General features: G+C 45.5%; 2 protein-coding genes across 2 annotated transcripts; one reads left to right on the top strand and one right to left on the bottom strand.

Moving 5' to 3' along the window:
* The first annotated feature begins 19,106 nt into the window (after positions 1 to 19,106).
* LOC131698948 (type 1 phosphatidylinositol 4,5-bisphosphate 4-phosphatase-like) lies at positions 19,107 to 40,109 on the top strand. The gene is made up of 10 exons (XM_058994075.1): positions 19,107 to 19,124; positions 19,338 to 19,496; positions 22,202 to 22,253; positions 25,185 to 25,241; positions 38,027 to 38,190; positions 38,597 to 38,703; positions 38,879 to 38,990; positions 39,111 to 39,163; positions 39,363 to 39,453; positions 39,835 to 40,109. The coding sequence occupies exons 1-10, from the start codon at positions 19,107 to 19,109 to the stop codon at positions 39,976 to 39,978; spliced, it is 957 nt and encodes a 318-aa protein (XP_058850058.1). The 3' UTR covers positions 39,979 to 40,109.
* Positions 27,739 to 30,367, bottom strand: LOC131698872 (skin secretory protein xP2-like). Its single transcript, XM_058993494.1, has 2 exons — positions 30,145 to 30,367; positions 27,739 to 29,190 (listed from the first exon to the last, which is right to left on the bottom strand). The coding sequence occupies exons 1-2, from the start codon at positions 30,156 to 30,158 to the stop codon at positions 28,119 to 28,121; spliced, it is 1,086 nt and encodes a 361-aa protein (XP_058849477.1). The 5' UTR covers positions 30,159 to 30,367; the 3' UTR covers positions 27,739 to 28,118.
* Positions 40,110 to 72,089: the final 31,980 nt, after the last annotated feature.

The following is a 72,089-nucleotide window of genomic DNA, read 5'->3' as shown; positions in this document are numbered from 1 at the left end:
ATGGGGCAAGAGCGTACTCCATGAATCCACGTGCTGATTGAAGGAGGCCGGAGAGAGAGTTATTCAGTTGAATATTGTCTTCCTGAAGGGTGGTACGAGCCGAGGGTTGGGGTCTGCTCCTGGGACCAGGTTGCGGAACTTCTGGATCTTGATGTAACTGTCTGTTTTTGAAGTCCTGATGAATAGGAGGACTTGAGTGAGGTCAAAGTGCCGCAGGCTGGTGGCTGGGAAACTGGAGATTCCGATGAGGTTGGTTGTCTTGATGGAGAGGAGGATGTGAGACTCTGACGGACCTCCAGGATTGAAAGGAGGGGGGTGGGGGGGTGGAGGAGGAACTGATGCTGGATACCTGAGAGATAATTCCTGATGGAGGAAGGGGCCAGGTTAAGGGATAGCCTGAGGTCTGTCATAAAGGCAAGGAGGTGCTGAAGGTTATAGATGGTGAGAGAGCTACGAATCTGGGCACAGAATGTGGTGAAGGAAGACCAGGCAGTAGAATAAGAGCGAGTGGAAGGGGCGAAGGCAATTCTCCCTGAAGCTGCAGGCTGACTGGAGGAGGCTGGAGAGTGTGGAGTTTAGTGGAACACCAGCGATTGAAAGGAGGAACTTGCCACGGGTTGGGGTCTGCTTCTGGGACCAGGCTGTGAAACTTGCGGACCATCACACAACCTCCACCATGTTTAACACTGGGCATGGTTAACTTTTTTTTACTGCAAGGTGAAGTATTCTGTAGTAAAATTACTACAGCTGGCCCAAAGTCCAGTATCTGGGTGCACGGAATGGTTCACAAAACCTCATCGTTGAAATGGCTTAATGCTCCGAGTCTATCCATTGTATTCCCCTTGACGTCCTGGTAACACTTGCTTTTTTTTTTTTTTTTTTAACCGGTAAATCACTGGTGTTGTCACGGTAAATTCACAGGGTGCACTCTATTCCTTCAGGAGTCCTGCAGAGGAAGTGCTTCACAAGAGCAGTTAGACATAATACTTCCATGGTCAGGTCATTGCATAGACAGAGCAGCTTTTTCTGAGGGTAGATATTAAAGAGTGAAGGATGTCTATTGATATAGGGAGCCAGGAGGGGGGGGGGTCCCTCTGAGTGTCAGCAAACTGATGGGATGGATAGGAGTGTTGGAGAAGGGACGGAGATGAAATACTGAATTCCAGAGATGTAGGCTTTAACGGTAGTGGCTAAGTGAAGAGAATCCCTTGCATTTGCGATGGAGGCTAGAATCCGTTGCTCATTAAATCGGAATGGGATGTATTTTGTTTTGAGTGCAGAAAGTTGTAAATGTTTTCCATCCAGTGGTAAATGAAAATTTGGTCGCTGGGGCTAAGGGTATGGCCATGTAGTGGAAAGCTGGAGCGTTGGAAGCTCTAGAGGAGAGCAGTTGCAGATTTAAACAGTAAACTAAAGCCACTTCTGCATGCTGCAATAGTGAGCAGATCTGAAGAGGCAGCTGAGATTTGCTGCAATGAGGAGATATTAACAGTAGAGGCAAGATCTGCTGAACGGGCAGAGATCTGAGGGAGTAGACGATGGAATGCTGTCAGTAGTGTGCAGTGGCTTGCTGTAGAGAGCAGAGAGCTGCTGAGAATTGGTATTTGAGAGTTAAGGCGTTTTTAGATGATGTCGGAGATGGGGCTGCCTTTGGGCAGAGATGAAGAATGCATAGATCTAAGGCCGCTGCAGAACCTGAGAGGATGGGAATGCGTTGCTCGGAGGCTGCTGCAAAACCTATTGATTTGATCAGGAGCCGTCTAAGAGTGTATTGTCTATTGTGGGGTAGGAGGACGCTTGACTGAAATGTTGATAATCGTAGCACATAGTTTCCGTATGTGACTGGTAGCTCAAATTGAATGAAATGGACTTTGAAAGTTATATTAAGTGCCTTGATGAAGTTGGGGGCAAATGAGGAAGTGCAAATCCGGGAACAAGAAGGTTGCAGGAATGGCCTGATGCAGGGAAGCTGGAAATTAATGTGACGGTGGATTCTTAACATCTCAGAAAGCTGATAAGCTTATCTTCATGACGAGGTCCTCGAGGGGAGAGGTTTGGATTTGAAAAATTCAGGAGGGTACTGAGAATCCCTTGGAATGACAACAAACTGCAGGAATTGATAGAAAGTTTGGAGTGTGCAAGATTCGCAGCAATAGCAAATCAGCTTAAATTATATAGAGCTTGTGGTGTTATGCTGCCATCTAGAGGTTGTGATTGGAATTGAAACTATTGGCTTCAGTGAAGCAGGGTAGCATATATTTGGTTATTGCGATTAAAATCCTTGACTATGTATAAAACATTAGCTTTAGAACAGTTAGTGATGATATAAGGTCTAGAAGAGGAGCCTGGTCTAGAAGAGGAGCCTAGGTCTAGAAGAGGAGCCTGTAGTATTTAGATGTCACAATTCGGCGAGTTGAAGCTCTCATGTTGCAAAAGTGCAGCAGCAGGAGCCAGAAGATTGCAAGGACCAGGAGTCACAAATGGAGATTAGATAAAGGGGCATTCAGAACAGAAAATAGGAGGCACTTTTTTACACAGAGAATTGTGAGGGTATGTAACCAACTCCCCAGTAATGTTGTTGAAGCTGACACCCTGGGATCCTTCAAGAAGCTGCTTGATGAGATTCTGGGATCAATAAGCTGCTAACAACCAAACGAGCAAGATGGGCTGAATGACCTCCTCTTGTTTGTAAACTTTCTTAAGTTCTTAAATAAAGCTTGGAGATTGCAGCAGGATTGTGCAGAGCAGTAACCGCGGAGTGAGTTTTTAAAAACAGCGAGTGGAGTACGAGCAAACCCAGCGATCAGTGAGTACAACGTATTATCACAACTGAGCTGTGTGCAAGATTGTGGTGGAAGTTTAAGAGTAATGTAGTGTGTGGACCCCTTGCCGGAGATTCGATTTGTTGTATATTTAGCACAGTGTTAAACTTACCTGTGTGGAAGCAACGCTCACTCCTCTAGCCTGTATGATCTTGCTTCAAAATGCAGACGGACTGGTTTAAATAACTGCAAGGCATTTTTAAGACCAACGTGAAAGAGCACTCTGTGGATTTGCCTGTGCGTGGATTACAAACAGCAGTATTAGTTACCTAGAGACCTATCTGCTTACTTTTGAACTGTGTGCTCAAGCACTGATAAAGGAAACACATGACACAGACTGTGTAATTTTATTTTTAGTCGTGGTGTATAACGCCAGCATGGATACTGCTGGTCCAGCTAGTGTCCATTCCTTCTTCCACCAGCAGAGGTCTCCTGCTAACCTTGAAAGAAAAAGAAACAGACGCTTCATTTATTTGAAATACAGGACTGTGTAACTATCATTACAACCTCTATGTACCTGATGTCCTTGTGCGGGCCAGACTGGACACCTTTCCTCTTGTGTGGAGGGAAGTAAAACCTGGAGAACGTACTTGAAACACCTGGAAGGGAACAAAGTAACAGTTACAGCCAGTCCTGGGTTTGGATTATAAATGCACCTTTAAAACCAGTACTTACCTTTGTGGAGGGATAGATAGATAGATAGATAGATAGATAGATAGATAGATAGATAGATAGATAGATAGATAGATAGATAGATAGATATACAGATAGATAGATAGATAGATAGATAGATAGATAGATAGATAGATAGATAGATAGATAGATAGAATATTGTTATATATTTGCCAACACATATTAAAAAATATTTCTCTCAGATACTCCATTCCTCTAGTAAATGCATTTGATTTTTGTTGCCTAAAGCTGTCACACAAAAGGTTCTGCAGAGAGGTGGCTAGGGTGCTGATGGTAACTGACAGTGACCCTGAGTCACACTCCAAATTTCCATCTGACTCTGGTAGTGATTTTTACCCCACTGATAGTCCCAGTGATGACACTATTGTTACTCAGGAAGAGGATTCTCCATCTGTTATGGAAGAGCCTGTTGAAGGTCTAGAAATAGAGACAGAGGAACAACCTGCATGTTCTAGTAGGCCAAAAGGGTATGTGCCACTATACAGTTGGATGCCCCCCGATAATTTATGCTAAATTCAGACTAAACAGAGGTTTTAATCCTGGGGCCTAAAAAACTCAGGATAAATTGACATTTTATGACGTCAACGTTGCTGGACACACCGTTAGCCCAAAAGCATTATCACACAACTTGGGTGTGATTTTTGACCCTGATCTTTAATTTGACACGCACATAAAAACACGTTAAAACATGGAAGAGCCCAGGTATACAGGCGATGTCACACTCCAGACGATTGTTCTAGTTTTCTCGACTCACTGCAAGCCCCCTGCACAATCCAGAAGCAGGCATATTTAGAAGATCATCGATTCTCTCATTGTCTCTCATTCTCTCATTGTCTGCACCAACCAAAAACAATAAGTAAAAACGAAGTCAATATATATATTGTATTTTAATTTATTTATTATTTATTTCTATATTTATCTCATTTTAAATTTAATTCATTTTGACACAAATTATCCTCCATACTCCCTGGACATGAACCATCTTGTGCAGGTAAGTGCTTTGAGCGTTTTTCCCTTTACAAGTTCAGTCTCATTAAAGTTTAGCAGTTGTCTCTCCCAGTGAGAGATCACGCTGATACTTGTTGTTATAATAAAATGAAACTTTAACAGCAATATTGATTTTGTATAATATGCCTTTGGCAAGTTGCTAAATACAGTTTTTGTAATGCAATTGGTTTGCTTCTGCTTTCTTACTACGTTCCGAGGTCTACCCAGATAGCACCTATACAGGGGCGCCCCCAGAAATATTTCACATGGTACGCAAAACTGAATCACACCGACATCGCATAAAATACTGAACGGTAAAACAAATAGCATACTACAACAATAAAAAGTATACATAAATCTATTTGAAATATATACTTCAACCAGAGGGGAAACCACAAATCATACATTTCTAATTACTTTTACAATCACTAATGTAATTTTTACTCATCCCATTTAACTAAACATGCATGTTGTAGCAAAAAATTGTGCAATTATAATAATAACACTATGTAACACAATTTTTGTTCCTGGGTAGTAAGTGTTATTTTCTAATTGCTTATGCCTCAAAAGTATAGAAAATGGCTGTTATTCCCCACAAACTTTGCTTTTGTGACCAGGACAGTGATATTTTGAAATTTACCTATTTCCAATGAGAAAACGGGCGAATTTGTGTCTTTTCATTCACAAAAAGTCAGAAAAAAACAACATATGAATCCAAATTAACATGTATTTATACTAAAGTAATACAAAAATGACTACAAAAGATTTAGAAGTGGCTCCCACTTGACGTTGTTCCTCCCCACAGAGAACTCGGTCCGCTTGGAAGGGTCCACCATGCAGAAGTAGCAGTTGCTTGAGTGGTCAGTGGGTTCCCGCCAAATTCTTGGGATAGCAAACTTCATGGCTCTCTTTTCCCCTCTGTACCATCCTACAAAAATACATTTATTTCACCCATGACTAATGTGTAAGAGATTCTCGCAACATTTTTCATATATGATATATTTTTTCAATAACATTGAAAATTGTAAAATATTTTAAAATTAAAAACTTTTACAATTTTAAAAATTTTAACACATTTTATAACATAAAATTCCGAGCAACAATTGTCCATCTTACCTTCCAGAGTTTTTTTGCAGTGCTCGCAGGTGAAATGAGGTGCCCAGGGTTTGTATTACTGGAAAGTTCTAGAAAGTTCTAGAAGTTACTCCAAGTTTACTCAGCACTGAATCTATCTGGAATGTTCTGGAAAATAGGTAAATTTCAAAATATCACTGTCCTGGTCACAAAAGCAAAGTTTGTGGGGGATAATAGCCATTTTCTATACTTTTGAGGCATAAGCAATTAGGAAATAACACTTACTACCCAGGAACCAAAAAAAAAAAAATTGTTACACGGTGTAATAATAATAATAATAATAATAATAATAATAATAATAATAATAATAATAATAATAATAATAATAATATGTTTTTCATTGTAATATTAATAGAACTATAAATGTATTTTTACCTTGGTCAATCCTGAAAGAGCAGAGGAATTCTTCGAGTTCCCGTTGCATCAAAGTCCCGCAACACTTTCTCACTGTCGATCGCCACATCGTGGTGCATGTTCATCAGTGCTAGTCTGGTGAGTCGCGTCTCTGACATGGTGCTGCGCAGGTACGTTTTCAAGCGCCTCAAACAGCTGAAAAAAGCTCTGAAGTTGCTGCGCTCGTCGGTGTGACCCCTGATTGAAATCTACAATTGCTCTCAGAGCTGACTTACTGCGTTCTGGTGGGCTTTATTCAAAGATGAAATTATGGACTGTTGCTTGTTATCACAAACACGTAAACATTCAGCAGCACGTATTTGAGCACTCAGACGCGCTTGTGTTGTAAGATGCTTTGTAATGATTTTCTTTGTGTTGCTCCAGTCCCAAGAGGCTGTGATCGTAGTACCAGATGAAAATATGATAAGGCAACACAAAACACACCATCCTTTGCTTCACTGTACCACAATGTTGGATATAAGGCCTCGTCAAAGAATTCATCTGGGACTCGTCGTTTATTTTCAAAAATACAGCGGAATGGTGCTGTCCATCCCTTTTTTGGCTGAAACCGGTTTCGTAAAGCACTTAATTTTATTGCGTCGGGTGCCGTTTTAAGTGCATCTGCACTGACAAGGCCAATATCTTGTACATCTTCAACCTCAGATATACTACTAGTACTTGCACTGAATGCTGGTCCTGCCATCTTTTCAGTACTGAAAATCTCACTTCTGAAAGTCCCTGAAACAGACGGTTCGGTACTTGTTCTAATATTGTTATTTTGATCCGATTCACCCTTCCTGCTCTGATCATCAGAAGAAAGCACTTTTTTGAAGCAGGCATCAAATAAACTCACTTGCTTCCGTTTGCTCATATTGTACTATTTGAAAAGCTTAAAATAAAAAAGACCACTTCCCGCCGCGGACCATGCCAAATTAATAAACAATAATAAATAACTGTCTCTATATATTCTAAATAATCGTTCGTCACACTTCTCATCGATCAGCTTTCTTTTTTTAATCTCCTCTCCACACACCAACACTCCCCTTCCTCTCAACTCCGCCCCTGTCAGTATTCAACAAACCAGGTAAGGCATTAGCTGAACGCTTCATAAATACAATATCCGTCTGCGGATCGCACAAGATTACTTAAATATTAAGATCCAATGGTATGCACAGTGCGTAACGTGCATACGGCTGCGGGTGCCACTGCACCTATATGGCAGCCCTATGTAGGCCCTACATTGTACGGTTAAGTTGGCCCGACATCGGGTGCCAATGTAGGGCCTACGTAATTCTGCCCAAGCCTACAGTGGCTCTCAAAAGTATTCATCCCCCTTGGACTTTTCCACATTTTATTGTATTACAATATGGAATCAAAATGGATTTAATTAGGAGTTTTTGCCACTGATCAACACAAAAAAGTCTATAATGTCAAAGTGAAAAATAAAATCTACAAATTGTTCTAGATTATTACAAATACAAAACAGAAAATAATTGATTGCATAAGTATTCACCCCACTTGAGTCAATATTTGGTAGAGGCACCTTTGGCAGCAATTACAGCCATGAGTCTATTTGGATAAGTCTTTTCCAGCTTTGCACATCTGGACACTCCAATTTTTGCCCATTCTTCTTTACAAAATTGCTCAAGCTCCGTCAAGTTGGATGGGGACCTTTGGTGAACAGCAATTTTCAACTCTTTTCACATATTCTCAATTGGATTGAGGTCCGGGCTTTGACTGGGCCACTCCAGGACATTGACCTTTTTGTTTTTAAGCCACTCCAGTGTGGCTTTGGCTGTATGTTTGGGGTCATTGTCCTGCTGGAAGATGAATCTTCTCCCAAGTCCCAGGTCTCTTGCAGACTTCAGCAGGTTTTCCTCCAGGATTTCTCTGTACTTTGCTGCATCCATTTTGCCTTCTATCTTCACGAGCTTTCCAGGTCCTGACGCAGAGAAGCATCCCCATAGCATGATGCTGTCACCACCATGCTTCACAGTAGGGATGGTGTTCTCAGGATGATGTGCAGTGTTAGGCTTGCGCCAAACATAGCGCTTAGTGTTGAAGCCCAAAAGCTCTATTTTGGTCTCATCAGACCATAGAATCTTCTTCCATTTGGTCTCAGAGTCTCCCACATGCCTTCTGGCAAACTCCACCCGAGATTTGATGTGAGTTTTTTTTCAACAATGGCTTTCTTTTTGCCACTCTCCCATAAATGCCAGTTTTGTGAAGCACCCGGGCTATTGTTGCTGTATGCACAGTGTCTCCTAGCTCAGCCATGGAAGACTGTAACTCCTTTAGAGTTGCCATAGGCCTCTTGGTGGCCTCCCTGACTAGTGCCCTTCTCGCCCGGATACTCAGTTTTTGAGGACGGCCTGTTCTAGACAGATTCACAGTTGTGCCATATTCTCTCCATTTCTTAATAATGGACTTTGCTGTGCTCCGGGGGATATTCAATGCCTTAGAAATGTTCTTATATCCTACACCTGATTGGTGCTTTTGAAGAACCTTATTCCGGATTTGCTTTGAATGTTCCTCCGCCTTCATGATGTAGTTTTTGTTAGGAAATGTACTAACCAACTGTGGGACCTCCCAGAGAGGTGTATTTAACCTGAAATCATGTGAAACACTTTAATTGCACACAGGTGGACTCCATTCAACTAATTATGTGACTTCTAAAGACAATTGGTTGCACAATAAAACACAATAAAATGTGGAAAAGTCCAAAGGGGTTGAATACTTTTGAGAGCCATTGTATGTAATTCTGCCCAAAGGGTCTATGTTTTTCCCATGCTACATAATGTGGGTGTAAGGCCGGGAGGGAGACTCCCTTTCTCTGAGGAATCCATCATATCCTACAGCATTACAAACTTAAATATCAGTGAATCCTTTTTACTACTAAATGTACTTCCGAATGTCCTTTTTCTTGTTAAAAGCACCTTGGGATGGCATGCCATGAAAGGTGCTTTATAAATAAAATTGGATTTGATAATTCCAGTGCAGTCATTCTTTTTTTTATTGTATCCTGCACTTGGTCTAAACTATTTTTGTTTTCACTGTTACTTGTGTAGTCTCCTCCCAATTTGGGGGACTTGTAAATTGTTGTGTTATTATTTTGAAAACATTTTAATTATAACTGCATTTCATTTTATTTTGCTGTTGCTGAACTACAAAATGTTCATAGACTTTAATACAGCCTCGTTTTGAAAGAACTACAGTTCCCCTTGTGCTACTATGCTGAAATGCATGCTGAAAATAAAAGCAACGTAAAAAGGGAAGGAAAGTTAGAGAAGGGGAGTTGGTGACCTGTGAAGCTGTGTAGAGTACATTCTGTTAGCATTCCAGATTCAAGACCAACTCAATGACACAGCATAATTAAAGAAATAAATAAAAAGACGAAGAGCTAAAGACTGCGATTTGGCTCGGTGGGAAACTGTCTTTAAATCTAAAACAGCGATTAATTCTTGTACCCTCTGCTACTTGTATACCAAGACCAGACTCGCGCTGTGCTGCTGAAGCTACGCTGGAATCGGATCCACACAGATCAGACTCGCGCTGTGCTGCTGAAGCTACGCTGGAATCGGATCCACACAGATCAGACTCGCGCTGTGCTGCTGAAGCTACACGGGAATCGGATCCACACAGACCAGACTCGCGCTGTGCTGCTGAAGCTACGCTGGAATCGGATCAACACAGACCAGACTCGCGCTGTGCTGCTGAAGCTATGCGGGAAACGGATCCACACAGACCAGACTCGCGCTGTGCTGCTGAAGCTATGCGGGAAACGAATCCACACAGACCAGACTCGCGCTGTGCTGCTGAAGCTATGCAGGAATCGGATCCACACAGACCAGACTCGCGCTGTGCTGCTGAAGCTACGCGGGAAACGGATCCACACAGACCAGACTCGCGCTGTGCTGCTGAAGCGACACAGGAATCGGATCCATACAGACCCCGGTTCCCTGAAAGAGAAAATAACCATCAACATGAGATATTGCCGTCAGGCAGCACCGGTAGGCTGAGCTTTTATAGCAAAGCTGCCGATAGGCCCCCACGCCAGCTGCAGTGTAAGCCCGCCCCCCTGGGAGCTTACTTAACTGCGCGCGTGGGGATGCACTTCCTCTTTTGCTCTTCAGGCCGTGAAGGCTACCGGAGCGACCTCGCAGCTTGATGGTTATTTTCTCTTTCAGGGAACCGGGGTTGCATCCGCAACCTATCGTTCCCTTTCAAGTCGAAAATAACCATCAACATGGGATACAGTGTACCCTAGCTGTCGCGAGGGAGGATTCTCGGCAGTAGGACAGACTTACGTCATAACGCAACTGCGTAGGCAGTACATCTAGGCATATGCGGAGCTGTGCCTCAGTGTCTATGCTCGTAATGACACCTGTCTTAAAGGTGGAACAGTCAACACCATGCTATCAACCACTCTATACGTCCGCATCCTGAGGCGTCGTAGAGTGTAAAACAGATGCTCCAAACAGTGGAGCAGAGGAATCCAGTACATTTAACCTGTAAAACCTCATGAAAGTATGCGGCGTAGCCCAACTGGCTGCCGCGCAAATATCAGACACCGGCACCCCTCGAAAGAGGGCCCAGGATGTCGCCATACCCCTGGTAGAATGCGCCTTCAACTGCCCTGGTGGTGGAAGGCCTGCAGATTCATACGCTAATTTAATAGCATCCACTATCCAGTGGGAAAGGCGCTGTTTAGACAGCGGCTGACCCAAAGATCTAGAACCATGGCATATGAACAACTGTTCTGCCTGCCTCACTGTCTTTGTACGGTCAATATAACACCTCAATGCCCTCACGGGGCAGAGCATGTGTAACCGCTCTTCCTCTGGGGAAGAAAAAGGAGGAGGATGGAACACCATCAACTCGACTGACTGATTCATGTGGAACGGGGATATAACCTTTGGTAAAAAGGCCGGATTAGGGCGCATGGAGACCTTAGAACCGTCTCCTGCAAAACGAGTACAAGAAGGATGCACTGAAAGTGCATGTAACTCGTTCACGCGTTTTGCTGATACCACAGCCAGCAAAAATGCAGTCTTAATAGATATGAGCTTCATATCCACGCTGTGGAGAGGCTCAAACGGTGCCTTGGTAAGGGCTTCTAGCACCACATCAAGGCTCCACGACGGTAAACTGGTCGTTCTTAGAGGCCGCAAGCGTCTTGCGCCTTTCAGAAACTGAGATGCCAAAAAATGGCAACCAGGTGATAAACCATCAATGCGTACATGACAAGCCGAAATGGCGGCTAAATACACTTTAAGTGTAGAAGGAGATTTCCCTTCATCCAGCAGTTTCTGCAGAAACTGCAATATTACTGCCATAGGACAGGAGACTGGGTCGTGGCTCTCAGCCAGACACCAACTCTGAAACAACTGCCACTTATACGCATACTGCGACCTAGTAGAGGGCGCTCTCGCACTCTGGATGGTCGATATAACTGCAGTCGAAAGCCCTAAGGCTGACAGGCGCTCCCGCTCAGGGGTCAAGCCCATAACTGCATGAGTTTGGGGTTCGGATGCCAAAGCTCTCCTTGAGCTTGGGACAACAGGTCCGCTCGCAGAGGGAGCTCCCTCGGGCGACCGTGCAGTAATTGCACTAGACTCGGGAACCATATTCTCCGAGGCCACCGAGGAGCGATCAGAATCACTGTCGCTCGCTCTACCCTGACCTTCTCCAAGAAGGCGGGGAGCATCGGAATCGGTGGAAAGGCATACAGGAACCCTGGCGGCCATTCGTGAGCCAGTGCATCCACCCCCAGGGGGCTGTCGCGGTCCTTCACCGAGAACCATAGAGGACAGTGCGTGGTCTCTCGCGAAGCGAAGAGATCGACTTGCGCTGTGCCGAACCATTCCCAGATGCGCTCTACCACCCGAGGGTGAAGACGCCATTCGCCCGCAAGAGGACCTCCTCTGGACAGGAGATCCGCTGCGTAATTGACTCTGCCCGGCAGATGAACTGCACGCAGAGAGGCTAAACGCGGTTGAGCCCAGAGCAACAGCCGCGTTACCATCCGGTGAAGACCGGGGGACCGCAATCCGCCCTGGCGATTGATATACGCCACTACTGTGGTGTTGTCTGACCGCACTAACACGTGCTTGTCTAGAAGCACTGGCAAGAAGTGCCAAAGGGCGAGGTCCACTGCTCTGAGTTCCAGAGCGTTGATGTGGGCTGACCTCCAGGGTCCTGACCACACTCCACGGGTCCCTGTCCCGTTCCAGACTGCTCCCCAACCTTGGTTGGAAGCGTCGGTTGTGATAACTTCCCTTCGGAAGATGGGACCCAAGCGCATGCCCTGGCGGATGTTCGACTGAACTTTCCACCAGCGTAATGCTTCCCAGCAGGTTCGGGATACCCTCAACCTGCGGTGCTTGTCTCTCCGCGGGTGCAACGCGAAGGCATTGAACCAGGCCTGCAGAGGTCTCTGGTGTAGTAAGCCCAAAGGAAGGGCTTGCGAGGCGGCAGCCATCAACCCCAGCATGCGCTGACAGAGCTCCATGCTGACTGTTTCTCTCAACCTGAATAGGGAGAGACACCGCTCTAATGAGGCAACTCTTTGTGTCGATAGGATCGCTTCCATGGACACTGAGTCCAGATGCAGACCCAAAAACTCGGTCTGTTGGCTGGGCACGAGGCGGCTCTTGTCTGGATTGACCTTCAGACCTAGCCGCTGAAGATGGTCTGTAACCATCACTGTGTGCTGTGCCAGCTGCTCCTTTGACTGCGCGCAGACGAGCCAGTCGTCCAGATAGTTCAGCAGTCGGACGCCTTGAGCCCGCAAAGGAGCTAAAATGGCGTCCATACACTTCGAAAAGGTTCGAGGAGCTAGAGACAGGCCGAATGGCAGGACGCAAAACTCGTAGACCCTGCTCTGGAATGCGAATCGTAGATACTTCCTGTGACCCGGACAGATGGGAACGTGAAAGTACGCATCTGTCAGATCTATGGTGGTAAACCAGTCACCCTGTCGGACAGACTGGACAATGTGCCTGTGCGTGAGCATCTTGAACGACAACACCCGTAGGTATTTGTTCAGTACACGCAGGTCTAGAATAGGACGGAGCCCGCCGTCCTTCTTTGGCACAAGGAAGTATTTGGAGTAGAACCCCTGGTCGGTCAGAGCAGGGTCTACTAGTTGAATGGCACGCTTCCTGAGCAATGCCTGTATTTCCACATTCAGAGCTGAGGACTGAACCACGTCCTTCACCACAGTTACCACCCCCCCCCTGAAGGGGGGGGGGGGGGGGGTTTAACCGGAACTGAAGGGTGTACCCGGTGAGTATAGTTTTGCGCACCCAGATATCGCTGGTGCATTGTTGCCAAAACAGAAGCTGTGGAACAGTATAGGGTTGGGTTAATGGCTGCCTGGTTTTCTCAGGGCTGCTTAGGCTTCGCTCGCTCACGAGGGGCCTGGCCAGCGCCACGAGGGCGTGGTCTGCCGCCTCCTCTAGGTCGCCACCCTGTGCGCTGCGGTCGTCCCCTTGGGATTTGGCCACGCGCTGCCGTATCCGCCGGGGAGGTCTTAGTACCCCCTGGACGCGGCTGGTGTTGCGGTGGTGTTCTACGCCACTGATGTTCTTGTGGGCGTTTGACCTGGAAAGGCCTACGCGGCCATATCGTAGCCAACTGCTGTGATGCCTCTCTAGCCTTAGCTGAGCTTTGCAGCATCTCTTCCACCGCTGGGCCAAATGTGTGCCCCGGTGTAATTGGTGCATCCAACAAGGGAGCTTTGTCATGCTCCTGGACTCTCGCCTGCGAGAGCCAGAGCTGTCGTCTGGCCACCACCAGAGACGCGATGCTCCTGCCCTGGGCCCGCGCGTTAAGCTGGGCTAGCTTGACCAGCAGCTGGGCAACTAGCACCAACTCCGCTCTCAGAGACACCGAAGGGTAGTCTGGGAGATCCTTTATTAGCGCAGCCTGATAAACTGAGAGGAGGCTGGCCAGATTGGACAGCCTAACTGCCTCTGTAGCCGCCGAATAGCCCCTCTTGAGGTGCACCTCAGTGATCCTGCACTGCTTGTTAGGACAGGTGGGGTCTTTCACCAACCCAGAGAGTGTTGGTGACTTCACCAACGCTGCGAACGCAGCGCCAACTGGCGGAAATGACGCCAGACCCGCTTCACTCGCACCTTGCATGGTAAAGGCAGCCGCCTTACGCGAGGTTGCCTGGGCGGAGGCTGGAGTCCCCCAAGTGGACTGCACCTCCTTAACAAAGTCTGGGAAGGCCGGAAGCATCCTAGACTGCTGGCCCTGTGCCAAAGGCGACTCAAAAAGAGAGCGCCTAGGTTCTTCAGTGGCAGGCCATTCTAAGCCCAGGTGGCGAGTCGCCCGCTCTACTAGGGACCATAAAGAGTCATCTACTCCTACCTCCATCTCAGACTCTGAGTGGTGGGACGTGAGCTCTGCCTCCACACTATCCTCTCCGTGGAGAGGCTCACCCTCTGATGCATCTCGAGAGATAGCATCCACGTCCCATGCGTCCTGTTGCGCAACTGGAATGGACAGGGGTTGTGGTAGGATGATCGGCTGGTTGACAGCCGGTCTGACTGGCTCCTCTGCGGCCCGAGCTGTGGCCAGGGACATGAGCAGCGATTGCTGCCCCATCATAAGGTCCATAAACTGAGACATCTTATTAGTAAGTTCAGTTACACCACCTCTCCTGTCGCGACGAGGAGAACGGGAACGTCCTCTCCTTCGGGGCGATCTAGAGCGGGATCTCGAGATCTGACGGGGGCGTTCGCCGCGAGGAGAAGGGCCTCGCCTTACAGAAAGGCTGTGGGAGCGGTCTCTCTTACGCCTAACGTCAGGAGATCGTTGACCAGGGGTAACCTGGGAAGGCGAACTCCTGGAAAAAGGCAGCTTCGCTGGCGGGGAAGCCAAAGAAGGCTGCGGGGCGGAAAGGGTGTGTGACGACCCAGATGAAGGGGAGCGATCCCCGACTGCTCTCCTCGCCCTACGACGCAGAGTGCGCTTCTGAAAGCTGACACATAACGTGCAAAAGGCCTTGTCTGCCAAAGCAGATGCCGCATGCTCCGGCCCCAGACAGGACACGCAGTCCTCATGCGGGTCATTAGCCGGTAACTTCGTCCCACAGGTGACACAACGGTGAAATGACATGGTGCAGCACGTTGTATGCCGAAGCGTACCGTGCCAGTAATAGGAGCGCCGAGCGTTAAGCACTGAGCACCAAGCGAACAGCTTTAAGGTGCGTTGAGGCGCGTGCACCAAGCACTGAAAGACAATCGTCGAGTGCGTGCACTAAGGCACCGAGCGTCGAGGTGCGTGCACCAAAGGTGCGTGCACCGAGCACCGAGCGTCGAGGTGCGTGCACCGAGGCACCGAGCACCGAGTGTCGAGGTACGTGCACCGAGGCACAGAGCGTCGAGGTGCGTGCACCAAGGCACCGAGCACCGAGCGTCGAGGCGCATGCACCGAGGCACCGAGCGCCGAGCGTCGAGGTGCGTGCACCGAGCACCGAGCGTCGAGGTGCGTGCACCGAGGCACCGAGCACCGAGCGTCGAGGTGCGTGCACCGAGGCACCGAGCACCGAGCGTCGAGGTGCATGCACCGAGGCACAGAGCACCGAGCGTCGAGGTGCGTGCACCGAGGCACCGAGCACCGAGCGTCGAGGTGCGTGCACCGAGGCACCGAGCACCGAGCGTCGAGGTGCGTGCACCGAGCACCGAGCGTCGAGGTGCGTGCACCGAGGCACCGAGCGTCGAGGTGCATGCACCGAGGCACCGAGCACCGAGCGTCGAGGTGCGTGCACCGAGGAACCGAGCACCGAGCGTCGAGGTGCGTGCACCGAGGCACCGAGCACCGAGCGTGGAGGTGCGTGCACAGGTGCGTTGCGTGCACTGAGCCCAAGCACTAGGCGCTGAAGCGCTGACACCGAAAGCGCCGGAGCGCGTGTACTGCACCAGACGATCCACGTCAGCTGACCCGCAAAGCGGAGACGCTATGTGCTCTAGTACTGTGTCTGAGTCTCGAAAGACAAGGTGTTGTGCTGCTTATAAGGGCAACAGTTAATGCACTTGGTGGTCGTCTTCCTTATACTGTATGGGAAAAAAACTTTTTTTTTTTTTTTTTTTTATTTGTTTGGACGCTGCAGCAGACACTACGTATAGTGTAAGAACAGTGGGGCTATACTCAATAGCAGCCACGTGGCGGTAGAATGCGCCGCGGTGGGGGGGGGGAGACTGCAATGCAGGCTGCACGCACACACACACACACACGCGGTCTAGCCTAAGCAAGACCGAGGCTGCAAAAATGCGCATGGCCTAAGGCCAACGCAACACGCGTCCCAAACAATATACAATAAAGAATATATATAACAATATATATATATATACACAAAAACCCAAATAATAAATATAATATAAATTATATATTATAATAATAACAAAGAAAAGGAAGACGAGAGACCACGAAGACGCGATGCCGAAGCAAAGCGAAAGGAAAAATATATATTAACAAGAAAATATATATAATCCTAAAAACACAGTAACTGAAATAAACTCAGAGAAGGGGTAATTAACCAGCTTCTCAAGCGTAAGCTAATCGAGTACAATCAGTTAACAAGATCTATTATCTATTACCTACCGTACCAAGGCTGAAGACAAAAGAGGAAGTGCATCCCCACGCGCGCAGTTAAGTAAGCTCCCAGGGGGGCGGGCTTACACTGCAGCTGGCATGGGGGCCTATCGGCAGCTTTGCTATAAAAGCTCAGCATACCGGTGCTGCCTGACGGCAATATCTCATGTTGATGGTTATTTTCGACTTGAAAGGGAACGTATTATCACAACTGAGCTGTGTGCAAGATTGTGGTGGAAGTTTAAGAGTAATGTAGTGTGTGGACCCCTTGCCGGAGATTCGATTTGTTGTATATTTAGCACAGTGTTAAACTTACCTGTGTGGAAGCAACGCTCACTTCTCTAGCCTGTATGATCTTGCTTCAAATTGCCGACGGACTGGTTTAAATAACTGCAACTTGCAGTGCAGTTGCAGTGCAAGGCATTTTTAAGACCAACTGTAATTACAGCACCAGTAGGCAACGTGAAAGAGCACTGTGTGGATTTGCCTGTGCGTGGATTACAAACAGCAGTATTAGTTACCTAGAGACCTATCTGCTTACTTTTGAACTGTGTGCTCAAGCACTGATAAAGGAAACACACGACACAGACTGTGTAATTTTATTTTTAGTATAACGCCAGCATGGATACTGCTGGTCCAGCTAGTGTCCATTCCTTCTTCCACCAGCAGAGGTCTCCTGCTAACCTTGAAAGAAAAAGAAACAGACGCTTCATTTATTTGAAATACAGGACTGTGTAACTATCATTACGACCTCTATGTACCTGCTGTCCTTGTGTGGGCCAGACTGGACACCTTTCCTCTTGTGTGGAGGGAAGTAAAACCTGGAGAACGTACCTGAAACACCTGGAAGGGAACAAAGTAACAGTTACAGCCCAGTCCTGGGTTTGGATTATAAATGCACCTTTAAAACCTGTACTTACCTTTGTGGAGGTCACTTTTGAAAGGGTGTGGCAGGAACCTGTACCAACCAGGAAGATCTGAGACTGGAACTATTTTTGTTTAGTTCTCCAGTAGGGTGGTTTTTGTACTGCAGTAATTTTACTACACACTGCAGTATTTTATTTTATTTTTACTACACACTGCAGTCATTTTTATTTGCACAGGGCTTAGCCTCTGCAAGGATAGACAGGGATCAAGAAGTGAGCGAGGGCCCAAGTGGGCAGGTGTTATTTTGGTTTTTGTTTATTTTTATTGCTACAAATACACTGTGTGTTGCCGTGAAAAATAAAAGCCTGCCCAGGTTAAACCCACACCTCTGTGTCAGTGTCGCCTCTTTTACTGCAGGTTAGGCTTCCACACCAAACAACATTTTACAATATATATATATATATATATATATATATATATATATATATATATATATATATATATATATATATATATATATATATGTGTGTAGAGAGAGAGAGAGAGATAGATATAAATCATTTTGTTATATATTTGCCAACACTTAATAAAAAACATTACCCATTTTTCTCAGATACTCCGTTCCTCTAGTAAATCCATTAGATGTTTGTTGCCTAAAGCTGTCACACAAAAGGTTCTTCAGAGAGGTGTCTAGGGTGCTGATGGTAACTGACAGTGACCCTGAGTCACACTCCAAGATTCCATCTGACTCTGATAGTGATTTTTACCCCACTGATAGTCCCAGTGATGACACTATTGTTACTCAGGAAGAGGATTCTCCATCTGCTTGAAGAGCCTGTTGAAGGTCTAGAAATAGAGACCGAGGAACAACCTGCATGTTCTAGTAGGCCAAAAGGGTATGTGCCACTATACAGTTGGATGCCCCCCAATAATTTATGCTAAATTCAGACAAAAAGGTTTTAATCCTGAGGCCTAAAAAACTCAGTGATGAATTGATGTTTTCTGATGTAAACATTGCTGGACACAACGTTAGCCCAAAAGCATCATCACACAACTTGGGTGTGATTTTTTACCCTGGTCTTTCATTTGACACACACATAAAAACATGTTAAAACATGGAAGAGCCCAGGTATACAGGCGATGTCACACTCCAGATGATTGTTCTAGTTTTCGCGACTCACCGCAAGCCCCCTGCACAATCCAGAAGCAGGCACATTTAGATAATCGATTCTCTCATTGTCTGCACCAACCAAAAACATTAAGTAAAAATGAAGTTTCTATATATATGGAGGCTGTGTGGTCCAGTGGTTAAAGAAAAGGGCTTGTAACCAGGAGGTCCCTGGTTCAAATCCCACTTCAGCCACTGACTCATTGTGTGACCCTGACCAAGTCACTTAACCTCCTTGTGCTCCGTCTTTCGGATGAGATGTAATTGTAAGTGACTCTGCAGCTGCTGCATAGTTCACACACCCTAGTCTCTGTAAGTGGTCTTGGATAAAGACGTCTGCTAAATAAACAAATAATTATATATATTTATATATTTATCTCGTTTTAAAGTTTGTTTTTTTTAATTTTGGCACAAATTATCCTCTATACTCCCTGGACATGAACTGTCTTGTGCAGGTAAGTGCTTTGAGCGTTTTTCCCTTTACAGGTTCAGTCTCATTAAAGTTCAGCAGCTGTCCCTCCCAGTGAGAGATCACGCTGATACTTGTTGTGATAATAAAATTAAACTTTAACAGCAATATTGATGCTGTATAATATGCCTTTGGCAAGTTGCTAAATACAGTTTTTGTAACACAATTTGTTTGCTTAACTTTTGCTTGCTTACTACAGTCCGAGGTGCCAGAGTTGGTGGAGGAGGTGGAAAGGTACTGGCTAGATATAGTCAGTCTCACCTCCATGCACAGCATCGGCTCTGGAACCAAACTTCTCGACCAAAGGTGGACTCTATCCTTCTCCAGAGAGGCCCCCTGTGAGCAGCCCTGGGCAGATGTGGGAATATACAGTTGGAGTTTGTGCAGGTGGACGAGAGGGTTGCCTCGGTGAGACTTCTGGAATCTAAGAGGAAAACTCTGACTGTTGTAGGTGCATATGTGCCAGACAGCAGCTCTGAGTATTCAGTCTTCTTGGAGACAGTGGTGCTTGAAAGGGTGCCACCTACTGACTCTTACAGTCTTCGTGGGTGACTTCAATGCTAACGTGGGCAACGATGGAGATACCTGGAGGGAAGTGATTGGGTGGTACAGCCTCCCTGATCTGAACCTGAGTGGTGAATTGTTACTGTACTTCTGTGCTAGTCATGGATTGTCCATAACGAACACCATGTTTGAACACAAGGAGGCTCATAAGTGTACCTAGTGCTAAAGCACCTTAGGCCAAAGTTCAGTTCTTTGTTTGGTTTGATTTTTATTAACACTTATCGTGTCTTTGTTTAACAGACAATAAAAGTCTGATGACCAAGCTTAAGCAAAGACAGAGTGACAGTCTTTGTCACAATAAATTAAGCCAAAATACATATAGACAAAAATCCACTGGGAGCAAGGGACAAGAAGGAATGAGCGCCATGAGCATCTGAGAGAGGACACTGTGAGTCGACCAGCAGAGGAAGTGTGGAGAAGATGTTAGGCTAGGTGAAGTCAACGCAATGGACTGTTCAAAATACACATGAGAGTGACTTACTGCCTTACACCTGAATTACTGCCTGGAGGGAGGCAACCCATCAGGCCTTGGAACCCCAGAGATTTATTTTGTTTTTCTCTCCTCTGCCCCTATAGTTATTCTGATGTACTGTGTTCTAATGCACTGACCAATAATGTGAAAGCACTCGGTGGCAATTCATTGCGAAGGGCGCTATATAAAATAAAAAATGATTGATTGATTAACATGTTGTGTAGCTTTTCAGAGTACAGCAGCACCAGTGTATCCAATGTGTGTGTAAGCCTGTCTATTAAACGGTATGCACAACGCAGTATAGCATGCCTCCTCTTATTTGAAGGAATGATTCAATAATCACTACCCTATTTAATCAGACGTCGCACTGCAATAGCTTTTGTTATTAGTTTGGAGTCATTTTAGATGTAATGTGTACAATGTACAAAAACATTAGTTTGTTTTTGTAAGCTAATCATTATAGCCTATTTTCAACTGTGAGATGTTCAGGTCTGGATTATAACAAAACTTTGACCAACCCGCTAACAGTAAACTACAAACTTGTAGACTTTTTGTTATTCATGAGGAGAAGAAAGAAGCCTCTGACAAAATTTGAAGGCACCTACCCTACAGGTTAAACTTTGCTACAATGGGTCGATGTGGCAATATGCCCCGCCCCTGTGTGCATTTTTGTGTTTTATGTTGTATGTAGTGTGTTAATGTTGGTGTATTGTAGTTGGTACATAATGTGGGTAATGAGCACGAGTGTTTAAAATGTATAATTTTATTTAGGCACAGGGATTGCACTTCACTTCATGTGCATTTAAAGTATTTAATAATATGTAAGCACAGGGTTGCACAGATTTAGTTCATGTGCTGGGATTCAAGTGAATAATTAATTAGTAATTGAATCCCGGCACAACAGTATATATAGATGCACGTTTCACTCACTTGGGGTTGTGTGTTCAGTGAGTGGAGAACGGGTGTGGAGAGGAGAGAAAGTAAAGTAAACTAAAATAAACTAAAATAATAATTGTTCTTTGTTTTGACTCACCGTGTTTGTTTGTCTGTTTGTCCACTGTTCGTTTAAGTGTTAGCCCGTTTTGTTTGTCTATTTACTTGGGCCTCAGGTGCCGTGTCATGTTTTCTATTTAAACCTTTTATTTTACAATAAAACACTGAGCACCACAGCGCTTCAGTTTCACTTGCCACAAAAAAAAACAAAGATTGTTTTGTAATTAACAGCTTTGTCTGAGTTTTATTATAAAACAAAATCAGCTGAATTTGTTTAAAGGGACTTCATCTGATTAAAAATAAAACCTGAAAACGTCAAGCCCTACTTGTGTGTGTGTGTTCGGATTTACTTTTTCCACAATACTTGTTATATTTCATTTATGCAATATGGACCTCTGTTAATATGGGGCATAACACATTATTTTAAAATAAAATACAGTGCATGGTGGGATACTATCGTATTAATTTCCACGGTTTGTTACGCTGCTGGGAATTGTAACTGAACTATTCTAATGGTGTGTGGACGCATTAAGCCTGACTAAACATGAAACGGTACTTCAGTGTGGAGGCTTTGAGCTGGATTAATTAGAGCGGTTTCGAGTACGGTTCTCGAGATCGGTTATGTAGTGTGGACAGGGCCTTTGTGTTTCTTTCTGGCCTGATGTCATGCCTACAGCCAGCCTGTCACAGTCGGTTAAAGTTTATTTTAATAGTTGAGAAAAAATAATCCACACCAGGTTTCAAATGTAACCACACCCCCTGCATTGGTGCACAAAACAGGTGCTTTTTTTGGCACTGATAATAGTTTTTGTTTTATTATCAATAAAATTTAGCAGGGCAGGACAAAGATGATTTAAGGCCGTTGTTGCTTTTAACTTTATGATTTAATGGTCATTTATGGTAGAATACTCACCTACCTTGCCCTGAAGCAAAGTTTCATTTTGCCTGTGTGGGTGTGTGGTTGTGTGTGTGTGTGTGTGTGTGTGTGTGTATATTGTGTATATAAAGAATAGCTCTTTTCAAGAAACTTACAGCTTTCTCTTGGTCTGGTACCAGAACACCCCTTGTCTGCACAAGTGAATTTGGGTAAGATCTACCATTTATATCTAGAACTTACAACTTAAAATGTTCATGAACGTGTTCTAGTAGTTAATATGTAGCAGACCATGTGTCAATTCATTTATTGTAACTTTTCTCACAGTTAATGAATTAATTACTACATTTAATTAACTATTAATGAACAAGTAAGCATTATATATATATATATATATATATATATATATATATATATATATATATATATATATATATAATGTTGTTCATTAATAGTTAATAGGTACTGTCACAATATTTAGCCCATACATTTACGTTAATTTAGTAATTAATTAATTAACTGTGAGAAAATGTACAATAAATGAATTGACACATGGTCTGCTACACATTAACTAACTATTAAAATAATATGAAATCATGTTTTATTAATCTGTTTACTTCTTGTTCATTAATAGTTAATAGGTGCTACTAAACATTTACTTCAATTTATGAATTTATAAACTTTTAGAAATGTTACTACAAATCAAGTAACAAATTATCTACTAACTGTTAACTAACTATTAACAGACATAACAAATGTGTATTAATATATTTACTGTTTGTGTGTTAATAGTTAATAGGTGCTCCTTTAAATAAAGTGTGACCTTTAATTATACTCGAGATTTATAGGTACACTGCGACTCCTAAATTTTATGACTGTTTGCGGCCAACTTCTCTCTCCCAATGAGCTATTTTCAGCTATATATAGGTTTTGAACCCATAGCCCCTCCCACGGGTTAAACTATGTCCAAAGTCGCGTTCACGACTATAATAGGTTGCGTTATCTGCGCACGCATTTTCTAGAATGGCTGTCCCGACAGCTTCAGCCAACACCAACTCATTGGGGCCTATGTACTAAGAAAGGCCAGTCGCAGGGCAAACTACCGCAATTAGCGTTTTTGTTGCTACTGTTGGCAAAAAAATCCTCTGTACTCAGAGAAGATATGTAAATGAAGAGACCAGCAATATATTCATTTGAATTTCTGTTGCGACACTTTAGCGAGATAAGCATTCCGTGAGATATGCAACATTTTTCAGAATAAATTACCGTTGTCTTTTGGATAGACTGACCTATATAGCCAGCCTCAACCTGGGACGAGTGGTGAAGTGGAAATATAGAATGCGATATTCGAAAAAGCAATGAACAAGGAGGCAGCAAATAAACTCTGAGTGATACAAAAGCATGGTATTAATGTCCTGTTCACAAGCAGGCTACAGTTTCTTTTGGAATAGAAACCACTTTCTGTATTAACTCACTTTCAATACCTGTACAGTAGCAATACAGTTATGATGACGTGTTTCTGAATTCATTGCTATGACAGCTGTATCACTTTTTATACAAACAGCTCCCTCAAGTAATATGCCTATGGCATGATTTACCGTATGTCAATGTATTTTTGTGGAAAAGCAGGCTAATATATTTCTGTAAGTAGTTCCAGTTTTGTTAGAGAAACCTGTAAACAATTTTTTTTTTTTTAATATAGGCTACTATTCAGTGGTGTGTGATGACATATTTAGCAAGGCATTCAACATTTTTTAAAATTACCTTTTTTTAATAGTCCAATATCATTTAGATAGCAATGAAACCTATATTTGACAATGGCATTAAATGTGACTTCACTCACTGATTTGGTAATTCTGAGTCCTTTTGATGTCCAGGATAAAAATAAAAATATCAGAGCTTTACAATGTGTAATACTTGTTGATTCGTTTATCTGAAGATTAATGCAAGCTTGTTATAATGTGCGTCACTGCAGGCTAACTGCTTCAAACTTTTCTTCAGCTTTTTTTCCTGGGCTATCATGTCTGAACTAGGTTATATGCACGCATATTCTTCTGTGATATTTATTTATTGAGCATATTGAACAAAAACTCTTGTTCTAAACTAACTGATCGACCAAACCCTGTGCCAATACCAAATCAGGTGAGTATCTGGGTTTCCTTATAATAGGATAGATTGGGCTCCCATTAGCGCTATGCAGACTTAATGCACTTAGAACTGAGTGCTGTAGTACATTAGAATTGCAGTAGTGGGTTTAGCTGCATAGGATCAAACAAGAGAATAAAGACATAAAACAGTGACTGATCATCACTCCCTCAGAAGGTCAAAAACATTCGCCTATATATGTAGATAAATATATAGGACGACCATTGTAAAACATTAGCCTATATATGTAGATAAATATATAGGACGACCATTGTAAAACATTTACCTATATATGTAGATAAATATATAGGGCGACCATTGTAAAATATTTACCTATATATGTAGATAAATATATAGGACAGTCGACCGAACCCACATCAACAACTTTTCCCTCTCTTTCAGCCTGGCCTGCTTTCCGATAGGACACACACTCTTAAGCTCCTGCAGTATGTTGTGAAATAAACTGCAAATCTTTTTCTTTTCAAACACTGAAGTGATTATTGGTTATTTGTGTGTGTTGGTGAGCATTGCTAATATTAATAATATTGTTTAGGGGTTAACCCAGAGCATTTAATAGAAATTAAATGTTAGTTTGTGTCTGTTGTGCTCTGGCCCTTGAGGTCTGTGTATTTATCAGGTCTCTAAAAGCTGTTTTAACTGGTAATTAAGAAAGAAAAGGTAACAACGTCACCTGACACTTCTGACTAGCTTGCGACAGGTTTACGACTCTTAAAACAGGCGCAATACTTTAGCACATCTACCCCATTGTCTCTAGATCCGGTAAGTATTTTATTTTGAAATAAAAAATTAGCAAAACTTTACCATTGTTTTAACCCCAAAATAAACCATGAGCTTAATCTTTCTCAACTCGCTGTTTTCTGGTCCTATTCACCGTAAGGAATATGTGCTCCTATTCCGCACAATAGACACAATCAGGCACCGCTTTCAAACTCAAAGAAAAGTTTCCAACCGTCTTTTTATTTTTCTTTCTTTTACAGGTTTGGTTGCAGCCAACATACCACCCCAGAACAAAGGATCCCCTCTCTCCCTCCCAGGTAAGTTATTTTACATGTCATCTTTTTATATGTATAGGATTCCCCTCCCGCAGCACCTTTCTTTATTTAATTCAACCCATTGTAAACACTGTTAATTTATCAATCAGTTATGGAATGTTCGTGAGTCTCGTTGTGCTTTGCTGTGGGGATTAACAGTGATGGAGTTCCTTTTGTTTTTCACTCTGTTGTAAGATACAATAGTTCCCAGCCATACAAAAGTTCCCAGGTCAACTTCTGGTTTTAGTTTTTGTAGTTATTTTCAAATAAAAGAATTCAACTGCATATTTGATTTGGCATTTTAAAATCATAAATAACTAACCTATATCGTCACAGTCATGTAATGATGTCAAGCTGCAGTCTCAGGAAGAGACTCCCTACTTGGAGTGTTTCTTTTTAGCAGATTTGTGGCATCTTAAAGTGATAAAACGTCACCTGTATAAATAGGGGATTTGAAAGAAAAAAATGAAATCAATAACATTAATGTTTTCAACATAAACTACAATGATCAAATAAGAACCGTGAGTTTTTACAGCCATGACAATCATATCTGTCTCCTTCTAGTCTATATCACCTTTCGAATTGTAGATTGTGAGAAGTATACACCATCCTGACCACTTTTAAACTACAGTCCACTGTGCTCTTTCCAAGATGGCTTCACATGTCATTTTTAGAAGATGTTCAGAACTACATTTTTCATCATCTCCACCAATACATAAGTGTGCAGGAGGATGATGGGAAATGTAGTTCCTGTGTAACTGGCATACTCTCACGTTACACCCCAGCACAAAGCCAGTAACAAAACACATATAGAAAAGTAAATAAATGCAAAGACATGTTTTATGCCCACGCTTTTTAAGTTCCCAGTGACAGTTAACCTGGCCCTTGGATCCCATCTAAATTAATTTAATGATAATAGCAACAAAATGAAGGATGTGCGTTGGTGCTCCATGCTACCATGCTTGGTGCCTCAGTGCCCTTGCATCAGCTCACTTCCTCTCAAAACTCAGTGCTAGAGCAACCCACCTAAGCCTTGGTGTGTACTTTACCTTGCGCTGCACATCCAGTGTTTCTAACAATTTCATCCCGAGGGCTACAGTGAAACGTACTGTCTTTAAATTGGGACTTTAGTGAAGACCGCATGTGTACGTGCATTATAGATAGTAATTCATAGCCAGCCAGCATTTTTGTAAATAGCAACACGTAATGTACAATCAGATAAACATTGTGTCAACGCTGTCAGTTTCAGGCAGAGCTTCATGGTCGGCAGGGTGACACAGCTGAGAGAATGCTTTCCTCTGTCATCCTGTCTGGTGCTGTCAGTGTCAGTTTCTCAGCACACAAGAAACGAGGTGCAAATAGGTGACTGATCGATCTGTATGAGTGTTTACGAAGGTGCTTTGTTAAAAAAAAAAAAATGTTAGTCTAAATTTATAACGGTGTTTTGTTTTTTAGCAAAATAAAATCTAAGCCTGTTTTTGGGACCCTGTCACACGGCTAGCTGAGTGGTGCCGTCAGAACCAGGAAATGAATACACAGAGAAATGAGGTGAAATGATGAAAGTGCTGTTGCGCGGTTTATTATAAATAAAAGGTTTAAACAAACAGAAGACAGGACACGGCACTTGCTCCAAAATAAATAGACAAACAAAACGGACTAACACTTAAACAAACGGTGGACGGACAGACACACAAACACGGTGAGTAAATAAACAAACAAGCATTGTGCTGGTCCTACCAGCACGCGATAGCAATTGTTATAAATATTTATCTTTAACTTTATTTCTCCTCCTCTCTCTCCCGTTCACTACTCACCGAACACCCAACCCCGAGTAAGTAAAACGTGCATCTATATATACTGTTGTGCTGGGATTCAATTACTAATTAATTATTCACTTGAACCAGCACGTGAATTAATTATGTGCAACCTCGTGCTCACATATTATATACTTTAAATGCACGTGAAGTGATGTGCAATCCCGTGCCTAAATACAACTATACATTTTAAATCACACGTGAAACACAGACCCGTTTATATCCCGTGTACCAATGCCTATACACCAATATTAACTCACCACACGCAACATACAACACAGAAATGCACACAGGGGCGGAGCACATTGCCACATATACCCCCCCTTGTGCGCAGCACACATGGCCTCAACGGCCACCTCCCCCCTTAAAAGCCCAAAAGTCCAGCACAAAGTCCTGGGCCAGAACCAGAGGCTTCAAGGGGCCCACAGGTTGTAAGGCTGTCAGCAGCAATGCTGACAGCGGGGTGGTATACTCCTGCCACTCTTCTGCTGCTGGTGGCAATGCCGGCAGCTTCCCAGCTGACAGCGGAAATGCTGTCAGCAGAGACATTAATAGTCCCAAGTCTGGCTCCTCCAGCCGGGGTAGTCCTGGTAGCAGAAAGGCTGCTTGGGGGGTGGTCTCCTGACCTTCCCTCTTTTTCGTAGCCGGCAGCTCCCTTTTGTGGGGCTCCAGCCACAGTACTTCCTGCAGCGCACGTGCTGCAGTGGGAGCAGGTCTCCTGACCTCCCCCACGATCTCCGGCAACGAAACTGCTGCTGGGGTTGGTGGTCTCCAGACCTCCTCCCCCTTCTTCGTGGCCGGCAGCTCCCCTTGGTGGGGTTCCGGCCACAGTACTTCCTGCTGTGATGCGGAGCAACAGGCAGCCCCAGGCGATGCAAGGCAGGCATCCTTGGGCGAAGCGAGGCTGGCATCCTTGGGCGAAGCGAGGCTGGCATCCTTGGGCGGTGCCGGAGTCAGGACCAGTCGTGGTGCTGTGGTTGGCCACTGTAGCAGTGGCTGCGGCGGTGCTGGCCCTCTTCGTAGCCGCTGCAGCCGGGCTGTTTTCTGCTGTGCTCCCCTCAGCAGACTATGTAGTGGTTGCTGAGGAATGCCAGCAGCAAGTCCTGCTACTGTTTGTGAAGGGAGAGGCAGCTCCTGCACCTCTTCCCCTGGTGGTGATGGAGGCAGAGGTAACTCCTGCTCCTCTCCTCTTGGGGGTGAAGATGGCGGTCGGGGAAGTGATACCAGCAGGCATTGACCCTCTGCTGGTGGAAGTGGACCCAGCAGGCATTGACCCTCTGCTGGTGGAAGTGGCGGAGGTAGAGGCAGCTCCCAGCTGCTCTGCTCCTGCCGGTGAAGGTGGGAGCAGCGTGTAGTCTCCTGGCGACGAAGGTGGGAGCAGCGTGTAGTCTCCTGGCGACGAAGGTGGGAGCAGCGTGTAGTCTCCCCCTATTGCAGGGGACTGGTGCGGCTCTCCCCCTATTGCAGGGGACTGGTGCGGCGCTCCCCTTATTGCAGGGGACTGATGCGGCGCTCCCCCTATTGCAGGGGACTGGTGTGGCTCTCCCTCGGAAGGGGAAACCAGCAGGCATTCTTCCTCTGCTGGTTGTGATGGGGTAACCTGCAGGCATTCGTCCTCTGCTGGTTGTGATGGGGAAACCTGCAGGCATTCTTCCTCTGCTGGTTGTGATGGGGAAACCAGCAGACATTCGTCCTCTGCTGGTTGTGATGGGGAAACCTGCAGGCATTCTTCCTCTGCTGGTTGTGATGGGGAAACCAGCAGGCATTCGTCCTCTGCTGGTTGTGATGGGGAAACCAGCAGGCATTCTTCCTCTCCTGGTTGTGATAGGGAAACCAGCAGGCATTCTTCCTCTGCTGGTGGAGATGGGGACAGCAGGCATTTTCCCTCTGCTGGTGGAGATGGGGACAGCAGGCATTCTCCCTCTGCTGGTGGAGATGGGGACAGCAGGCATTCTCCCTCTGCTGGTGGAGGTGGGAACAGCAGGCATTCTTGCTCTGCTGGTGGAGGTGGGAACAGCTGTCTCTCAGGCTTTGGATTCCCGCGGTCCCCCCGTCTGGGCGTTGGACGCTCGTGGTCCCCCCGTCTGGGCGCTGGATGCACGGGCTCCTCCCACTCAGGTGCTAGTTCCTCCTCATAACTGCGGAAGGGACAGACGTCAAAGTAATGCTTACCCTCGCATAGGCATTATTTATTTATTTTTTTAAACAGTCCTGTGGGGTTTTTTTTACACAAAAACACCTCTCCTGGTCTGACGCTTGGAGGCGCTGTTATCCCACGCAGGGCACCATATGTCACACGGCTAGCTGAGTGGTGCCGTCAGAACCAGGAAATGAATACACAGAGAAATGAGGTGAAATGATGAAAGCGCTGTTGCGCGGTTTATTATAAATAAAAGGTTTAAACAAACAGAAGACAGGACACGGCACTTGCTCCAAAATAAATCGACAAACAAAATGGACTAACACTTAAACAAACGGTGGACGGACAGACACACAAACACGGTGAGTAAATAAACAAACAAGCATTGTGCTGGTCCTACCAGCACGCGATAGCAATTGTTATAAATATTTATCTTTAACTTTATTTCTCCTCCTCTCTCTCTCGTTCACTACTCACCGAACACCCAACCCTGAGTGAGTAAAACGTGCATAAATACAACTATACATTTTAAATCACACGTGAAACACAGACCCGTTTATATCCCGTGTACCAATGCCTATACACCAACATTAACACACCACACGCAACATACAACACAGAAATGCACACAGGGGCGGAGCACATTGCCACAGACCCCAACTGTTGTTCGGCACTTCACATAAGGACTAGTAAGTTTACACCAGGCCTACCAAGTTTACTGGTTTAAAAGTTTAAAAGGTACTGGTCCTTTGGACTAGCAGCACAGTATTGTTAGTTTCTAACCCTGCACACAGATACACTCATGCACTGATGCACGCAAACTGACACACACACATAGTGACACACTGACACATGCAAACTGACACACACACATAGTGACACACTGTCACACACACAATGACATAGTGACACACACACACATTGACACACACACACAGACATTTTTACTCACCCAAAGCAGGACATTGTAATGAGTCCAAGTACAGTGTTGTGACGAATGTTTCCAGAAACATTTACACAGCCGCTGCCCCTGACCGAGAAAAAAAATACTTCTTGCAATACATTATCAAAATGTATTACAAATATACAAGTAATTCATATTGATATCAGTGTACCAGTTTATCAGGGTGTATTAAGAACATAAGAAGAACATAAGAAAGTTTACAAACGAGAGGAGGCCATTCAGCCCATCTTGTGGTTGTTAGTAGCTTATTGATCTCAGAATCTCATCAAGCAGCTTCTTGAAGGATCCCAGGGTGTCAGCTTCAACAACATTACTGGGGAGTTGGTTCCAGACCCTCACAATTCTCTGTGTAAAAAAGTGCCTCCTATTTTCTGTTCTGAATGCCCCTTTATCTAATCTCCATTTGTGACCCCTGGTCCTTGTTTCTTTTTTCAAGTCAAAGAAGTCCCCCGGGTTGACATTGTCTATACCTTTTAGGATTTTGAATGTTTGAATCAGATCGCCGCGTAGTCTTCTTTGTTCAAGACTGATAGATTCAATTCTTTTAGCCTGTCTGCATACGACATGCCTTTTAAACCCGGGATAATTCTGGTCGCTCTTCTTTGCACTCTTTCTAGAGCAGCAATATCCTTTTTGTAACGAGGTGACCAGAACTGAACACAATATTCTAGGTGAGGTCTTACTAATGCATTGTAAAGTTTTAACATTACTTCCCTTGATTTAAATTCAACACTTCTCACAATATATCTGAGCATCTTGTTGGCCTTTTTTATAGCTTCCCTACATTGTCTAGATGAAGACATTTCTGAGTCAACATAAACTCCTAGGTCTTTTTCATAGATCCCTTCTTCAATATCACTATCTCCCATATGATATTTATAATGCACATTTTTATTGCATGCATGCAATACTTTACACTTTTCTCTATTAAATTTAATTTGCCATGTGTCTGCCCAATTTTGAATGCTGTCTAGATCATTTTGAATGACCTTTGCTGCTTCAACAGTGTTTGCCACTCCTCCTATTTTTGTGTCGTCTGCAAATTTAACGAGTTTGCTTACTATATCAGAGTCTAAATCATTAATGTAGATTAGGAATAGCAGAGGACCTAATACTGATCCCTGTGGTACACCACTGGTTACCTCACTCCATTTCGAGGTTTCTCCTCTAATCAGTACTTTCTGTTTTCTACCTGTTAACCACTCCCTAATCCATGTGCATGCATTTCCTTGAATCCCTACTGTGTTCAGTTTGAGAATTAATCATTTATGCGGGACTTTGTCAAAAGCTTTCTGGAAATCTAATTAAACCATGTCGTATGCTTTGCAGTTATCCATTTTCAATGTTGCATCCTCAAAAAAGTCAAGTAGGTTAGTTAGACATGATCTCCCTTTCCTAAAACCATGCTGGCTGTCTCCCAGGATATTGTTACCATATAGGTAATTTTCCATTTTGGATCTTATTATAGTTTCCATAAGTTTATATATATCAGGGGCAGCAGTGTGGAGTAGTGGTTAGGGCTCTGGACTCTTGATCGGAGGGTCGTGGGTTCAATCCCCGGTGGGGACACTGCTGTTGTACCCTTGAGCAAGGTACTTTACCTAAATTGCTCCAGTAAAAACCCAACTGTATAAATGGGTAATTGTATGTAAAAATAATGTGATATCTTGTAACAATTGTAAGTCGCCCTGGATAAGGGTGTCTGCTAAGAAATAAAGAATAATAATAATAATAGAAGTCCGGCTTATTGGTCTGTAATTACCTGGTTCGGTTTTGTCTCCCTTTTTGTGGATTGGTATTACGTTTGCTATTTTCCAGTGTCAAGAGACTGTTGCATGATCTTGGTTAGCGGTTTGTAAATAACTTCTTTCATTTCTTTGAGTACTATTGGGAGGATCTCATCTGGCCCAGGGGATTTGTTTATTTTAAGAGCTCCTAGTCCCTTTAACACTTCTGCCTCTGTTATGCTAAAGTTATTTAAAATTGGATAGGAACAGGTCGACATGTGGGGCATGTTGTCCGTGTCCTCCTTTGTAAAAACCTGTGAAAAGTAATCATTTAATATATTTGCTATTTTTTTTTCTTCATCTATGATTTTGCCATTTCTGTCTCTTAGACATTTAACCTCCTCTTTGAATGTTCTCTTGCTGTTATAATATTGGAAAAACATTTTGGAATTGGTTTTAGCCCCCTTAGCAATATTGATTTCTATCTCTCTCTTGGCCTTTCTAACTTCCTTTTTGACTTGTGTTTGCAGTTCCAAGTACTCTTTCTGTGTGCTTTGTTTTTGGTCCCTTTTAAACGCTCTGTAAAGTGCCTTTTTTCGCTGAATATTTTTTTAAATTGATCTATTAAACCATTTTGGCCATTTTGTTTTAGATTTAGATTTGTCTACTTTTGGGATGTAATTGTTTTGTGCCTCTAGTACTACATTTTTTAAAAACAGCCACCCTTTTTCTGTGGATGTTTTCTCTATTTTACTCCAATCTACTTCCTTTAGTCTCTGTTTCATACCTTCGTAGTTTGCTTTTCTAAAATTGTAAACCTTAGCTTTAGTCATTACTTTTGGGGTTTTAAAAAATATTTCAAATGAGACCATGTTGTGGTCTGAGTTTGCCAATGGCTCTCTGACCTCTGTTTTAGTTATTCTGTCTTCATTATTTGAAAAGACTAAATTAAGGCATGCCTCCCCTCTAGTCGGTGCCTTGACAAATTGCGTTAGGAAGCAGTCATTTGTCATTTCCACCATTGCAATTTCGTCCGTCGTGCCCCCCATTGGGTTTTCCCATTTTATACAGGGGAAGTTGAAATCCCCCATTAGTATGGCTTCTCCTTTTCTACACGCATTTCGAATGTCATTGTACAACAGATTATTTTGCTCAGCGTCTGAATTTGGCGGTCTGTAGCATGCTCCTATTATTATGCCCTTTGAATTTGTGTCCATTATTCTGACCCATATTGATTCTGCATTGTTTTCTTTGTCCTGATTTAACACCTGGGCTTCAAGGCTATTTCTTATGTATAGCGCTACCCCTCCCCCTCTTCTGTCCTGCCTGTCTTTCCTATACAGTGTGTACCCACTAATATTATATTCGTCTCCATCACTCTCAGACAACCAAGTTTCTGTAACACCTATCACATCGTAGTTATTTGTTAGTGCAGTAGCTTCAAGTTCTAACATTTTGTTTCTGAGACTTCTAGCATTAAGATAAATACATTTAATAGTGGTCTTACCTGAGTTGTTGCCCTTGTTTTGATGTAGTCTCCCTTCTGTTTTTTTGTTTTCTCCCCTTTCCTTTCTAGTTTAAATGCTTCTGTACCGCCTGAAGGATCCTTTCTCCGAGTAGATTGGTTCCCTTTCTGTTTAAGTGCAGTCCGTCCCACCTGTATAGATAGTCCTTGTTGTAGAAAGTGCTCCAATGTTCAAGAAAGGTGAAGCCTTCCTGTGTGCACCACGATTTCACCCATGCATTTTGATTTTGTATTTCCAGCTGTCCATATGGTCCTTTGCAAGGCGCCGGCAGTATCCCAGAAAATACCACAGTTTTGGTCTTGTCTTTTAATTTCCTTCCTAGCTCTCTGAATTTGTTTTGCAGGGATCTTGGTCTGTCTCTTCCAATGTTGTTTGTACCAATGTGGACGACTACTACCGGGTCATCTCCTGTTCGTTCTAGGAGCCTGTCCACATTATCAGTGATGTGCTTGACTGAGGCTCCTGGAAGGCAGCACACTGTTGTAGTAAGGGGGTCCAAACTGCGAACTGAACTTGCTGTGTTTCTCAGTATGGAGTCCCCAACAATCATGACCTCCCTTCTTTTTGTAGGAGGTATAGCATCGGGGTTAGTGTTGTAAACTGATACCAGAATCTAGTGTAGTAACCTTATACCGTACCAGAGTTTATAATGCTGTACTACAGTTTATTACAGTATTGGATGGGTTGTTCTGTATAATCTATTGCACTTCGCTGTTTATTAGTAATAAGAAGAAGAAGAAGAAGAAGAAGAAGAAGAAGAAGAAGAAGGAGGCATGCTAACGGAACGTTTTTGGGGTTCGCATTTAAATACTATGCAACAGCAGTAGCTACGTTTTGAAAGCAGTGAAGCTGTGCATGGTTCGAGAGGAGGCTACAGTAGCTGACTGCCTCGCTAGGGTGCGTGGTACAAAAAGTGAAACATAATAGTGTGTTAAAAGACAGCTAACGTTAAAATTGGGGGTTTATTTTCATTGATTATTCATATAGCTAGGTTATTCAGCAGGTCTATATTGATATATTTATTGTTGGTTACGCAGAGAGCTTCTGGTACATGTTGTTATATATGAGGGATTTTGTAGGTAATATTTGTCGAAAGGATAATAATAATTTCATTTAAATGCCAGTTTGTTTTATTTCTTCACCGATGACGCTGTGCTCATGTTCATGCCCACGCTGGGTGTTCTGTTGTGACGTGCACGTGCAGTTTGTCCGTTCAAGCAGCTCAGTTGAGTTTTTGGAAATGAACTTTGCTCTGAGGGCAGATCAGCTCTGGGGGCAGAACTAATGTGTCGCGTCTGATTGGTTACTTGATTTTTGCCAAAGGCGGAACTAAAAGGCTTAGATAGAACATGACCTGTATCGTCTAAAAAATATACGTAGCAGAATATATTTACATTTTTCGATTATAGGAGTTGTCAAGAATTCCATTATGAAACATGGGATTTATCAGGTGCAATGACAGCTGAAAGTGGTAAGGGAAAATATTGGAGCACTAAAACAGTTCATTTTTAAATGCATGAAAAACAATGCTGCTAGTGGTTCTTTTTTGTCAAGATGGTTTTAGACATGCTTTTTTTTTTTATTTAAATTTAGTTGTTGCCAATTATTTTTATTATTTTCTCCCAATTTGGAATCGCCAATTATTTTATTATGCTCAGCTCACCGCTACCACTCCTATGCTGACTCGGGAGGGCGAAGCCGAACACACGCTGTCCTCCGAAGCGTGTGCCGTCAGCCGACCGCTTTTTTTCACACTGTGGACTCACCATGCAGCCACCCAAGAGCTACAACGTCGGAGGACAACGCAGCTCTCGGGCAGCTTACAGGCAAGCCCGCAGGTGCCCGGCCAACTACAGGGGTCGCTGGTGCGTGGTGAGCCGAGATGAGAGAATATCTGCCACTGATGCAAGGGCAAACTTGTTCTTTCGACAGGAGGGGCTCAGACCTGTCTGCTTTTAGGGCAAAAAGGATACAGACCTGCTCTGGGGGCAGGGGCACAGGCCTGCCCTTGGGGAATGAGGGCACAGGCCTGCCCTTGGGGAATGAGGGCACAGGCCTGCCCTTGGGGAATGAGGGCACAGGCCTTCCCTTGGGGAATGAGGGAACAGGCCTGCTCTGGGGGAATGAGGGAACAGACCTGCTCTGGGGGCAGGAGAGGAACAGATCTTATTTATTTTATTTTTGACCAAAAATCTATATGGGGGTGAATTTGGGTATCTAACATGTTTATTTCAAACATTATTAGCCTTTAAAAGCAGTGTGTGTGTGTTTTCACAGAACATTGGCAGGGTGGTACCCCCTAGGTATAAACACGAAAATCTCAGGAACTATAAAGAGTTGACCGCTCAAATTTCACAAAGTTTCTAACAAACACTTTTACTAACTTTTTGCCGATTTTTAACCAAATGTGTGACGTATGGTGACATTGGCTGGTTGAATTGACAAGGAATGACCCAAGGAGGCTGTGTGGTCCAGTGGTTAAAGAAAGGGGCTTGTAACCAGGAGGTCCCCGGTTCAAATCCCACCTCACCCACTGACTCATTGTGTGACCCTGAGCAAGTCACTTCACATCCTTGTGCTCCGTCTTTCGGGTGAGACGTAGTTGTAAGTGACTCTGCAGCTGATGCAGCTGATGCAGAGTTCACACATCCTAGTCTCTGTAAGTCGCCTTGGATAAAGGCGTCTGCTAAATAATGATAATTATATATATATATATATATATATATATATACAGTGCCTATAGAAAGTCTACACCCCCTTTCAAAATGTTCACCTTTTGTTGCCTTATAGCCTGGAATTAAAATGCATTAAAATAGTTTTTTTTTCATTTATCTACACATCATTACCCCACAACTTCCAAGTGAAAAAAATATTCTAGAAATTTGTAGAAAATTAATTAAAAATAAAAACTGAAATAGCTTGGTTGGATAAGTGTCCACCCCCCTTGTAATAGCAATCCTAAATTAACTCAGGTGTAACCATTCGCCTTCAAAATCACATACCAAGTTAAATGGCCTCCACCTTTGTTAAATTGTAGTGATTCACATGATTTCAGGATAAATTCAGCAGTTCCTGTAGGTTCCCTCTGCTGGGTAGTGCATTTCAAAGCAAAGACTCAACCATGAGCACCAAGGCGCTTTCAAAAGAACTCCGGGACAAAGTTGTTGAAAGGTACAGATCAGGGGATGGGTATAAAAAAATATCAAAGGCCTTGAATATCCCTTGGAGCACGGTCAAGACGTTTATTAAGAAGTGGAAGGTGTATGGCACCACCAAGACCCTGCCTAGATCAGGCCGTCCCTCCAAACTGGATGACCGAGCAAGAAGGAGACTAATCAGAGAGGCTACCAAGAGGCCAATGGCAACTTTGCAAGAGCTACAGGCTTTTATGGCCAAGACTGGTCAAAGTGTGCATGTGACAACAATATCCCAAGCACTCCACAAATCTGGCCTGTATGGTAGGGTGGCAAGAAGGAAGCCATTACTCAAGAAAGCCCACCTTGAATCCCGTTTGAAGTATGCAAAAAAAACACTCGGGAGATTCTGTAGCCATGTGGCAAAAAGTTTTGTGGTATGATGAAACTAAAATGGAACTTTTTGGCCTAAATGCAAAGTGTCATGTTTGGCGCAAACCCAGCATAGCGCATCACCCAAAGAACACCATGCCTACTGTGAAGAATGGTGGTGGCAGCATCATGTTACAGGGATGTTTCTCATCAGCAGGGACTGGGGCACTTGTCAGGATAGAAGGGAAAATTAATGGAGCAAAGTACAAAGAAGTCATTGAGGAAGACCTGCTGCCCTCTGCAAGAAAGCTGAAATTGGGACAGAAGTTCACCTTTCAGCATGACAACAACCCAAAGCACACAGCCAAAGCTACACTGGAGTGGCTAAGGAACAACAAAGTAAATGTCCTTGAGTGGCTCAGTCAGAGCCCCGACCTAAATCCAATCGCAAATTTGTGGCATGATTTGAAGATTGCTGTCTATCAACGCTCCCCAAGGAACTTGACAGAGCTTGAACAGTTTTGTAAAGAAGAATGGTCAAATATTGCCAAATCTAGGTGTGCAAAGTTGGTAGAGACCTATCCCAACAGACTCACAGCTGTAATTGCTGCCAAAGGTGCCTCCACCAAGTATTAACTCAGGGGGGTGAAGACTTATCCAATTATGATCTTTCAGTTTTGCATGACAGGCACACACACACTGGTCAGCCAGTGGGGCTGTGTGTCCCTCTCCCAGGAGGACTGCCATTTTTTCTGTCTTTTTGGGAAATGGGGGAGGAAAATTTACATTTTTTCAAGTAAATGATCTTGGGTTGGGAGTATATGGCAATTTAGGAGAAAGTGCATCTCTGTTTCCAGTTCTTCTGTCTCACAGTGACCACACAGCCAATCTGGTCTGTGCAGAATTGTTTGGTTTACCCCTCTCTCTCTCTCTCTCTCTCTCTCTCTCTCTCTCTCTCTCTCTCTCCCCTCACCCTCCCTCTCTCTCCCCTCACCCTCCCTCTCTTTCTATCGCACACTCTATTAACCTGTCTTTCTCGTTCCCTCTCTTTCTCATTCCCTCTGTCTCTCTATTAACCTCTCTCTGTCCGTCTCCCTCCCCTTCTCTCCAGACCTCCCCTCAGTTCTCCCGATCGAGGAAGACCTTCCTCCTTACTCCCTAATGACGTCGGGCAGCACTTCCAAGATCAACTGTCGTGTATGTCAGTCCCTCATTAGTGTGAAGGCAGACAGCCACCAGCACCTTGTTAAGTGTGGGGTCTGCAACGAGGCAACGGTGAGGAGAGTGTGTGTGTTTGCATCTGTGTGCGTGTGCGTGTCTCAACATGTGTCTAAGTATGTATGCGTGTACGTGTGCATGAGTGTGTGAAGCTAGGTCTGTATTATTGTATTTCTGTGTTATTGTATTTCTTGCTCTTATTGTATTACTTGTATTGTAACGCTTGAAATGTTTTTGCTTACGATTGTAAGTCGCCCTGGATAAGGGCGTCTGCTAAGAAATAAATAATAATAATAATAATTATTATAATTATTACTGTACTGAAAAGTAGTCAGTGTATCTGTGTTAACCTCCCTTCTTTCTCTCTCTCTCCCCCTTTCAACCCCTCCCTCTCTCTCTCTCCCCATCTCTCTTTCTCCCATACCTCATTCTCCCCCCTCCCTTCCCCCCCCCTCTCTCTCAGCCCATTAAGAACCCTCCTCCTGGTAAGAAGTATGTGCGCTGTCCTTGTAACTGTCTCTTGATCTGCAAAGCAACTTCACAGAGAATGGCCTGTCCCCGTCCTTACTGGTGAGAGAAGGAGGGGGGATAGGGGAGAGGAGAAGGAGGAGGAGGGGGGAGGGGAGAGGGGAGGGGAGGGGAGGGGAGAAAGGGAGATTCAGGCCCACACACACACATATGTAATTATGTCTCTCTTCTGCTCTCTCTCCCTCTCTGCCGCTCCTTTTCTCTCTATCTGTCTCAGTAAGAGAATTATAAACTTGGGTCCAGTGGAGTCAGATTCAGGTCCTGTCAGCCCAGAGCTGCAGCCTTGTGGAGCCAGAGTGAGCTGTGGACACTGCGCTCACACATTCCTGGTGCGATTCACAATTCATCTTCATCTTCATATTCATCATCCTAATTAATAATCACAAGTACTGTAATAATAATCAGAATAAGAATCAATAAGATTGATAATAATTCTCTCTCTGTCTCAGTGGACTGACTTTACAAAGAAGAAACTCGCCAGATGCCCTCACTGTCGGAAAGTGTAAGTCTGTCTGTCTGTCTGTCTGTCTGTCTGTCTGTCTGTCTGTCTGTCTGTCTGTCTCTCTCACACACACACACGCACACACACACATTGACCCTGCCACTTACACAGTCCAGAATTGAGCCTCACATTTTATCATAATGCAATCATGTTATCATGTATAACTGTCTCTTTTGCCCTCTCCCTGTCTTTCTCTCAGGTCCTTTATTGGGCGGCGTTACCCCTGGCAACGCTGTGTTTACTTTTTCATGCTGGGTCTCTTCTTTGCTGTCATCGCTGGAGGACTAATGGTGAGATGGAGGAAGGGAGGGATGGGGGGGGCAGGGGGAGCTACATGGCCACACCCAAAAATCTTTTCATTCTAGAATGTGTTTAAATGGTGTGTACCATCAGACTCAAGTTCAGTCTTTTTCAAATGAATTGGTGCGTCACCTCCCAAAAAATATCAAGGAATTAAGACCAAACAGGTCAAGAAAGGTCCGCACTCAAATAGAGCAACTCACTCAAACTCTGTTTTCAAAAACACTTTTCATGGTTTCTTTTTAATATCTTTCAGCTTTTAATATGTTTCAGCTCACAGCCTTCATCTGATGAAGCAGGAGTAAAAAGAGAATGTAATTGAATAATAATATTTGCAAATATTATTCATTCTCTCTCTCTCTCTCTCTCAGGCTTGCACTTGGCAGGAGGCTGAGCAGTACGGAGCGATCTATGCCATCTGGGCTGTGGTTCTGGTTCTGTGTGTGGTTTGTCTGGGTTGGGCGGTTTACTGGGCCTGCATTAAAATCAGCGAGCCTGTACAGAACTACACATAGAGGGAAAGAGGGAGGAGAGGAGGAGGAAGAGGAAGGAGAGGGGTGGAAGGGAGAGGGGTGGGAGAAAAGGAGAGAGAGGAGCTGATTTATAACTATACTGATTAAACTGGAGAGAGTGAGAGTTAGAGGAGCGGGGGGGGGGGGGGGGGGGGGTTACAGAGACAGACATTATTATAAAAAGTTTCTTGTTAAAGGAGAATTCAAAAGTAAGGCAACACACCCGCCTATTGCTCTATTGCTACAAATGTGCCTTACAGTAAAAATCCAGAGTGAGTGAGAGAGAGGAGGGATGGAGCAAAAGAGAGAGAGAGAGAGAGATGTTAATTAGCCAATCTCAATAATAATAATTGTTCTGTCATTAAATTCAAATTGACTTTATTAGCATGTAAAAATAAGTGTTGTCAAAGCACATACATGGCACAAACAACAACAATATATACAAATAAATAAAGAAAATGCAGTGCACATAAATATATATATATATATATATACACACACACACATATACAGCAGCCTCCAGGATCATTCATACCCCCAATACACTGCAACTGGTTTGAGCAAAATAAATGCAAGCGCTCTCCCAAGACTGTCCGCATGAAAGCTTCAAGACCATCGGCACTGGACACTGCCAAGAAATATCTGAAAACACGACGTTCAAACCTCTTCACACCCTTTAAATTAAAATGCAGTTATCCCAGACAAACATGCCCCCACAATTCCTCATGCCCAATCTATCCATGCTACAAACACCGAACGCACACCTGCATCTTCCACCAAAACTTTCAGTTACATTGTATCAAGTGCATGAACAGTCCCAGAGTCCACTGCACACATACATATACATACATATAAACACTTCCCTTACAGGATATGTCGATCCGCTTTTATCTAAGTCAGCAAGCAACACTTATAAGCTGTATAAAACCGTATAAGACAAAATGTGTTCCATTTCCTTACCCTAAGCACAGTAAGTATGTAAGCCACAGCATACTCTAGCCTGTCTCAGCAGTCAGGTGAGCGAGCAATCAGGAATCCTGTTTGTGACGCCAATTCTGTAAGAAATATTTTTAGAACACGGAAACAATACAATAGAGGTCAAGCTTAAACAGTTTGACAAGTTTATTGTCTTTTGGTCACAACGACCACAGAACTGGAAGCTCCTCTCAAGGATACTTAGTGAGATACATCTTCCCTGTCCCTTTATACAGTTCTCTCCCTACAGCAAATCAGCATTAGGTTACAAAGTACAAGAAAACAAAAAAGTACACATATTCATTTGATTGGTTAAAGACTTATTCCCATTGTAAATATTTGCTATGCCAGATCTTATCGTGGCACAAGGTTTATGGCTGGCCATCTGCACTTTACCAGGTAAATATTTAATAATAGCTAACTCACCCAGACACTACAGCCCATCTCACACTTAGCACACAGAATTCCCTGAGAGTGCAATTTGTCAAACTTTTGCTCAGGTTTGAGCTTTGCTGTTACCCAGAACACTTGATAATCAGAGAAACACAAAAACACATTCTTCACCTGAAAAACATCTTTCATCTGTAAATGTTACAAAATGTGATGGCTCACAGACCTGTACAATTATAATGTTGAGATCTGTTTCCATGGGTAAGGGTGCCGTTAGTGTTAGGAGTTTATTATAGGAGAGTATTACTAATTTGTTTTGGCCTTTCCTACTTTTATTTATTCATATATATATATTCCAAGAAAGTAATGGTGTTTGTATGTGAGTGATAATGATTTATAAAAGTATTTGAAAGGGAAGCGGGAAGGGGCAAATATGTGTACTATTCACTGGTAAACACTTCAGTTTGCCCTCTTGTGTGAATTATAATTCATAAAAACTAAACCTCCAGCACTGCGATCCAGGCAGCTTGCTGAATGTGCGCTCATTCACACCCCTGAAGTATGTCTGGTTGATGTTTTCATCTGTAGGTGAGTTTGGGCTCAGTACAGGCGTCAGGATCTACGGTTGTAAGGGGTCGCCACTGTCTGATTGTGGCAATTTTATGTCTGCTTTTCAGAGTTCTTAAAATAATCACGAAAATATGAGGCCCGCAATTACTGACAGCTTTAATAAATTAGTTGGAATATTAGAACATAAGAACATATTTGATAGACCTCATTTGCAAAATCTCTCAGAAACCCCCAGAATTACATATGCATATGCACAATTACATATGTATCAAGGGCTAAAGTGCAAAGAGACACCACTCCCGGAAATTACATCTTAATTGCGTGTTTATGCATTGCGTGCCTTTTATAAATCCAAACCAAAAATTGAGAACCCTCAATGCCATTTTATACAGTCGTAAAACATCCTTTGTGCAATCCTTTTATAAATCTGGGTCTCTACCATTCCTGATTGATTGACATGACGGCACCATGTCTCTTGTAGAACAATAATGTGTTTTATGTTGATAAGAAATTCCGGGTCTGTGCTGTTCAGCCCTAAAGTTGAGGAATACAGGCCCTGAATGTTCCAGATACTAATTGAAAGAGATCTCATTTTTATATATATATATATATATATATATATATATATATATATATATATATATATATATATATAAATATAGATATAGATACATATTTTTTCTAGGTTACCTTTTTATGTAGAATGAAACAAATTGAATTTAAGCCGTTCATGTCTTTATATGTGCGTGGGTTTTTTTTTCAGTGTTTTGCTGAATCGCCAGTAGGCTTGATGTACATTACCAGTGTGCATCCGGGTTTCTCAGCTCATCAGCCGTGTGCAGATGAGTTTAGGAGCTGCTTGATCTCCCCAGCTCAGTGAGGGCAGGGCTGGCTGGCTGGGCGAGGGCAGTAACGTGGTTGGCTGTTGGGCTGCAGTCTAGACTGTGTGGGAGTTTCCCCTAGGGGCTCTCCTCCCTGGCTCGTGCATTGTGGGACGGGCTAGATGGGTCCCGGCCCAGGGCACATTCTTTCAGGACCTTGGCAGACTTGGAGGCCCTGCTGGTTGAGGTGGACCCTGTGGTACAGGTGCTGGGTGCTCAGGGTGGGTCAGAGGGACACGTGGCAGCTGTGCACAGCATCCTGAGATCTCCAAAATCACTTCCTCTCTTTGAAAATGTATTCATTTTGGTCTTTGTTTATTTTTAAGAATTAGCTTATTCTCCACAGCAATCCACACACTCCGCACACACAAGTCTGCGTGCATGTGTGAATTGCTGGAATGCTGTACGAATTCATCTCTTAAATCCAAACGTGACGATAATGTTTTATTTTAATAATGTTTTATTTCCATTGTGTAAACATTCCTGTAAAAGTCCTGTGATTTTTATTCTATTTCTGCTCTATTTCGACTCTTACTGTCAATATATCTGTGTGTTATATTTACCCTGGTTTTATATATATACAGACATGCTCAAATTTGTTGGTACCCTTACAGCTCATTAAAATAATGCTTCATTCCTCCTGAAAAGTGATGAAATTAAAAGCTATTTTATCATGTATACTTGCATGCCTTTGGTATGTCATAGAATAAAGCAAATAAGCTGTGAAAAGAGATGGATTATTGCTTATTCTACAAAGATATTCTAAAATGGCATGGACACATTTGTTGGTACCTGTCACAAAGACGGCCAGAGTGGGTGGCGTCAGACCAGAAGCAGGGAGTAAACAGACAGACAGTGGTTGATGATGAGCTGAGTGCAATGGCTGCACTCAGCGTTTATTAACAAAATAAAAGGTTTCAAACAGCACAAAAACAGGACACGGCACTACACGCCAAAATAAAAAGACAAACAAAACGGACTACACAGACAAACAAACACGGTGAGCAGATACTCTAACTATTATTATTACTATTCTCTTTACCTCCGTCTCCAATCCCGTTCTCCACTCACCGAACACCTAACCCTGAGTGCAAGCAATGTGCGTCTATATATACTATTGTGCTGGGATTCAATTACTAATTAATTATTCACTTGAATCCCAGCACGTGAATTAATTCTGTGCAACCCCGTGCTCGCATATTACATTTAACCAGCACGTGAAGTGATTTGTGCCCTCCTCGTGCCTACATACAAATCTACACTTTTTAAATATACGTGAAACACAGACCCGTTTATATCCCGTGTACCAATCTATACACCAACATTAACATACGCACGCATACATACACAAAACACACAAATGCACACAGGGGCGGGGCACAGTACCCCTTAGAAAAGGTAATAAATAATTGGATTATAGTGATATTTCAAACTAATTAGTTTCTTTAATTAGTATCTGTCACAAAGACGGCCGGAGTGGGTGGCGTCAGACCAGAAACAGGAACACAAACGACAGAGAGATGTGGAGTTTGGTGGAGCTGAGCGAATGCTTTCGCTCAGCATTTAATGAATAAACAGACAGAAAATAAACGGTTGTAACAAAACACAGGACACGGCACTTGAGGCCAAAATAAATAGACAAACAAAACGAACTAAACAGTGCACAGACAGACGAACACAACACGGTGAGCAGATTACTACTACTACTTCTTCTTATTCTTAACATTTACCTCCGCTCCAATCCCGTTCTCCACTCACCGAACACCTAACCACGACTGAGTGCTACGTGTCTCTATATATACTGTTGTGCTGGGATTCAATGACTAATTAATTATTCACATGAATCCCAGCACGTGAATTAATTACATGCAACCCCGTGCTCACATATTATACATATTTTATCTGCACGTGAAGTGATGTGCCATCCTCGTGCCTAAATATAATTATACACTTTAAACACACGTGAAACACAGACCCGTTTATATCCCGTGTACCAATCTATACACCAACATTAACATACGCACGCATACATACATACACAGAACACACAAATGCACACAGGGGCGGGGCACTTTGCCACAGTATCACACATGTCTCAAATCTTGTAATCAGTCATTCAGCCTATTTAAATGGAGAAAAGTAGTCACTGTGCTGTTTGGTATCATTGTGTGCACCACACTGAATATGGACCAGAGAAAGCAAAGGAGAGAGTTGTCTGAGGAGATCAGAAAGAAAATAATAGACAAGCATGGTAAAGGTAAAGGCTACAAGACCATCTCCAAGCAGCTTGATGTTCCTGTGAAAACAGTTGCAAATATTATTAAGAAGTTTAAGGTCCATGGAACTGTAGCCAACCTCCCTGGGCGCGGCCGCAAGAGGAAAATCGACCCCAGAGTGAACAGAAGGATGGTGCGAATGGTAGAAAAAGAACCAAGGATAACTGCCAAAGAGATACAAGCTGAACTCCAAGGTGAAGGTACGTCAGTTTCTGATCGCACCATCCGTCACTTTTTGAGCGAAAGTGGGCTCCATGGAAGAAGACCCAGGAGGACTCCACTTTTGAAAGAAAAACATAAAAAAGCCAGACTGGAATATGCTAAAATGCATATTGACAAGCCACAATCCTTCTGGGAGAATGTCCTTTTGACAGATGAGTCAAAACTGGAGCTTTTTGGCAAGTCACATCAGCTCTATGTTCACAGATGAAAAAATGAAGCTTTCAAAGAAAAGAACACCATACCTACAGTGAAACATGGAGGAGGCTCGGTTATGTTTTGGGGCTGCTTTGCTGCGCCTGGCACAGGGTGCCTTGAATCTGTGCAGGGCACAATGAAATCTCAAGACTATCAAGGCATTCTGGAGCGAAACGTACTGCCCAGTGTCAGAAAGCTCTGTCTCAGTCGCAGGTCATGGGTCCTCCAATAGGATAATGACCCAAAACACACAGCTAAAAGCACCCAAGAACGGATAAGAACAAAACATTGGACTATTCTGAAGTGGCCTTCTATGAGTCCTGATCTGAATCCTATCGAACATCTATGGAAAGAGCTGAAACTTGCAGTCTGGAGAAGGCACCCATCAAACCTGGGACAGCTGGAGCAGTTTGCTCAGGAGGAGTGGGCCAAACTACCTGTTAACAGGTGCAGAAGTCTCATTGAGATCTACAGAAAGCGTTTGATTGCAGTGATTGCCTCTAAAGGTTGTGCAACAAAATATTAGGTTAGCAGTCCCATCATTTTTGTCCATGCCATTTTCATTTGTTTTCTTATTTACAATATTATGTTGAATAAAAAATCAAAAGCAAAGTCTGATTTCTATTAAATATGGAATAAACAATGGTGGATGCCAATTACTTTTGTCAGTTTCAAGTTATTTCAGAGAAAATTGTGCATTCTTTGTTTTTTGTGGAGGGGTACCAACAAATTTGAGCACGTCTGTATATATACAGTACTGTGCAAAAGTTTTAGGCAGGTGTGAAAAAATGCTGTAAAGTAAGAATGCTTTCAAAAATAGACATGTTAATAGTTTATATTTATCAATTAACAAAATGCAAAGTGAGTGAACAGAAGAAAAATCTACATCAAAACAGTATTTGGTGTGACCACCCTTTGCCTTCAAAACAGCATCAATTCTTCTAGGTACACTTACACACAGTTTTTGAAGGAACTCGGCAGGTAGGTTGGCCCAAACATCTTGGAGAAGTAACCACAGTTCTTCTGTGGATTTAGGCAGCCTCAGTTGCTTCTCTCTCTTCATGTAATCCCAGACAGACTCGATGATGTTGAGATCAGGGCTCTGTGGGGGCCATACCATCACTTCCAGGACTCCTTGTTCTTCTTTATGCTGAAGATAGTTCTTAATGACTTTCGTTGTATGTTTGGGGTCGTTGTCATGCTGCAGAATAAATTTGGGGCCAATCGGATGCCTCCCTGATGGTATTGCATGATGGATAAGTATCTGCCTGTACTTCTCAGCATTGAGGAGACCATTAATTCTGATCAAATCCCCAATTCCATTTGCAGAAATGCAGCCCCAAACTTGCAAGGAATCTCCACCATGCTTCACTGTTGCCTGCAGACACTCATTCGTGTACCGCTCTCCAGCCCTTCGGCGAACAAACTGCCTTCTGCTACAGCCAAATATTTCAAATTTTGACTCATCAGTCCAGAGCACCTGCTGCCATTTTTCTGCACCCCAGTTCCTGTGTTTTCGTGCATAGTTGAGTCGCTTGGCCTTGTTTCCACGTCGGAGGTATGGCTTTTTGGCCGCAAGTCTTCTCCGGACAGTAGATGGGTGTACCAGGGTCCCACTGTTTTCTGCCAATTCTGAGCTGATGGCACTGCTGGACATCTTCCGATTGCGAAGGGAAGTAAGCATGATGTGTCTTTCATCTGCTGCAGTAAGTTTCCTTGGCCGACCACTGCGTCTACGGTCCTCAACGTTGCCCGTTTCTTTGTGCTTCTTCAAAAGAGCTTGGACAGCACATCTGGAAACCCCTGTCTGCCTTGAAATTTCTACCTGGGAGAGACCTTGCTGATGCAGTATAACTACCTTGTGTCTTGTTGCTGTGCTCAGTCTTGCCATGGTGTATGACTTTTGACAGTAAACTGTCTTCAGCAACCTCACCTTGTTAGCTGAGTTTGGCTGTTCCTCACCCAGTTTTATTCCTCCTACATAGCTGTTTCTGTTTCAGTTAATGATTGTGTTTCAACCTACATATTGAATTGATGATCAATAGCACCTGTTTGGTATAATCGTTTAATCATACACCTGACTATATGCCTACAAAATCCCTGACTTTGTGCAAGTGTACCTAGAAGAATTGATGCTGTTTTGAAGGCAAAGGGTGGTCACACCAAATACTGATTTGATGTAGTTAGTTAATTGATAAATATAATCTATTAACATGTCTATTTTTGAAAGCATTCTTACTTTACAGCATTTTTTCACACCTGCCTAAAACTTTTGCACAGTACTGTATATATATATATATATATATATATATATATATATATATATATTGTAACACGATTGCCACTCACACGAGTTCGTGCCCCTTTAAAATTACGACCCAGCACACAGAAATGGATTTTCTTGCGCGGTTGCGCTAATTTTTTAAATAAAGACAAAAATAAAACAAATACACAAAATAAACACCTAGCTCTGTACGAGCACTAACTTACACACGGGAACACCCTTCCTAACACGGGATAGCTAAGCTGTTTTCCCGACTTTTCAAAAACCACAAACTTAAACCCCAGATTTGACACCGCACTTACTTTTCTCTCTGGCTACTCGGAGACAGAGCACCTCTTCTGCCTCCTTCTACTCAGCAGCCTCGAGCAGACTGCTTGCTCTCCTTTTAAATCCCGCACCTGGACCTAATTTTTAATAACGTCCAGGTGTGGATGATAATTAACAATAAAACAATTAAACTAAACAATAAGCAAATCAATTAGCAAATTAAGTGAAACAATAAAGCAATACAAATCAAAAAAAAAGGTGCATTTTCACAAGTTTTTCTTTGCAGGGAGGTTTTAACCCCCTCCCTGCCGTCTCTCACACCCCGCTATATTACAATAAATATATATATATATATATATATATATATATATATATATATATATATATATATATATATATATATATATATACACTTCAAAATACAGGTACATTAACTACAATGTAGTTACACTGTAATTACAGTATATAATACATGTAATTCCTCATAAATCCTATAAGTGGACCAGTAACTACATTATGGAATTCAATAAATTAACAACATGTAGTTCTATTTAGTTACATATGTAACTAAGTTAAAACATAGTCTGACCTTAATTACAGTATTACTGATTGTGAAATGACCCCTTGTTACCTGTTGATAACAGGACATGGTAAATGTAACAACATTATGAATCATGGTAATTATAAAACAAACATAATTAAATGTAATTCCTTTGGCAGTGTATTGTATTTTGAAGTGACTCCTTGTTATCTTGTAATAAAAGAAATAATGAATTTAATTGCATTGTGAATCATGATAATTGCAATAAAACAAATATAATTCAATGTGATTCCTTTGGCAGTGTACTGTATTTTGAAGTGACTCTTTGTTACCATGTAATAAAAGAAAATACTGAATGTAATTACATTGTGAATCATGGCAAGTACACTGATAGGTAACCCTGTGCGATTTCTTTGGAAATGTTTTGTGTTTTTAGGTAACACTGCTTCACTTGCCAGTAACATCCAATTATAGTAATATAGTAGTGTACATTTAAAGTGAAAGGGGCTGGGTGTGACATTACTGTTAAAACGTTAAGTGATAGGTGGAAAATAAAATACACGTTATATTCAGTTTTATTTTTCTGTATGCATACATTCCAAACAGACACACATTTGAATCTATAATACATTAAACATACACGGTCACCTCACACTTTTAAGACAAAAAAGAATAGTTAGGAGTACCCAAATATGTAGGTGGGGATTTGCAAAGCATTTTACTCCAAAGAAAAAACCCTATTAATGTTACAAAATTTAAAATGAAAATAAATAAATAAATAGATAAAATGCTTAAACTCATTTCTTGAGTAATGCTTTCTTCGTTATATTTTGTTGGTAAACACTCTATAGAACTTTAATGTCAGTCACTTAACTATACTAATATTGAATTTTTCAATGTTCATTCCAGCAGGTCCTGGAATGAATGGCCTCCTCTCGTTTGTAAACTTTCTTATGTAAAGTTTTAACATTACTTCCCTTGATTTAAATTCAGCACTTCTCACAATATATCCAAGCATCTTGCTGGCCTTTTTTATAGCTTCCCCACATTGTCTAGATGAAGACATTTCTGAGTCAACATAAACTCCTAGGTCTTTTTCATAGTTCCCTTCTTCAATTTCAGTACCTTCCATATGATATTTATAATGTACATTTTTATTGCCTGCATGCAGTACTTTACACTTTTCTCTATTAAATTTCATTTGCCATGTGTCTGCCCAGTTCTGAATGCTCGCCAAACGACACCTGGCACCTTCCCAGTGCACGCACGTCCTCCAGCGACCCCGCACGGTCCCAGCGGCTTGCCAAACGACACCTGGCTCCTTCCCAGCGCACGCGTAAGGGCCCCAGCGACCCTGCATGGTCCCAGCGGCTCGCCAAACGACACCTGGCACCTTCCCAGCGCGCGCAAGGGCCCCAGCAACCCTGCACGGTCCCAGCAGCTCGCCAAACGACACCTGGCTCCTTCCAAGGGCGTGCCCCAGCTACACTGCACGGTCCCAGCGGCTTGCCAAACGACACCTGGCTCCTTCCCAGCGTGCACAAAGGGCCCCAGCGACCCCGCACGGTCCGAGCGGCTCGCCAAACGATACCTGGCACTTTCCCAGCACGCACACGGGCCCCTTAGACCCGGCGCGGGGTCCCAGCGCTCGCCAAATGACACCTGACACCTTGTCAGAGCGCGCACACAGGCCCCAGCGACCACGCGCGGTGTCCCAGCAGCTTTTCAAACGGCACCTGGCAGCTTCCCAGCGACCGGACACGCCACAGAGACCCTGCGCAGTGGTCCCAGCAGCTCGCCAAACGAGACCTGCCACCTTCCCAGCGCGCGGGGTCCCAGCGGCTCGCCAAAACGACACCTGGCACCTTCCCAGCGTGCGCACGGGCCCCAGCAACGCCACACAGTCCCAGCGGCTCGCCAAACGACACCTGGCACATTCCCAGCGGGTGCACATGCCCCAGCGACCCCGCGTGGGGTCCCAGCGGCTCGCCAAATGACACCTGGCACCTTGTCAGCACGCGCACGGGCCCCAGCGGCTCGCCAAATGACACCTGGCACCTTCCCAGTGCAAGCACGGGCCCCAGCAACCCCGCACGATCCCAGCGGCACGCCAAACGATACCTGGCACTTTCCCAGCACATGCACGGTCCTCTTAGACCCGGAGCGGCGTCCCAGCGGCTCGCCAAATGACACCTGACACCTTGTCAGAATGCGCACAGGCCCCAGCGACCCCGCGCGGGGTCCCATCGGCTCGCCAAACGACACATGGCACCTTCAAAGCGTGCACACGGGCCCTAGCGACCACGCGCGGTGTCCCAGCAGCTTTTCAAACGGCACCTGACACCTTCCCAGCGACCAAACCCGCCACAGAGACCCAGCGGGTGGTCCCAGCGGCTCGCCAAACAAGACCTGCCATCTTTCCAGCGCAAGCACGGGCCCCAGAGACCTCGCACGGCGTCCCAGCGGCTTGCCAAACGACACTTGGCACCTTTTCAGCGCCGCGCATGGGCCCCAGAGACCCCGCGCGGGGCTCAGTGGCTTGCCAAGCAACACCTACCAACTTCCCAGTGTGCGCACGTGCCCCAGTGACCCCGCTCGGTGCAAGCGGCTCGCCAAACGACACTTGGCAACTTCCCAGCGCACGCACATGCCCCAGCGACCCCACACAGGTTCCCAGCGTCTCGCCAAACGACACCTGCAACCTTCCCCTGCGTTCACGGGCCCCAGTGCCAGCTGCTCGCCAAGCAACACCTAGAACCTTCCCAGCGCACGCATGAGCCCCAGAGACCCCGTGCGGGGTCCCAGCGGCTCGCCAAACGACACCTGGCAGCTTGTCAGTGCGCGCAGGGGCCTCAGCGACCACGCGCGGGATCCCAGCGACTCGCCTAAGGACACCTGCCACCTTCTTAGGGCGTTCACAGGCCCCATCGAACTAGCGCGAGGTGCCAGCTGCTCGCCAAGCAACACCTGGCACCTTCTCAGTGCACGCACGTGCTCCAGCGATCCCACACGGTCCAAGTGACTTGCCAAACGACACCTGGCACCTTCCCAGCGCGCGCACGGGTCCCACCGGCTCGCCAAACGACACTTGGCGCCTTCCCAGCGCACGCACATGCCCCAGCGACCCCACACAGGTTCCCAGAGGCTCGCCAAACGACACCTGCAACCTTCCTAGGGCGTTCACGGGCCCCATTGACCTAGCGCGGGGTCCCAGCGGCTCACCAAATGACACCTGGCACCTTGTCAGCAAGCCCACGGGCCCCAGCGGCTCGCCAAATGACACCTGGCACTTTCAAAGCACAAGCACGGGCCCCAGTGACCCCGCACGATCCCAGCGGCACGCCAAACGACACCTGGCTCCTTCACAGCGCTCGCATGGGTCCCAGCAACTCGCCAAACGACACCTGCCACCTTCCCAGTGCGCGCAAGGGCCCCAGCGACCCCGCACGATCCCAGCGGCACGCCAAACGATACCTGGCACTTTCCCAGCGCGTACGGTCCTCTTAGACCCGGAGCGGCGTCCCAGCGGCTCGCCAAATGACACCTGACACCTTGTCAAAATGCGCACAGGCCCCAGTGATCCCGCGCGGGGTCCCATCAGCTCGCCAAACGACACCTGGCACCTTCAAAGCGTGCACACGGGCCCTAGCGACCAAGCACGGTGTCCCAGCAGCTTTTCAAATGGCACCTGGCACCTTCCCAGCGACCGGACCCGCCACAGAGACCCTGCGGGTGGTCCCAGCGGCTCGCCAAACGAGACCTGCCACCTTTCCAGCGCAAGCACGGGCCCCAGAGACCTCGCGCGGCGTCCCAGCGGCTTGCCAAACGACACCTGGCACCTTCCCAGTGCACGCACGTCCTCCAGTGAGCCCGCACGGTCCCAGCGGCTTGCCAAACGACACCTGGCACTTTCCCAGCGCGCACACGGGCCCCTTAGGCCCGGCGCGGGGTCCCAGCGGCTCGCCAAATGACACCTGACACCTTGTCAGAGTGCGCATAGCCCCCAGCGACCCCGTGTGGGGTCCCAGCAGCTTGCCAAACGTCATCTGGCACCTTCCCAGCGCGCGCACGGGTCCCACCGGCTCGCCAAACGACACTTGGCGCCTTCCCAGCGCACGCACATGCCCCAGCGACCCCACACAGGTTCACAGAGGCTCGCCAAATGACACCTGCAACCTTCCTAGGGCGTTCACGGGCCCCATTGACCTAGTGCGGGGGTGCGAGCGGCTCGCCAAGCAACACCTGGAACCTTCCCAGTGCCAGAGACCCCGCGCGGGGTCCCAGCGGCTCGCCAAATGACACCTGGCAGCTTGTCAGTGCGCGCAGGGGCCTCAGTGGCTTGCCAAACGACATCTGCCACCTTCCTAGGGCGTTCACAGGCCCCATCGACCTAGCGCGAGGTGCCAGCTGCTTGCAAAGCAACACCTGGCACCTTCCCAGCGTGCGCACGGGCCCCAGCAACGCCACACAGGGTCCCAGCGGCTCACCAAACGACACCTGGCACTTTCCCAGTGCACGCACATCCTCCAGCGACCCCACACGGTCCCAGCGGCTTGCCAAACGACACCTGGCTATTTCCCAGCGCGCGCAAGGGCCCCAGTGACCCCGCACGGTCCCAGCGGCTCGCCAAACGACACCTGGCACATTCCCAGCGGGTGCACATGCCCCAGCGACCCCGCGCGGGTTCCCAGCGGCTCGCCAAACGACACCTGGCACCTTGTCAGCAAGCCCACGGGCCCCAGCGGCTTGCCAAATGACACCTGGCACCTTCAAAGCACAAGCACGGGCCCCAGCGACCCCGCACGATCCCAGCAGCATGCCAAACGACACCTGGCACTTTCCCAGCGGGTGCACATTCCCCAGCGACCCTGTGCGGGGTCCCAGCGGCTTGCCAAACGTCACCTGGCACCTTCCCAGCGCATGCACGGGCCTCAGCGACCCCGCGCGGGGTCCCAGCGACTCGCCTAAGGAGACCTGGCACCTTCCTAGCACGCACAAACCCCAGGGACCCCTCGTGGGGTCCCAGCAGCTCGTCAAACGACACCTGGCACCTTCCCAGCAAGCGCATGGACCCCAGCGACCCCACACAGGGTCCCAGCGGCTCGCCAAACGACACCTGGCACCTTCACAGCGCACGCACGGGCCTCAGCGACCACGCACGGGACCCCAGCGACTCGACTAAGGAGACCTGGCACCTTCCTAGCATGCACAGACCCCAGGGACCCCGCGTGGGGTGCCAGCTGCTCGCCAAGCAACACCTAGCACCTTCCCAGCGCGCACGTGCTCCAGTGACCCCGCACAGTCCCAGCGGCTCGCCAAACGACACCTGGCACATTCCCTGTGGGCGCACGTGCACCAGCGACCCCACGCGGGGTCCCAGCGGCTCGCCAAATGACACCTGGCACCTTGTCAGCACGCGCACGGGCCCCAGCGATCTTGCACGGGGTCCCAGCACCTCGCCAATCGACATCTGGCACCTCCCTAGCACATAAACCGGGGCCCAGCAACCAGGCGTGGAGTCCCAGCGGCTCGCCAAATGGTCCCTGGCACCTCCCAGCATGCGTACTGGGCCCAGCGACCCCGCATGGAGTCACAGCGGCTCGCCAAAAGGTCCCTGGCACCTCCCCAGTCCGCGCACGGGGCCCAGCGGCTCGCCAAATGGTCCCTGGCACCTCACCAGCATGCACACGGGCACCAGCTATCACGCGCGGTGTCCCAGCGGCTCGCCAAACAATCATTGGCACCTCCCCAGCACGCGCACAGGGCCTAGCGACTTCGCGTGGGGTCCCAACGGCTCGCCAAACCATCCGTGGCGCCTCCCCAGCGCGCGCACGGGCCCCAGTGACCCCGCGCGGGCTCCCAGCGGCATGCCAAACGGTCCCTAGCACCTCCCCAGCACACGCACGGGGCCCAGGGACCCCGTGCATGGTCCAAGCGGCTCGCCAAATTGTCCCTTGCACCTCCCCAGCACGCGCACGGGCCCCAGCTACCCCATGTGGGGTCCCAACGGCTCGCCAAACGGTCCCTGGCACCTCCCCAGCGCACGCACGGGGCCCATCAACCAGGCGTGGAGTCCCAGCGGCTCGCCAAATGGTCCCTGGCACCTCCCAGCATGCTTACTGGGCCTATCGACCCCGCATGGAGTCACAGCGGCTCGCCAAAAGGTCCCTGGCAACTCCCCAGCCCGCGCACGGGGCCCAGCGACCCCGCATGGAGTCAAGCGGCTCGCCAAAAGGTCCCTGACACCTCCCCAGCCCGCACACGGGGCCCAGCGTCCCCGCGCAGGGTCCAGCGGCTCGCCAAATGGTCCCTGGCACCTCACCAGCATGCACACGGGCACCAGCGATCACACGCGGTGTCCCAGCGGCTCGCCAAACGATCATTGGCACCTCCCCAGCAAATGCACAGAGCCTAGCGACTTCGCGTGGGGTCCCAACGGCTCGCCAAACCATCCGTGGCGCCTCCCCAGAGCGCGCACAGACCCCAGCGACCCCGTGCACGCTCCCAGCGGCTCGCCAAATTGTCCCTTGCACCTCCCCAGCACGTGCACGGGCCCCAGCTACCCCACGCGGGGTCCCAGCGGCAAGCCAAACGGTCCCTGGCACCTCCACAGCACACGCACACGCACTGGGCCCAGCGACCGCATGTGCGTTCCCAGCAGTTCGCCAAATCATCCCTGGCACGTGCCCAGCGCGCACACGGCCCCAGCGACTTCGTGCGGGGTCCCAGCGGCTCGCCAAATGGTACCTGGCTCCTCCCCAGTGTGCGCACGGGCCCAGCGGCTCGCCAAATGGTGCCTGGCACCTCACCAGCATGCACACGGGCACCAGCGATCACGCGCGGTGTCCCAGCGGCTCGCCAAACAATCATTGGCACCTCCCCAGCACATGCACAGGGCCCCAGCGACTTCGCGCGGGGTTCCAACGGCTCGCCAAACCGTCCATGGCGCCTCACCAGCGCGCACGGGCCCCAGCAACCCCGCGCGGGGTCCCAGCGGCACGCCAAGCGGTCCCTAGCACCTCCCCAGCACACGCACGGGCCCCAGCGACCCCGCGCGGTGTCCCAGCAGCTCGCCAAACGGTCCCTGGCACCTCACCACCACGCACACTGGGCTTAGCGAACCCACGCGGGGTCCCAGCGGCACGCCAAACGGTCCCTGGCACCTCCCCAGCACACTCACGGGGCCCAGTGTCCCCGCGGCTCGCCAAATGGTCTGTGGCCCCTCCCCAGCGCACGCACTGACCCCAGAGACCCTGCACGGGATTCGTGCGGCTCACCAAACGGTCCCTGGCACCTCCCCAGCACATGCACGGGCCCCAGCGACTTCGCGTGGTGTCCCAGCGGCTCGCCAAATGTTCCCTGGCACAACCCTAGCACGCACGGACCCCAGCGACTTCACACGGGGTCCCAGCGGCTCGCCAAATGATACCTGGCCCCTCACCAGCGCGCACACGGGCCCCAGTGACCCCACGCGGTGTCCCAGCGGCATGCCAAACTGCACTAGCACCTCCCCAGCAAGTGCACAGGGACCAGGGACCCCGGGAGGGGCCCCAGCGGTTTGCCAAAGGGTCCCTGGCACCTCCCCAGCACGCGCACGGGCCCCAGAGACCAGGCGTGGAGTTACAGCGGCTCGCCAAACGGTCCCTGGCACCTCCCCAGCATGCGCGGGGTCACAGCGGCTAGCCAAATGGTCCCTGGTACATCCCCAGCGCACGCACTGGGCCCAGCGACCCCGCGTGGGGTCCCAGCAGCTCGCCAAATGTTCCCTGGCACATCCCCAGCGTGTGCACGGGCCACAGCGACTTTGTGCAGGGTTCCAGCGGCACGCCAAGCGGTCCCTGGCACCTCCCCAGAACGCGCATGAGCCCCAGCGACCCTGTGCGGGGTCCAAGCGGCTCACCAAATGGTCCCTGGCACCTACACAGCACGCTCAGGGGACCCAGCGACTCCGCCCTGGGTCACAGCAGCTCGCCGAATGGTCCCAAGCACCTCCCTAGCGCGCACATGCACCAGCGACCCCACGCGGGGTCCCAACGGCTCGCAAAACTGTCCCTGGCACCTCCCCAGCGCACGCACAGGCCCCAGTGACTCCGCGCGGGTTCCCAGTGGCTCGCCAAACTGTCCCTGGGACCTCCACAGCAACGGCACGGGCCCCAGCGAACCCTTGCGGGGTCCCAGCAGCACGCCAAACGATCCCTGGCACCTCCCCAGTACACGCACGGGTCCCAGCGGTTCGCCAAATGGTCTGTGGCCCCTCCCCAGCGTACGCACTAGCCCCAGAGACCCTGCGCGGGATTCGTTCGGCTCGCCAAACAGTCCCTTGCACCTCCCCAACACATGCACGGTCCCCAGCGACTTTGCGTGGGGTCCAAGCGGCTCGCCAAATGGTCTCTGGCACCTACACATCGCGCTCACAGGGCCCAGCAACATAAGAACATAAGAAGAACATAAGAAAGTTTACAAACGAGAGGAGGCCATTCAGCCCATCTTGCTCGTTTGGTTGTTAGTAGCTTATTGATCCCAGAATCTCATCAAGCAGCTTCTTGAAGGATCCCAGGGTGTCAGCTTCAACAACATTACTGGGGAGTTGGTTCCAGACCCTCACAATTCTCTGTGTAAAAAAGTGCCTCCTATTTTCTGTTCTGAATGCCCCTTTATCTAATCTCCATTTATGACCCCTAGTCAAAGAAGTCCCCCGGGTTGACATTGTCTATACCTTTTAGGATTTTGAATGTTTGAATCAGATCGCCGTGTAGTCTTCTTTGTTCAAGACTGAATAGATTCAATTCTTTTAGCCTGTCTGCATACGACATGCCTTTTAAACCTGGGATAATTCTGGTCGCTCTTCTTTGCACTCTTTCTAGAGCAGCAATATCCTTTTTGTAACGAGGTGACCAGAACTGAACACAATATTCTAGGTGAGGTCTTAATAATGCATTGTAGAGTTTTAACATTACTTCCCTGATTTAAATTCAACACTTCTCACAATATATCCGAGCATCTTGTTGGCCTTTTTTATAGCTTCCCCACATTGTCTAGATGAAGACATTTCTGAGTCAACATAAACTCCTAGGTCTTTTTCATAGTTCCCTTCTTCAATTTCACTATCTCCCATATGATATTTATAATGCACATTTTTATTGCCCGCATGCAATAATTTACACTTTTCTCTATTAAATTTCATTTGCCATGTGCCTGCCCAATTCTGAATACTGTCTAGATCATTTTGAATGACTTTTGCTGCTTCAACAGTGTTTGCCACTCCTCTTATTTTTGTGTCGTCTGCAAATTTAACGAGTTTGCTTACTATACCAGAATCTAAATCATTAATGTAGATTAGGAATAGCAGAGGACCTAATACTGATCCCTGAAGTACACCACTGGTTACCTCACTCCATTTTGAGGTTTCTCCTCTAATCAATACTTTCTGTTTTCTACCTGTTAACCACTCCCTAATCCATGTGCATGCATTTCCTTGAATCCATACTGCGTTCAGTTTGAGAATTAATCTTTGTGCGGGACTTTGTCAAAAGCTTTCTGGAAAGCTAAATAAACCATGTCGTATGCTTTGCAGTTATCCATTTTCAATGTTGCATCCTCAAAAAAGTCAAGTAGGTTAGTTAGACATGATCTCTCTTTCCTAAAACCATGCTGGCTGGCTGAGAATTAGTTCAGTTTGAGAATGAATCTTTGTGCGGGACTTTGTCAAAAGCTTTCTGGAAAGCTAAATAAACCATGTCGTATGCTTTGCAGTTATCCATTTTTTTTTTTTTTTTTAAATTTAGTCGTCGCCAATTATTTTTACCCCGGTTTTCACCCCAATTTAGCATGCCCAATTATTATCTGTATCCCCGGCTCACCGCTCGCAACCCCCCCGCCGACTCAGGAAACGGAGGCTGGAACACGCGTCCTCCGGAACGTGCTCCTTCCAAGCCGTCATTTTTCGCACTGCAGATCCACAGCAATGCCACCAGACCTATAGTGCCGGAGGACAACACAGATCTGGCGGCTCCGCTGTAGAGCAACAGGCGCCCTATCGGCCACAGGGGTCGCTGATGCGCGGTGAGCCGTGGATTCCCCTGCCGACCTAAGCCCTCCCTACCCGGGCAGCACTCAGCCAATTGTGCACCGCCCCCTAGGAACTCTCGGTCACGGTCAGCTGTGACATAGCCTGGATTCTAACCTGCGATCTCCAGGCTATAGGGCACATCCTGCGAGGAGCGCCTTTACTGGATGCGCCACTCGGGAGCCCCGCAGTTATCCATTTTCAATGTTGCATCCTCAAAAAAGTCAAGTAGGTTAGTTAGACACGATCTCCCTTTCCTAAAACCATGCTGGCTGGCTGAGAATTAGTTCAGTTTGAGAATTAATCTTTGTGCGGGACTTTGTCAAAAGCTTTCTGGAAAGCCAAATAAACCATGTCGTATGCTTTGCAGTGATCCATTTTCAATGTTGCATCCTCAAAAAAGTCATGTAGGTTAGTTAGACATGATCTCCCTTTCCTAAAACCATGCTGGTTGTCTCCCAGGATATTGTTACCATATAGGTATGTAACGCCCCTCCCACTCCTGTTAGTGTATTGAGTAAACAACACCTAACTCACTGTAAGTGGCGAGGAATGGGTTCCCAATACTTATTTAAATTATAATTGGTCTGTTAGAAATATATGTGTACTCTTTCTTTAATGCGGTGCCTCCACCTATGTAAGGGACATCTCAATACACGTGCACCCCTTAATAGGAATTATTATCAAATACTAACCCCAGTATCCACTCACACAACACACACCAATAGAAATAAGTAAACAATTTACTCAAATAAATGCGCAATAATAAGGTATTTTCAATAATAACATAAACACACAATAAACAAAGGCTAGGTATTAAAATAAATAACATACAATCAATATTACAAATAATATATTTACTTTTAAATAATATGCGTTGCTATGCAAAATAATTAAACTCTTGCACTACAGTGGGCCCACACACACATGCACACACGTGTACTCACGTGTACTGAACACGTGCACCAATATAAAAGAAATATCACGTTGTAGGCCTGAACCGTCGCTCGGGTACGTAGTGGCAATAATAAAAAAAAACAAAATGCCCCTTCACTTATTTATGTCAAATAAGCAACAAAATTATACTTTCAAAAAACGTTTTTTTGAATGCAAGCAGTACTCACGACCAGCAACACCGTTCCATTTCTTGCTTCCAAGGTAGGTTCGTAGAAGGACACAATAAACACAACGACAGCTGAAAAATCTTCTTTTCCAGCGTGGCCAGAGGTACTCGGGGCTTTCTCCTGGTCACCCCGAGTGCTATCTGGGTCTCAGCAACAGTTCCAAACGCCAGCAGAAAAGTCTCCCTCGTTAGGCTCTGTGTCCACCACAGGGTCTTCAATTGGGTGTTGGGCGTCCTCTTCCTCCAAGGCAGTCACTCCGTCAGAACTTTCAAGCTCTTGGGAAGAGATGGCAATGCTCTCTTCTAAGACAAGCTCTGCTCCATCAGGGTCAGTTCCAAGCTCTGGGTGCATGTCAGAACCAGTGGGCTTATTGATGCTCTCATTTAAAGTGGGATGGTCATGGTAGCACACTCCTCCATCTTCAGACTCCGATTAAGTGTCTCCCTGTTCTTCATAGCTTTCATCTTCATGTGTTACGTTCTTAGGCACCTCCTTCTTCTGGTACTGTTTGGCCTGTGTTCTGGTGACAGGTCTAGGTGACGGTTTTTTCACTTCTGAATTGACAGGCATCCTCACTAGGTAGCCAATGGGTAACAGGTGATCTCTGTGAACTGTCTTCACAATACCTATTCCTTTCTCAGGCTTGACCCGGTACACAGGTAAGTTAGGCAACTTCTCCACTACTACATGTGGTACCGATTTCCATCTGTCCTCCAACTTATGCTTTCCTTGTATCCCTAGGTTGCGTAGAAGTACACGATCACCTACTTCTAATGGCTGGTTACGCACATGCTGATCGTAACGTCTTTTGTTACTCAAGTGATTTTGGCAGGCAGCATTAGTGGATAACCGATAGGCTTCTTTCAACTCGGATTTCAGCTTGGCGACGTACTGCTGGTATGTTGTGTACGATTCACAGTCAGGTGACACACCAAAACAGAGGTCCACCGGAAGACGAGCTTCTCTCCCAAACATTAAATATGTATTGTATGGGGAGTACCCTGTAGCGTCATTCTTGGTGCAGTTATAGGCGTGTACTAACTGACTGACATGTTGGCTCCATCTCTGCTTCTTGGACGGGTCAAGGGTTCCTAACATGGATAGTAGAGTCCGATGATTAAATCTCTCAGGTTGTGGGTCCCCTTGAGGATGACGCGGAGTAGTTCTGTACTTCCGTATTCCCAGCATACTTAAGAGTTCCTTTATTAACCGACTCTCGAAATCGCAACCCTGGTCGGAATGGATTCGGGCAGGAAATCCATAATGGATAAAATAATTCTCCCACAATACTTTGGCAACTGTGGTGGCCTTCTGATCTCTTGTGGGAAAGGCCTGCGCATACCGAGTAAAATGATCAGTGATGACCAGGATGTTGTTTATCCCCTTCAAGTCAGGTTCTAGGGACAAGAAGTCAATGCATACAAGGTCCAGAGGCCCTTCACTACTGATCTGGTTCAGTTGAGCAGCTCTGTGGGGTAATGTCTTGCGTCAGATACATGTTCCACAGTTCTTAATGTATTGGTCCACTTCTGATGCCATCTTCGGCCAGTAAAACCGATCTTTTATGAGCTGAGTAGTTCTCTCCACTCCCAGGTGACCCAACTCATCATGCATGGCTTGTAAAACCATCATCCGGTATCTGCTAGGCAGTACAAGCTGATAGACTTCCTTTCCATGAGCTCTTTCAGTCACTCGGTACAACAGGTTATTCTGCATCACAAGTTTCTCCCACTCACGCAGTAACAGGGTGATGTCGGGGTGTTTGTGCTTCACTGCCTGTGGCCCTCGACCACTTTTAATAACACATCCAATCTCTCCAATCACTGGGTCCACTTCCTGAGCTTTCTGCAGGTCTTTATTGCTCAGCTGTTCTAGTGGGCTCAATTGCAGAAGGGCTGGAAATGCATAGCAGTCGGGTATAGCTATAGGTGATGCTCCCAATTGATCCACCACACGTGTGTTGAATTCAGGAGACTCAGTTACTTCCACCCAATGGCATACAGCTTTTATACCTGAAGGCAAGATTTCTTTCTTTCCATTCACTGGTCAGATTACTAGAATGCAATCTTCGCGACAGTAAGTCAGCATCGACGTTGTTTCGTCCAGGTCTGTACTGGATATTAAAATCATAGGTGGCAAGAGCTGCAAGCCATCTGTGACCTGTAGCATTCAGCTTTGCAGTTGTCAAATCATAGGTGAGAGGATTATTAGCCGTTCTCACTGTGAACTTGGCTCCATAAAGATAATTGTGAAATTTATCCACGACGGCTCATTTAAGTGCCAAGAACTCAAGTTGGTGTACTGGGTATCGCTGTTCGGGCATGGATAACTTCTGGCTAGCAAAAGCTACTGGTCTCAATCCTTCGGGGTATTCCTGGATTAATACAGCACCCAACCCATTCATGCTAGCATCTACATGTAAGATGTAGGGCTTAGTACTGTCAGCAAAAGCCAATACCGGTGCATTGGTAAGGCAGTGAATGATCTTCTGGAATGCTTTGGTGCACTGATCATTCCAACGGTCTCCAAAGGGCTCCGACTCTTTAAAGTAGGACTTTTCACTGTCTTTGGAGGTCTTCTTTCCACGCTGTACTGGTGGATAGCCTTTGGTAAGTTCTGTCAATGGTCTGACAATGGCTGAGTAGTTTGCCACAAATCTACTGTAATAGCCACAGAATCCCAGAAAGGATCTTAATGACTTCAGGTTCGTAGGTTGCTCCCAATTGACCACGGCTTCAACTTTTGCAGGGTCAGTTGCTACACCGTGTTCAGAGACAGTATGGCCAACATATTTGACCTGAGGCTGACAGAATTGGCACTTGTCTATTGACACTTTCAGGCCGCATTCTTCCAGCCGATCAAGAACTTTCAAAAGTCGCTCTTTGTGTTCTTCCAACGTCTTACCAAATACGATTATGTCATCAAGGTAGACTAACACTTGGAGAAGGTTCATATCCCCCATGGCTTTCTCCATTAGCCGCTGAAAAGTGGCTGGGGCACCCGTGATACCCTGCGGCATACGTTCGAATTGGTAGAAACCAAGAGGACAAATGAATGCTGTCTTCTCCTTGTCTTCCTCTGCCATAGGTATCTGGTAATATCCGCTGCGCAGATCTAGTACTGAAAACCACTTGCTACCAGACAAACAGTCCAACGCGTCATCAATGCGCGGCATGGTGTACTGGTCTGGTATGGTCCTGCTGTTCAAAGTGCAATAGTCTATGCACATTCGTACTGATCCGTTCTTTTCCTGGCTACAACTATGGTTGAGGCATATGGGCTACGAGACTCCTTAATAATGCCTGCTGCCAACAAGTCTTCGTGACCTCTCCCTGAAAGGTCTTGAGTCACTAAGCCGGATGGGGTGTTCAACTCCTGCAGCCAGTCCCACGTCCCACTCATGAGTTGAGAATACATTGGCTCGTTCAGCCAGTTTTCTGCTCAGTCTCTCCTTCCACGTCTCTGGAATGGAAGATGTCCCAAAATCAAACAGCTGGGGATCAAGGGCAGGTATCTGTTGGTCCTGTCTTTGAGCCTGAGCTACTGTGTCCGTCTTGTATAGGTGGGCCAGCACTGTCCATATAGGCAATGTGGTTTCTTTCATCGATTCATTCCTCAATCTAACAGTAAGCCTGTTGACATCAATGGCCGAGGCTGGTAGGATTCCAGGTTGTACTAACACCCACTTTGGCAGTGCTATGTTAGGCGGTGTCTCAATCATGAAGATGCCCTTTTCCAACAGCAGGGGACTGCGGACTCCACAGATAACATTACACTTGCTTCTGGGCACAATAGTCAGTGGTCCCGAGCCCAACCACTTCACTTGACCGATGCAGTCGTCTTGCAGTTTACTCCTTGGTTCCCACTGTTTTCTGTAAGCTTGAGAACACAAAGGGTGGATATGCAGAGAGGTAACAAAGTCAGGGCCAGCTGTCTCTTCACAGAGTTTGGCTAGACGTTGAAACATACTTGCATTAGTCCCAATTATGACAGGTACCTGCTCAGCGCTACGTGGTTCTGGGCAGATCAAAGCCAAAACAGAGATAGACATGAATTCCTGCAACATCTTTGGGAAATTCTAAATCTAATACTACGTATCCTCTATAGGGATAGCTGGTGTCACTCAGGCCCCAGATGGCCAATCCTTCGACTGGGTGAATGGGCAGGTGTGGTAGAAACCGAGAGTACCACTTATCAAAGATAATGGTCACTTGTGAACCACTATCTAGCAGAGCACGACATGGCCGTCCACAAATCTTCACTGTGATCACTGATGATGGTCCAATTAGCCCTTTGGGAAGGTGGCATGTCCTCTTTAAGGCTATTGCATTCTTCCTGACCGAGCAGTTCACCTTAGGAGACTCGGCAGGCTCCTTGCCTAGTCCTCTCTGTTCACGTTTCATCTTACGCAGGGAACGAATGAGCTTTTGAGTCACCCTAGCAAGGTTTTCCGGTGTGCTGCATTTGTTGGCGATATGCCCATCTTCTCCGCAGCGATAGCAGAAGTAATCCCCAGACTCTTTAGCTGCCTGAGGCCTACTGCTGTTGTGGGCACGAGCTGCTCCAGCGGTTCTCAGCATTTGCCCGTCCACAATTGATGGTACTGGTGTCATATTCAATACAGTGACCTTCTTTTGCAAGTCTTGTACCTGACGCTTCAATGCTTCTATCTCACAGTCTTGATCAGGCTGCAATGTAACAGGCTTAACCTTCTTTGCATATTCAATACAGTGACCTTCTTTTGCAAGTCTTGTACCTGACGCTTCAATGCTTCTATCTCACAGTCTTGATCAGGCTGCAATGTAACAGGCTTAACCTTCTTTGCTTGACTTCCAGTAACACTTGATTCCTTTGACTGACTATGCTACATCATCATGGCAACAAACCCAGTTTGCAACTCTTTAACTTGAGCTTTCAGTTCATGAAACAAACCGTTTCAGGTTCTCGTCATCTCTGACTTGTATCCGCTTTACACTGGTGCTCAGTTTATGACGAGCAGCTTCTTGCTCCTCCTCTTTCATTCAGGAGAGTCAGGAATGCAAGGGGGGTTATCCTTCCTTTCCCTTAATCTCACCAGTATCAGCATCAGCTCAGACTCAGTAGCACCTCGTATAAGCTGTTCAATGCGCACAAGATCAATGCGGCTTGACGCAATGCCTCCTTTCAGAACTACTTTCTTTAAAGACCTCTCTAGCCTCCTCAAAAAATCAGACAGCTTTTCTCCAGGCTGTTGTCTTAATGATCTGAATGCAAAATAAAATCCTCACCAGACTCAGGGGTTCCAAACGTGCGTCCAAGTGCTTCCAGGTAGTCCATCGGGCTAGCATCAGGGTTGGCGTCCCTCACTGCTTGAATAATCTCCAAAGCAGGTCCTTTCAAGCTCTCCCCGATTCTCTTCCTTTTCTCTCTACTGGAGCAGTCACACTCTTGAACCATGAGACGGGCTTGATCCATCCAACTATCAAAACCCTCCTCTCCCGAGGGAGTAGGAATGCTTCCTGAGAATGTTCGTAACCGCCGATACGCATTAGTCTCGTTGTGTGATTTCGCCGTTTTCTCTAAAACGTCTCCAACTGCACAAAGTATGGCTTCAGGGGACGTGGTTTGCAATGCTTCAGCTGGGTATAGAGCCTGGGCCTCACGCAACGTCTTCCCTTCTTCCTGCAGCAGCTTTGTAAGCTTCTCCTGAAAGCTTGAGGTTGGAACACCTTCACCAGGATCAATAGTTGCTCCATTAGCTACCACTAGCGTCCAGGCTGCAAGATCACCAGGTGGCAGTACTTTGTTGGGGACCTGATCTGGGTCCTCTATTCAAGAGCACTCACACAATACCATTAAACTCTTTGTAAGGGCATTAAATGGTTTCACTTATACATGTAAACAATTGAAGATTTCAAGTTACTTAATACAATATTAGACATAGTAAATTGAATTAGTTCAACTGAGGGTTCAATGAAGTAATTGAGAGCTCAATCAATTAATATCTGTTGTATGGAAGTGTATTTGAAATGCATTTGGTATTCATCACATATTTGCATTTGTATTTAGTTTGGTAGTAAATGCACCATATTTGCATTGAGCAAATTCAAATTTCCAAATACATGAAGATATTTACACTTGCATTTTCACCCCTTGTCTGGTATACTGGGCCTTTGTCTTGATTAGTATTTCTGGTGTATCACCAGGATAAGAATGGTGGCTGGCACAATATGCAGAGGGCACCAGCAAGACACTAGCTTCATCCTCTCGATGACCTCTTTCCTAAATAAGAGAAGTTTTACTGTTACAGTAAATCACATCTGATGAGCCACGGGACACTTCCTTTAGAGTTATCCTAATGCTTCAGACACTGACAGATCATTTCACCTAACCCAAAACTTGTGATGCACTCTATCACATAACATACAGGTAGTGGACAAAAAAAAATGGAAACACCTGGGTAAATGAGGGACACCAAGTATATTGAAAGCAAGGGCTTCCACACAGGTGTGGCTCATGCGTTAAATAAGCAAATAACATCCCAGCATGCTTAGGATCATGTATAAAAATGCTAGACAGGCCTGGTTGCCTATAATTATGCAAGAGGAGACCTCAGTGAGTTTGAAAGAGGGGTGATTGTTGGGGTGTGTTTTTCAGAAGCTTCAGTAACCAAGACAGCTCAACTTGTTGATGTTTCACGAGCAACGGTGTCTAAGGTGATGTCGGCATGGTACTCCGAGGGAAAGACATCATCAGCAAAGGGCAACAGCAGGTGGAAGCGCATACTCCAGGATCGTAATATCTGTACATTAATTCGAAGTGCAAGGCAAAACAGGCAAGCAACTGCAGCTCAATTGACTGTAAATTTCAACCTGGGGCGCGAGCAGCCAGTTTCATCAAAAATGGTCCATTGAGAACTCCACAGAGCAGGATACCATAGTGGCCCAACGCCCTATTAAGTGACTTTACATTGGTGTTTCCACTTTTTTGTCCACTACCTGTACATTATGTTTTTTGGACAGGCTACATTAGCCATGAGAAAGAAGCAGAATCTCCTGTGCCCACTTAAAAGACTAGCAATTTCAATGGACTGCTTATATCTGGTCCCGTGCTCTGTTATGTGACCACGCTAAATTTAAAATTACTTAAATGAATAATAATAAAAAAATAAATAAGATGTTATGACCCTCATTATAAACAATCAAGGCCACTGAGTGTGCCCATTCAGAGTGTTCACGTGGCAGAAAGTGGAGTTCTCTCAGTTACAGATATACAAAGGCAATAAAGAATGATAACGTACATTTATTTAGATTATATGTAGTGGGTGCTACCTGTTAAGTGAGTTTCATCACTGAGAGAATGTGGCAGGTGTAATTGATTAACTGCATTCAATTGGATAAATCGTTTCACCTCATTACCATTTAAAGGGCCGTGTAAACGGAGTCACGGGAGTTGCAAGGCTGCGGGAATGTCGGCTCCACACGTTTCTTTGCGAGTATGCCCTGTGAATGGAGGTAGTATAATCGTTTTGAGCTCACTTTTGGTCTAAACTGTTTCAGTTAAAGCTGTGTATATGGCTGTTAAGCAGTCTGTGGTTGTAATCAACCTGTACCTGCGTTGGGAAAAGTTTGGGCTGATGTAGTATTTGAGAGTCCTTATAGGCGTTAAGCTTATAAACGTTTTGAAATTAGTTGTGTGCGTCTGTATTCCCGGAGCCTTGCACGCTGCCCGTTAGAAGGAAAATGTGTACTTTCTTAGCTTAGGTTATTTAAAGGGGATTGATTGGTGTTCTATTGGGTTAGAGTGAACTCGAGTAATTCAGTGCTTACTATAGTACCCCATGTTAATCTGTATCCTCACTGAATGAGAGTAACACTGGTAGCAATGTTATTGGAGAGTGATTTGCTGTATTGTGGGTTATTTTTGTGTGGTGGATTATTATTATTTTGTGTGATATTCATTTGGTTTGGAGTGCACCAGTTATTTGGTTCTAGTATTATGTTTAACTGTTTAGGGTACTAATTACTTGTTTTACCACAATTGTCCTGATTCTATGAGCTGTCTGTTTAACTGTACAATTATCTGTATGAAATTTAATCTTTAACTACTTCATTGATGCTAATTGTATTTGCACTGAATTCAATTTCTAATTATCCCACTGCTGGTAATTGTAGCCTACCTGTTTTGAAACCTGATTGTGGATTATTTCATTGATGTTAATTGTAATATACTCTTGTTACTTGCCTGCTATTGTGAGTCCTGTATTTTAATCATGCATGTGATCTTTTAACAGAAGCTGTGTTTCATAAATAAAGTGTTATACTTTGATCTCTTGTTTGTCACTCCTTGTCTTTGCCCAGTATAATGTTTTAATGCCCTATATAACGAACCTGTGTATTTTGAGTGATCTGGTAAATTAAAACTAAATTCTGAAGGCGTAATACCTTCAGTGGCGTAGTCTGGCTTCAGGGTTAATTGGTATACATGGTTTCCAATTGTCACTCTCTCTAAAGACCCCCTCACCCCCCACTTGCTACATATATATACAGTATATTCTGTACACTTTTGCATAACAGGATTTAAGAAACAGACATAGCTATATTTGTATTTGTATTTTGTGGCCTTTTTTTAATAAAAAGGTGAACAAAAAGGAAATTGTTCTTTCCAGTGTGATATGTTGCGGTACTGGGTCTGGGAGGAGGAGGTGTTGATTGGGTTTCTGGAAAGATTAAAGACATAAATAATCAAAGCAAAATACCGGGAATAGTCGCATGGTTAGGTGCACAGAGACAGATATCTGTGAATGGAGACCTACAATTGATAGCAAATAAACAATTAACTTCCAACTTCAAATCATGAGAATAAATGTTAATTTTTTAAAACAGAAAAAAATATGGCAAGGTGGTTAACAGACATAATGTTATTAATAGAGAATGGGAAAAGAAATCGAAATTGATACTGCATACTGCGAGTCTGATCCTGATGGTGTCCTGTTTGGACAGGAGATGTGTGTCTCAGTAAAGGGGGTGCACATGGTATAGCAGCCTTAGATCTAGGCAGAAGGGGGCGTGCTTACCATTTTATAGATGAGACCGAATTATAATATGTTCTTAAAATTTGAAATATTTGCATTTGTCCAAGGAAGAACCTCTCTCATAATTTTAGGATATGTTATAGTTTTTAAATAAAAAGCTAAGAAAAACTGAAATGCTAGATCATACTTGCTGAAGTATTCACCCCCCTGCAAAGTTTTCAAATTTTGTTGAATTACAAATAATGTATGCACAGTTTTTCAAACACACTTTTTTTTTTTTATTTAAAGCCGTAGTGGTTAAACTGAACACTGTTATATGAGGAGGAGGTTAAATGTCAGCAAAACTTGCAAAGAAAATGTACAAAATGAAATTTACTGGTTGCATAAGTATTCATCCCTTTAAGTCAGTACTTGGTAGAAGCACCTTTTGCAGCAATTACTGCTATGAGTCTTTTTGGATAGGTCTCTACTAGCTTTGCACAGTAGGATGGTAAATCCTGACAAGCTTCCCAGTCCCTGCTGAAGCATCCCCATAACATGATAGTGGTTAGGACTCTGGACTCTTGACCGGAGGGTCGTGGGTTCAGTCCCAGGTGGAGGACACTGCTGCTGTAACCTTGAGCAAGGTACTTTACCTAGATTGCTCCAGTAAAAACCCAACTGTATAAATGGGTAATTGTATGTAAAAAATAATGTGTAACAAATAATGTAATTGAATGTAAAAATAATGTGATATCTTGTAAAAATTGTAAGTCGCCCTGGATAAGGGCATCTGCTAAGAAATAAATAATTATAATAATAATAATGATGCTGCCACCACCATGCTTGACAGTTGGGATGGTGTTGACTGGGTGATGTGCAGTGTTGGGCTTGCGCCAGACTTCAATTTTTGTCTCGTCTGACCACAAAACCTTTTTCCATCTACATGCTTTTTTCGTAAATTCAATACGTGCTTTAAGATGAGGCTTTTTGAGTAATGGCTTCTTTCTTGCCACCCGTCCATACAGGCCAGCTTTGTGTAGGGACCGGCTTATTGTTGATGTGTGACCACTGACTCCCATCTCAGAAACAGAACTTTGATCTCTCAAGGTCATTTTTGGCTTCAGAGTGACATCCCGAACCAGTTTCCTGCTTGTCCGGCTGCTCAGTTTGGGAGGGTGACCTGATCTGGGTAGTGTCTGGGTGGTATGATGCATCTTCCACTTCATAATGATGGACTTCACTGTGCTGAGAGGGATAATCAGTGCCTTTGAAATTTTCTTCTACCCTTCTCCTGCTCTGTGCCTCTCTACCACTTTATCCCTGACTTGTTTTGAAAGCTCCTTGGTCTTCGTGGTTGCTTTGTTGGATCACTATGCGAGTTGCAGCTTGAAAGTCTTTATATACCTGAGGGAAATGATCTACAAGTTAAACCACTTTGAGTACACACAGCCTGAAACCATTTCACTAATTTTGTGACCTTTTGAACAAATAATTTACACCTGAGCTGATTTAGGGCTGCAGTGGCAAAGGGGTTGAATACTTATGCAACTGAGATTAATCTGTTTTTCTCTGTAAATCTTACTTATTTATATTCTATATGCATTTTTTAACTTTATCAATGTGGAGTAGTTTGTGTAGATTCTACATGTAAAGTCTATTTTGAAAGTGTTGTGGAGGTGCCAACAAAATGTGAAAACTGTACAGGGAGTGAATACTTCTGCAGATAGATAGGTAGGTAGATAGATAGACAGATATACTGTATATACATTGTTTTTCTTGATTAATTTTGGTATGTTCCAGGGGGGACTGAAAAGATATAAATAGTCTGAGTCAAGCCCTGCCAGGGTTAAGCTGAATCCACACTGGACGCGAGTGAAGCAATCAACGTCGCCAAATGTCAATCCACACCAGATGCCAATTGGAAATAAATACAAGACCCTGCCCATGCTTTCTTATTGGACATACTAGAAATGGGTGGTCCCAAAACAGGGCGTGTTATACAGTGGGTGGTAATGTTGCTTCTGATGGTCAGTTTCATTCCAGTTGTGCAATGGAAAAGAAAAATAGAGACAGTTTCTATTTTAGCGAACCGTGGTTCTATACTGTTTTAACCTCCCATTCTGAGGTGTCTGCACTGCCTGTGATTAATAAAAATACAGCCATCTGGGAGCAAATAAATCTTTTGTCATCCCTTCTTTATACCTACACACCGGTCCATAACAACCTCTTTGAAGGTGTTCCATAACTTATATGTAGTTTGGATCTTATCACTTAAATATAGCAGGGAGGAGAGGCACAATTAGTATGCTTAAGAACGTACATGAGAACTCTTTACCCATCTCCCTTAGTTAATATCCAGTCATTACAGATACGGTGAAATTAGAACATTCTTTACCATATATTTTGTCTCACTATTGAGCAGCCTACCTTGTGTAAACACTATTGGTCCCTGTGAGAGTCTGACTCCGTTTCTTGAGTCCTCCACCTCACTAACCGCACGTTACACTCTTCTTGCAGGACAGACCGGATTGCACTGGTTAGGGGTGGCATTCTTGTGGCAGACAATGACATCACAAAACAAAAACACTTTAGGGTGCTTATCAAACTTGAAGACATGGATGCTGAACCGTTGTTTTCTCTTGTCAAGTAATGTAAAATCTTGGAATGTAGTATCCATGGGACAACTGTAAGACAGAATGTTAAAACAGCATCTCCATTATAAATAACTAACACATAGTAAATATTGGCCAAAGCGGATCATCTGAAAATATACTTTAAATTATTTTTATCACAGATGTTCTACCTGATTTGAAGTTTCCCAATTATTTTTTCTTCTCACAATTGTGGTTCCCCACTCAGTTCAGGAATACTTAACTTCAGTGGGATGACCAAGCCAGCTTTTCTACCCAGGAAATGGAATGCTGATCTCAGTGAGCTACCCTTACCCCAGTGGGCAACACCTTTAAACTCTAACCCTAACCTTGAAGCCAGCCCGGAAGGTGTCCTGTTCTGAACTCACGGGCAGCAGTATGGAGTAGTGGTTAGGGTTCTAGACTCCTGAGCAGACATCGTGGGTTAAATCCCAGGTTGTTGCTGTACCCTTGAGCAAGGTACTTTACCAAGATTGCTCCAGTAAAAACCCAAATTTATAAATTGGTACCAGAATTTGTATGTAAAAAAATAATGTACTGGGGGGGCTCCCGACTGGCGCATCCAGTAAAGGCGAAGGAGTGCAGGGTACTCCCTATAGGCCAGAGGTCTCTGGTTCAAATCCAGGCTATGTCCTCACCGGCTTTGGCCGGTGGCTCCCAGGGGCCACCTCCTGGGC

Source organism: Acipenser ruthenus, chromosome 20, assembly GCF_902713425.1.
Source record: "Acipenser ruthenus chromosome 20, fAciRut3.2 maternal haplotype, whole genome shotgun sequence".
NCBI lineage: Eukaryota > Metazoa > Chordata > Actinopteri > Acipenseriformes > Acipenseridae > Acipenser > Acipenser ruthenus.
Note: the sequence above shows the minus strand (reverse complement) of the source record. Positions and strands in the feature narration are given on the sequence as shown.

Coding starts and splice junctions, on each gene's coding strand:
- LOC131698948 (XM_058994075.1), top strand. Junction 25,242..38,026: donor ATCCCCTCTCTCCCTCCCAG/GTAAGTTATTTT, acceptor CCTTCTCTCCAG/ACCTCCCCTCAGTTCTCCCG. Junction 38,704..38,878: donor GCCTGTCCCCGTCCTTACTG/GTGAGAGAAGGA, acceptor TATCTGTCTCAG/TAAGAGAATTATAAACTTGG.